This window comes from Cupressus sempervirens, chromosome 6 (assembly GCF_028749045.1).
Source record: "Cupressus sempervirens isolate cs-2001-9-10 chromosome 6, ASM2874904v1, whole genome shotgun sequence".
Lineage (NCBI taxonomy): Eukaryota > Viridiplantae > Streptophyta > Pinopsida > Cupressales > Cupressaceae > Cupressus > Cupressus sempervirens.
The window spans coordinates 574,961,101-575,033,189 of NC_143123.1; the positions used below are offsets into that span (position 1 = coordinate 574,961,101).

At 35.1% G+C, this 72,089-nt stretch overlaps 1 protein-coding gene across 4 annotated transcripts; it reads right to left on the reverse strand.

Annotated features, from left to right (window-relative positions):
• Positions 1–10,999: 10,999 nt before the first annotated feature.
• On the reverse strand, positions 11,000–38,608 carry LOC149553560 (uncharacterized). 4 transcript variants are annotated; one of them, XM_089788962.1, is made up of 5 exons: positions 36,931–38,608; positions 12,172–12,263; positions 12,003–12,079; positions 11,317–11,856; positions 11,000–11,230 (listed from the first exon to the last, which is right to left on the reverse strand). In XM_089788962.1, the coding sequence occupies exon 1, from the start codon at positions 38,308–38,310 to the stop codon at positions 37,081–37,083; it is 1,230 nt and encodes a 409-aa protein (XP_089645088.1). In that variant the 5' UTR covers positions 38,311–38,608; the 3' UTR covers positions 11,000–11,230; positions 11,317–11,856; positions 12,003–12,079; positions 12,172–12,263; positions 36,931–37,080. The 4 variants fall into 4 exon arrangements, with proteins under 4 accessions (XP_089645088.1, XP_089645089.1, XP_089645091.1 ...); XM_089788963.1 differs by lacking the exon at positions 12,172–12,263 and having other exon boundaries at positions 11,000–11,856; XM_089788965.1 differs by lacking the exons at positions 11,000–11,230; positions 11,317–11,856; positions 12,003–12,079; positions 12,172–12,263 and adding an exon at positions 12,683–13,816.
• Between the last annotated feature and the right edge of the window lie 33,481 nt (positions 38,609–72,089).

Sequence of the window (72,089 nt, forward strand, 5' to 3'; positions counted from 1 at the left end):
TGGTTTACCTTAGTTTGTTTGTTTGATGACCATTTATGCTTAGATCTGCACTCATATTTTTTGTGTCCATACTTCTGACAATTATAACAATATCCTTCATTTAGATTTTTCATGGTCTTGGTCTTGCATTCATGTGCTTGATGTCCTTTCTTGTTCCAATTGTAGTAGTTTCCTTTGTATTTCTACTTAGGGCTTTGGTTGACAATTTTACTCTTGCAAAATTAGTTGGATGTCCTAGCATTCCACAATTATGACAAGTGGGTTTGATGTTCTTACCTGTGTTTCTCCTTTTTTCACCACTTCTAGATGATTCTCCTTCTTTAGTAGAGGTGTAACCCAATCCAGTAGTATCATTGATAGGTCTTGGAGATTCCATCAATTTCTCAAAATACTTTATGGCTTAACTAGGCTTATTTAGCTTTTCTCTTTCAGCTCTCAATTCATCCTGTAGTAGGTCATTTTGTGACTTCAGAGTTGTGATTTCAATATCCTTTCCATTCAATTCTTGGTTAGCAATCATCAACTAATTCATTGTATCCAATTGCATGTTGGTAATCTTTTGTACACCTGATGTCTTCTCTTCAAGTATGTTAGACAATACCCTCTTATCTTCTTCAATGTTGACTTTGTCATCCTCAGCTTTATTTTCCTTTTTGGGCATCTCACATAGCAATACTAATTGCATCTCTTGCTCTCTTTTGAGATTCCTGGTTTCTTCATTTAGGACTCCATTCTTTTCCATCAGATGTAACTGTTGCATCAAACTCTTTAGAGTTTCCTTCTGCAAATAATCTAGTAGTGTCAATCTCTTTGTATTGTGTGTCATTCTGTTGCATGGCCAAAACTTTTATTTTCTTCAATGACTGGTGCAGCACATCTCTTGCTTCGTTTAACTAATGTAGAATGAGTTGTATTTTAGTCTTCTAATTGTCAATATTCTTTTCCAATAAGTATACTTCCATCTTCAGGATCTTTCATCTTAATCTATAAAGCTTTCTTACAAGAGAACCAATGCTTTGATAAAAATTGTTGGAATTACTTAATGGAAAAGGTGTATTCTGAGAGGGAGGGGGGATCAATCAGCACTTCAAAACTTTAACCAAAATATGATCACCACACATCCATCTCAAAATCTAATATGTAAACTGAAATAACTATCCATGCATTCATACATAACATAAAGCAAATAGCATTTGACACAAGATATTGGTTACCCAAAAACCCTCCAAAGACAAGGTAAAACTGGGGTGGGGATGGCACCCAAAAATCTTCACTACTATACTTTTAAAGTGTAGTCAATTAAGGTTACAATTTTTTTATCATAATATATGATCTATCCTATGAGGGATCTTCCCTATTAAAGACAACAAAGATTGTTAGGTCTCATTTTGTTAGAGGATTTTAACTCACAATTAAGTAAGCACTCGGTTAAGAGATTTTACAAAAGTCTGTTAGAACTTGAAACCTGTTAAGACTACTCTGTTAGAAAATTTTCTCTACATCACTTGTTAAAATGATTCAGCACCATGATTCTTCAATTTGCACCTCACTGCTAAATATCAAATCTTATTTTTCCTGATGAATACTTGATCCTCCTGATCATATATATCTCCTATGCTCTCTCTCTCTGCTCTATTTTTTTTTTCTCTCTAACTGATTATGCAATTCATCCCTCTATCTCAATCTCCTTAGTCACCATGAATGCCCTCTCTACACTTAGCATTTGTCTCCTTCCCTTCTCTACACATTTACTCTTTTAGGGTTTACCTCCTTAAGCATACATAGGTGGACTAGGGTTGGGTTAAAATCAACAATTGTGGTTGATCCATATTTTTGCTTAGAACATCCCTTTATCTAATTGGTTGCATGTCATACATAGGGATTTACAATATACATCCATCCTTATCTTCTCGAATCATAAAAAAAATCATTAGGTCAACCCAAAAATTATTTACATAGTAGTTTGTACCATCACAAACAATTGTGCCAAAAATTGTTTACTCGGCACCTAAATCACTCGACATGTACATACTTTCTTGGCACTTAAGCATTTTGTCACTGCGTTGTCAAAACCAAAATGAGATCAACATTAAGTAAACGACCTAAGGATGGATTGCAAGAGAAGTTTCTAGAAAAGAAGAGGATAAACAAGATAACAGTTATATACATTGTATGTGATGGATCTAATCGTAAACTCTAAGATCTACAGTGATGATTAAGCGAAAAAAGATCAGAATTACCTATTTAAGGAGGTGCAAAGGTAAACTTTTGATATGTTCTAGAATGAGTATAGAGTTGGAGCAGTTGCTGATATTATTGATTGGTGAATCTAAGCAAAAGGATGAGACGAGTTGAGAAGAAGAGAAGAGTGATTGATTGAAGGGTTATCAAGCGAATCAAAGACATAGATGACAATGAAAGCTAGACAATGAATTAGTTTGAGTTAGATAGAGATCTATACATGAAAAGTGTGTTGTACTTAATAGATCAAAATCTGATGTTACTTTCTAACCATTGTAAATAGTATTGGAAATCCTTTAATTGGGGTTGACCTAACAATCATATGTAAATCCTTTAAAAAGGTGACATTCTAATGGAATGTTTTAAATTCCTTTAGCAAAGCCACTCCTAACAGGGTGATTAAATCATTTAACAAGGCCACATTTAATAGTGTGGTTTGTTAAATTTAATAGGATTGGCTCCTAACAGAGCTCACTTCATAATAGTAAAAATTAGTGACATGTTGCTAGTGGTTTTTCCCAAATTGGGGTTCCACGTTAAATCCTAGTGTCAAACTTGTATGGATATTATTTATGGTGTTTTACTAACTAATGCTTACATTCTGCAAGTATGTTATTTTTAGGACATTGGGAAACTAGTAGATGTTAGTAAAAGTAGACTGTAAAGACCGAGCTATGGAATGATAAGATTTGAAGTTGTTTAAGTGTTTGTTTGTTCAACTGGTACTTTTCTCAAGTTGTTAACAAGCTCTAGTTGGGGGATGTGTTCATGTACTATGAATCCAATGGGGATTCTGGAGGTATTACTACCCTCCGGAACCCATCGAGGTTGAAAGACTCCCCCCTTTCCTTTTTTTCAAAAGTACATGTTGGTTTCCTTTGTAAAAGATCAGAACTCCTAGCAACTTTGTAATGTGTATGTCCCCAAAACTAGGGCTTGCAGAAAATCCCTATGGGATGAAATCTAGAATTGTGTGTTGTTTATTCGTTTTGACAACTACCTGTTGGGAGGGGACTTCACCTCCCCTTTGTACCCCTCAAAAAAGGTGGGGGGACTAGCTAACTATAATGGTAGCATGAGAAATTTAGTTAGCTTCATAAACAACTCCAATCTAGTGGATATAAATCTTGATGACAACTCATTTACATGGTCCAATAATAGGAAAGGTGCTCATTGATCTAGGTCATCTTGGATGGATTTCTCGCCTCCTCTACTTGGGTGGCTTCCAATGATTCTCATTTGAAGTCTATACCTCGTACTGCCTCTTACAACAACCCATTAGATTTAAGGTGGTTGAACACTCCGATGCATGCCCCCCACCCTCCTCCATTCAAATGTGAAATAATGTGGCCATCCCATTTGTCCTTCAGGGAGATGTTCAAAAAGTGGTGGCACACTACCATAATGGGCACTACTATGTTTAGAGTTGCCTCTAAACTGAAGATAATTAAGATGGAGGTCAAAGGTTGGAGTAAGCATAATTTTGGGGATATCTTTGTTACCAAAAAATATCTCAGTTGTTCTTTGTCCCGTATTCAAGCCCAACTAGCGAAAGGGAATACTCCTTTGGATGTTCAACATAAAGAGAAAAAGTGTAGAGGAGACTGGAAGCAACTTCTCTATCAAGAGGAAACTTATTGGAAGCAACAATTGTAGGTTTAATGATTAAGGGAAGGGTGAATGAATACTTCCTTCTTCCACTGATTTGCTACAAGTCATAGAAGGAGGAACACTATTAACACCCTACATAATGAAAGGGGAGAAACCTTTAATGAAAAATTTCTCCTCAGTGGCATTGCTACCAACTCTTTCAAGACATTCTACGCCTCTATGGGTACTAATACGAGCAGGCTCAATGATCTAGTCCTCCAGCACCTCCCCAATGTGGTTACAGGTGAGGACAATGTACTCCTCGATTGGGTTTCAGATTAGGAAGTTAGGAATGCAATTTTCTCAATGAATGATTACAAGTCTCCTAGCTCAGATGGTTTCCCTCCTACCTTTTATTAGGAATTCTAGGACATTGTGGGTGTGCATGTGACCAAAGCTAGGAGAGATTTTTTTAGGATTAGAAAAATGTTAAGACAACACAACACAACCCTTATTGTTTTGGTTCCAAAGCATACCTCTCCATTGACTATCAATGACTTAAAACCTATAATTTTATGCACCACCTACAAAATCCTCTCCAAAATAATGGTTAACAAGATCATGACTTAGCTAGGTAAGATCATCAGCAAGAATCAGAAGGGGTTTGTCTCGGGAAGGCAAATTTTGGATGCTTCTATCTACACACATGAAATCATGCACTCAATGGACAAGAGTAAAAATGCGAGTACGGCTCTCAAACTTGACATATCTAAAGATTATGATAATGTAAACTAGTCTTTTCTTTACGAAGTCCTCCCTTGTTTTGGTTTCCATAGCAAATTTATCATCTTAATCAAGGAATGTGTGTAACCTAATAACTACTCTCTTATTGTCAATGGCACTTGGGGAGATTTTTTTGGTCTGAGAAAAGGTCTAAGGCAAGGTGACCCCCTTTCACCCTACATGTTTATTATGGTCATTGAGATCTTAGGAAGGAACATGCAAATGTTGGCTAATGTGTGAAGAGTCAAAGGTATCAGACCGACCTCAACCCTCCCCCCTCTATAATCCAACAATTTGTGGACGACACTTTTTTCTTTAGTGAGTACTTGGTTGTGGAAGCCACAAAATGGAAACTCTTATTGGACCAGTATGTTGCTTCTTCGGGACAGAAAATAAACCTCTGAAAAAGTAAAATCTTTTTCTTCAATACTAACGAAGATATTCAAAATAAGATTATTATTATCTTGGGTTTCTAACTTGTTGGACTCTCATCCACTTATCTTGTCTTATCTCTCACGTTCAAGGAGGTCAAGCCTGGATTTTAGGACTCTATCCTAGAGAGAATCCATAAAAAACTTGCAAGGTGGAAACGTAAATTGCTCAATCATGTTGTTAAACTTCAACTACTAAAATCTTCACTTCAAGGTATCCCAATTTACTTCTTGTCGCTTTTTAAAATCTATGGTACAATGGCTGCCAAATTTGGAAGGTTACAATGCAATTTCCTATGGTCAAAAACTGAAGAGAAAAAGAAACTATCAGTGGTCATCTGGGACACCTAAGAAGAATGATGGATTGGGGTTAAGAAAAGTCAAGAATATTAACTAGCCCCTCAATCGTAAAATGGCTTAGAAGTTGATGATGGAGGAAGAAGACTGGTGCACCACTATGAAAGCTAGGTATATGCAAGGGAGAAGCTTAAAGCAGAAATTCAAAGACAACAAGCTCCCTCAAGGCTCCAATTTTTGGAACAATATTATTAAATGCAAAAATCTGTTACAAAAAAGGGCCAAAATGGCACCTTGGGAGTGGGTAGAAAATTAGATTCGAGAAGGACAATTGGAATATCGCTACCCCACTAGACCTTCAAAGAGTCTTAATCTTTGTAATACTTTGACTCATAAGTTGGAAGAAAAGGTAGAGGCGTATATTAGCAATGGGAGGTGGATTAATTTGGCCCAATTTTTGGACAACAATTACGGTTGTGCACCAATGGTCGAGAGTTGGTTGACAACCTGAAGCATACGAGAATTCCACAATCTAACATTGAGACTGCACAAAGTCAACCTATGGTCTCACTTTAACTTTGCCCAATTCTTGCTAGAAATGGGGCAAAATTTGGGCTTTGCACCTCACTCATAAAATAAATTTATTTTCGTGGACCCTCTTACATGGGAAAGATCTCACCCAAAATAACCTTGTTAAACAAGGTTTTAGCTTAGCCAACAGATATGTTATTTACAAAAAAGAACATTAAGCCATCAACCACCAATTTATCCACTGTGAGTTTGCCACTTATATTTAGCAACAAACTCTCAATAAGCTAAAACTCACTTGGGCTATGGATCTGAACCTCGGAACAATTTGTTAACTAGTTCAACCTTTCTAAACGCCCTCTCATTCGTATTCTATGGAAACTCATTCCCTCACATATTTGTTGGTGCATATGGAATGAGATAAGTAACAGGATCTCTAGAGAACAAGAAAGCACTTTGCAAGTCACCATAAAGTTGAGTATGCAGTTCCTACCGAAGAATCTGGCTACTAGTCAATGGAAAATCCCTGCCTCACCCCACCTCCCTAGACGATATTGGAACTGTGAAGGATTGGAACCTCCTACAAGGATTTGATAGGTTTGACAACACTAAAAAAGTGGCTAGAGCCAATACCAAATGGGCTCCTCCCCCACCTAGATGGTGCAAACTTAACTTCAATGGGGCTATCAGAGGAGAGAAACAAGCGGGTGCAGGTATTCTAAGAGACCATAAAGGAAAAAGTATGGATGCCTTTGCGAGACCTCTAAAAGATCACATAGTCAATCAAGTCAAGGGTATGGCACTCCTATGGGGACAAAACGTTGTTATGGCTATGGGGATAACTAAGATTAAAGTTGAGAGTGACTCTAAAGTCACCATTCGGGTCATTTAAAGAAGGGGCAGTGCTAGTTGGAGAGTTAGTGCTATTCTTTAGGACTCTACCACCGTACCTAAATTCCAAAATGGGAACACATTTACAAGGAGGGAAATGTGGTTACAGAATCCATGGCAAGCACTAGGTTGTAGATGGAAGGGTTAAGATGTTGGAGGGAGGTAAATCAACTTCCAAGAGACACAAGGAACCTTGTAAGGAGGGAGAAGCATGTGGGTACTCATTAACCATGCATAAAACCAATTTAAGGATTACGTGGCAAGGGCAAATGGATACTAAGAGTAACCCTTCTTTATTTCTAAATTTTTCATATTCTGTAAAAACACTTGGCATGTTTTAATTAAGAGTTGGAAAGGCAACTTTGAGCTCGATCTGAGAGTGTATGGGCATCACTCTATAATGATTGCACATCATCGCAAACTGATTTTGTTTAATTATAATCATGTCTCTCTCAAAAAATAATTTAATAATAAAGGCAAGTTGAGTACCATGCCCATCTGAAAAATAAAGGCTTCACACATGTACGGACAATCAAATCACTTAACTAGATGGTAATCTTGTCTTGTCATTATTGCAATAAAAAGAAAGGCTACTGCCTCATTGAAAAGGAGTTTTTGGGATTCATTCTTTCTGCCCTGTGCAAAGTTATTTTTCAGTCTCTGCATTTTGGTACGTGTTTGAAGCTAGACACCATGGGAGGAAACAAGCTTCACATCGAGCCAAACAAAATTGATATTGCCTTCATAAAAAATGCAAAGGCCATGTTTGTCTGTGAAGAGGGAGGGTTGTTGAAGTTTACAGAGAGTATGACTAGTGGTCATGATTAAAGTATTTCCAAGCAATTTCTTTCATCCTGGAATGACATAAGGGTTACATTGAGAGACCTAATCTTTGAAATCAACAAGATCATTGCCAAAACTACAAGCCTTTCTATGAAAGGGAGAAAATAGAAGAAAACCAACAAGATGTCAAACTACGGTGCCCTATACCAATTTTGCAATCCTCCAGAAGAATAGGTCAAGAAGCAAGGAGGGTTTAGCAAAGAAGATCTCCCAGGTGTCTAGAAGCATGTATTCCACATCATTATGTAAGTATTTCACCCTTGAAGGTAAGTTTGCAGTGTATTACTTTTACCACCTCCCTTTCCTTAACCATTGTGTCCTAAAGTCCTTATTTCCATTCCTTTTTACCTGCTACATTCCATTGAAAGTAATATTGAAGTTAACCGCAAAGGAAAGGGCAATGTGATTTTACATCAGGTGTTGTTCAGATTGTATAATTTCCATTGTGCTTTATGCCCTTTAGTTGTTGTTCAAATTGTATAATTTCCATTGTGCTTTATTCCCTTCAATTGTTGAGCCCATTGCCACTTATCCTACCACTCCCCCTAGTTTTCATGAAGCTAGGCCTTCCCAGCTTGGTACTAGCGAAAAATGGGCTAAAGCTGAGTCCCTGCCCAACCCTAGTGAAAAAACTAGTGAACTTATCGAGTCCCCTTAAAAAACCAATGAAGGGTTAGACTCAAACAATTCTATGGCTAAAACTGGTGAGGAATCATCTACCCATTCCTCAAGCAAATCCCTTGACTCCCCCCTGATGTCAAGGGAATTGCAAGTTTCTTTTGTGGAAGTTGCCAAGGACAATGTTGGCCCGATGCCAAAAGGGTTGTTCGGGGAGATTAAAGAGAAGTTGGAGAAACAAGAGGCAACGTTTCAAGAGCTGAGAAGAGAGGTTGGTAGTTTCAACGGGAGGGTTGAGGACTTGAACAAGTTTGTCATCAAGGTTATGCATGCTTGTTCAATTATATTGTGTGAATTGCACGAGAAGATTTCTTGGACCAAGCCTAAGACTGACAAAGACTATAAGGAAGTATTCCAATTCCTTAATCAAAATGGACTCTCACGCTACTTTCTAAGTGGCTAGGAGGCAATTGAGATAGATAAGTCTTGTGATTTTTTTCATCTTTTTGGTTAATAGTCAAGATGGCTTTAGACTTTTAATTACCTACCCTATGAGGCATAGATACAATGTTTATATTATGTTGGATGACTCTTTATTAATACTTTAACTATGAACTCTACTATAAAAAAAAATTATAGAGGCAAACTATGGGTTGTTTGTGCTAAAAATGTGCTAGTGCTATTAATGTTTGAAAACAATGAAAAGATAAGAAAATAGATAAACAAATAAATCTTTTACATCATATCATGTGATTTTGAAAAATGAGAAAAAATAGTTGACAAGTCACCTTTGATGAAATAGCAATGATTATGAATTAACATTATTATAGAAATTAATTTCAATGTATGGTTGGGCATTATTTATGTGTCCAAATTTCAATTTAAATCATTTCTATATAATTAACTTGTGTTATACTAGAAGTATTGTCGAATTTGATTATATTGAATAACAAGTAATTTGATTTTTGTTCACAATAGATTTGACACGATAAAATAGCAAGGATTATTTTTTCAATTCATTCGTAATTCTAATTGACATGTATTTAACATCTTTCTCACTCCAAAAGATTATTTTTTCTACTTCATTTCAACCCTTTATTTTCCAACTTTGCAACACTACAATTACTTCAAGAGGGGGAACTATGATGCTTTGGGTCTCTTGTATTGAAGTTTCAAAATATGGAAAAAAAAAATCATGCGCATAACAAACACCTCAGAATATGAAATAGAGAGTTGACGTTGCAAGCCCTGTTGTGGCATACACATTCAACAACAGGATCATTTCTAAGAAAACTTCTCATAATTGCTTGAGCAACAGTATACCTTAGTACAAAGATAAAATATCTGATTGATTAAAACGCCAATACAGGCAGAAATTTATTTCTACCCTAGATGACAAGAAAACAAAAACATATTTTTAACAAGAGACGCCGTGTGTCAGAGTTCCTGCCATATTGCTATGTAATTGTTTAAAGCATAAATTTGTGTTAGAAGTCATTTAGTAAGGTTTATGTTGTTTAGTGTTGCTAGTTAATTTAAAGTAAACATTGGAATTTGCGATAGTGCAGAGACAATTGCTAAACAAATTGTTGTCATCAGCATTAGAAATTTTGAAGGCGAGTAAATTGAGAACCAGTGAACATTTGTCTCAAATCTCTTACCAGTCAGTGCCATAATTTTACCCGCTCCTTATGTCATATTCTTATGTACATAACTTGTAATATAAAGCAGAAAATAAATAATTTGGATTGCTGAAAGCATAATGTTTGGTTTAAAAAAATGTTTAGCTAATACAGTGAAAATGACAAGTCAGATATGCATAGGTACATACAGCTGAATATATTTAAATCATATTATATAATAATTTGGATCATTATACAGTAAATGAAATATCAAGAATTATCTTTAAAAAATTATGCCAAATTACCAGTCACACTATGTTATTGGTCAGTTTGATTAAGAAACATAAATAATGCAACTCAAATTGCTGGAATGCATAACTCTTGTCTTAAGAAAACAATAAGCATATAGCTGAAATGAGTACAAGAAAAAAAAAACACCTAGATAGAAGAGTAAGTCCATTATAATCTAGATACCTAGAGAATTGAAAAATAAAATGGTTAACTAGAAAAACAATATCAGTAATTCATAAACAGGCTTGATTTTGTCAGAGAGCAATTCACAAGTTATGATATGAAGTTGTGGAGTTCCAATATCTGTATTCTTCAGACATAATGCGTTTTCTTGCAAGATATGCTATTATAAAATCTTGAAGTGCAGAGACCAAGATGCAATGACAGACCACCTATATTCCCAGCAGGAGCATTATAGTTTGATATATTATCATACAGTAATGTGCTTCAAATTACAATGATAGAAATAAACATGTAGAAAAAGAGATAAGAGAGATTTCTCATTAGTAATTGGATAAGAATCCACAGTCTACAAGGTTGTATACAAGTAGATTTCCAATGCAAAATCATACATGCAAACTAGAAACAAACACTATCATGCATAGGAAAAAGTAAAACATCATGAAATCAAACAAGAAGCTGGATCAGAACAAAAATAAAACCCTCGACAAAACACTTCGAAAAAAGTACGTGATACAGAAGTACCCTATAATAAATAGGCATACATCAATCAAACAAGTTGCAAATGATAATAACCTTTAGATTTTACCCTGTTCCTGATGCTTATCAATTATAGGAAATTGGGGATCAAAAAGTATCAGAAATTTCCTGACAACGTATGTTCCAGACACTGAACCTCGTCGATTGGAGGGAAAATAATCTTAACAATTAATTTCATAACTTAAGCCCCTAAAACTTTAGAAGGCATGCTAAGATTTTTAATTTTCTGTGAATAAAATAAATAACACAGATCATATTTTAGTCTCTGGCAACAATTCAGTTGGCTCCTTAACTTGCCTCTGTTATGAGACTAACAGAGTATTTTCCTTTCTAAACACACGACCGTATATGGATTTCAAAATCAAGTCTATAGACCTGTTCACCGTGATCCATCATCAGAAAAATCTGAGGGTTTTAGTTATTTAAAAAAAGAATTAAAAGGAACTGTTTAAAATAAAAACCTTAAAGCGTAGAATGGGTTCAGAAGAAGACAAGGGGAGTTGGGGCATGAAGACAGCTCCCATTCACCAATCACGATCAAAGCAGTAGGAAAATATGGCAAACTGGGGTCTCAGAAGACCATGTGGCCATCAAAAGCAACACTTCCAAAATGAACCCATTTCAGAATCTGAAAGTCTGAATATTACTAGACGACTACAGAGCTTTGGAATTGCTCAAGTTTGGGCAAAAGATGTTACATCTGCCCTTAGATTGCCTAAAAGTTGTGGGTGATGGTATGAGACTGGAAAAAGGACTGAAGACCGGTTCCCAGGTTCGAGGTCTGAAATGCATGCCGCAGTTACCCAACCTGTGTTTGCATTAGTAAGTAAGTTGGGGTTCAATGTCCAAATGCCCTCAACAAATATCTTCCGTCGGAGACAGGTTGCTCTCATCTGCAATACGCCAATGCCTTTTCCTCTGCCTCAGGTTTTGCAATTGCAGCAATCCTTGTTTAAGCGCCCATACCAGACAAGTCATTTCTGGTCTATGAGTTTTATAAGCTATGGAAGGAAAAGAAATTTGGTCATGTGATTTCTTCAAAGAAACCTAACAGCCGCAGTCTGGTCTGCCTATCATCCAAGCCCATTAAACCATAACAAAATACAAAAGGCAAAGAAGTCCGTGAAAATAATGGTCAATAACATACCCCCGTATCTGTGTTTGCCAACAGTCTATGAGAAGAAACCCTTAAATCCAAATGGAATTCTTGAAATCTCTAAACATCTGAAAAGCCCACCAAACAATTAGAAAATAAGGAAAAAATCAATAACAAGGAAAACTTCCTCAGGCAAATAGTAGGAAAATAGGAAATGCACCTTAGAACTTGAATCTGCTACATTTCAAACTTCTATGCAGTAGGAAGATGAACGGACTACTCGCTAGCTAGCTTCAATCCAGTTGGTGGGTTCTTACAGTATGTTGTAGATGAATGCAACATTAATGAACAATTAATGTCAAAACTTTTCAAACTTTGCATAGTTATTTTTGGACGCCTCAAATCTTTATTTCCCACTGCCTCAACTTTTAATTTCGATCTAATTTTGCTTTTTGGAAAACATTTTTCTTCCTGGCTAAATTGCTCAGAGCCAATGAGATTGTAAAAAAATTGTATTTCAATTTTTTTTAAATATGTTATAATTTCTAAACTTTCAATAGAACTTAGAAGTGCTAACAATAATTCAAGTTCATTGGTTTAATAATCTTAACTAATAGCATCTTAATGGATGCATAAGAATTCCTGCCATAGCAGGAACTAAAAAACTTGGAAAGTAGTTGCTCAATTCTCAGGTTTGTAAAGGCAAGTATAGGAATTCTATAGGTTCAATGTTGGGCAGAAGAAAATGAAATAGCGTACTTTATTCAATAAGTATAGAATGTATTTGCCACATATTAGAAAATGAACAGAAAATTTAGGCAGTGAGTTAGATTATTCCCCAATAAAATGTATTTGGCACATATTACACACCGAACCAAAGATTTAGGCTGTCTTAGATTTTTCCCTGTTTTTATGATAAATAGGTTGGGAAAAAAACAAATGGTTTGTATTTTGAGGTTTTTGCCGGTTTGACAACTTGAGACAGAATTTCACAGTGGTAGTGGAAAGTAATATCCAAAATAGAAAACTCATCACCTAATTACACACAAGAAGGCATAATCTCAGATGACCCTAAACTGTTATTGCCCTTGTTCTCTCCTTCTATTTGTCATTCTTTTCTCTGAATAGGAGTTATGATGGTGTCTTTGAAATTCCAAACTGTAAGCAATCCGTCCAGAAGAACGAAGCATATATAAGCTTTTATAGAGAACCATAACCAAGATGTCATATGTTGAGGTCTCCTATTCAATTTTGGTCAAACAAAGCGTGCCACTAAATATTCTCTATCGGACCATTTTTAGAAGCTGAAAATGTGACCTTGCCTGATTAATCTAAAATCCTAAGTCAAAAAGACAAATAATGAAAAATAAGAAAAATGTATTCAAACTAAAAGATTTAGAAATACAAAATACTACTTACAAATTTAAGACTTGTGAATAAGCAAAACAATATATTTTTCTTCTGATTTCCAATGAAATCATTTGAATATTCCACATAGATAATTTCAGATTATTACTCAGAAACAAAAATTTCAGAAAAAAAAAATTGAATGATGTTTCATGTTTCGTTTTAAACATTCATCTGCATTTTTGCTTGCTTTCAATGTCAAAACATGCAATCTAAATAAAAGTTATTAGTATTTGCTAGTTGTTCCAACCCACCTCGCCCAACGGAATTTCACTGCGGTGCCCATTTGAGCTTTGACATGTTTCTGCAATTGATTTTAACTGTTTATCAATTTTCTTGAATTAGAATTTAAGTCATAACTCGCCCACATTCCTTATCTCTTCCCTTCAACAAAAGCCATCTCACTTCTATACTCATCCTAATCATTGTGACAAAATAGAAACCAAAACATTCATCTCCTGTACAGAAAAAGGAATGAATAGATTTATTAAACTAATAGTCCAGTTTTTCTACTCAGGTATTTTAGTTTCTCAAATATTCAATAACCATTTAGAGCAAATTTTTCTTAAGAAACAACAAATGTTTCTTAAAAAATAGTCATGTTTTGAAAAGAATTTACCAGAAAAAATTTCACTGCGATGTTCAAAGGACATACATGATTCCTCAATATGTAAACTAAAACTACTGCAGAAAAACTCATATTCCTAAAAATCAAACCTAGTGCTATAATAGAGGTGGTTCTATATAAATTTCAGGATCTCCTTCTGGCTCAATGTTCTTATCCTACCCACCAAACAATCAGAAAAATGCACAAGTTCACAATTCATACACTAGTATTCGTTGCAGCACAATAATTGATCTGGACACGGCTCCACTTGTTTGTCCATTCTAAATCTTGGCAAATGCACAGATTCACTATTGTAAAATAGTTCATTCTTGAAGCAATTCAGAGTAATAGAATTGCATCATCTACCAATTGTTCCTTCTACAGTGTAGACCACAGCTGATTAACATTCTCCCTTTACTATTCAGAATCTTAAGTTCTAAGACAATATTTCTGAGGCAAGTCACAGAAGCCCCACAGATAAACTTGCTTCTCTAAGGATGGCTTGACACAGTCTCAATACTGTGGTGAAAGACTCACAGACTCAATAGACAGGGGTTAGAAGTACAGTAAACCTTATCTGTACTTGCACGGATAGTCTCATATAAAAATGTGCGGTTAATAACATAGATGAATCAAATAAAATCAAGTTATATGAACAAGAAATAAGTCCATTGTGATATTGCTATCAGGATTCAACTGTGTGATTTTGAGTCAAATTCATTGACCCATGTTTCATGAGTAGTGATTCAACATGAAACCATCTCTCATGAGAATAAATAGAACACTTCGCACTCATTGGATCTAGGTGATGCTCACCTATCCATTCTTCAATTTCTATTTCTTATCCTTGATCCTTTCATAAGTATTAGGCATTGATATCCTGAATTCATGTTCAGCAATGTTAGGAGTGATGCAGTACAGCATTCCCACATAAAATTTATTTTATCCCAGAAGAACTCCATCAACTGCCCAGATTATTCTCCCCGCAAATTAGTTTAGTACACACTCTTCCCATGACATTCTCAGACTATCTTGTGCACATTCTTGAAATAGGTATTAAGTGATTCTTCTATAATTCTTAGTGAATGATCAAACATTGGGTTGTATACTATTAGATAGTTATTTCAATGTTCTGCTCCATTATTGTGAAACGATTTTCTCCTTTTTAATGATCATTCATTGAGCAGTACCCTCGTCTACCATAATCTACATGTACCGTTACAATCTCATTGACCTGTCACAGGCCATTTGTGAGGAAGAATACTGAATTTTTTGTTTTGGCAATCTCTTATTTTTCAATGCTGAAAAAGAATGAACATGTGATATGCTTGTAATATTGTGCAGCAAGTGATAAGCTTGTAATATTGTGAAGAAATCTGTTGCTTTATGACTTCTTTCTACTACTCAAATATCCAGAAAACATATCAATTGATATATTTGTTTTCATGTCAAACTTAGCACCCACAAATCAATAAGCTGGATTATGGAAATTATTTTCATGTAGACATCTTTCTTACCGGTTGCACTTTGATTCACAAAGATAAGATGGTGTTATCTACATAACCATATCAACAAAATATTTAAACACATCCACCAACATTAACAATGTATGCAGAGGTATGCAAGAACAGTTCTTAACATTAGACATGTTATAAAAATAGAACCAAAACTCGTGAGATGATTTCTCCCAATAGTGATCCCTAAGATTAAAAGCACCAATTGCATGTATGCATTGTAACCCTCCACCATTTGTCTTTTGATTGTTTTCTTGTTATTTAATTATTTTCCATGTTGAGTTCACTTACATATAGACATTACATATTAATGTATAATCAATTTCACCTATATATGCAACACCTTCAATTGGGTCTCACTCTATTTTGCCCTAGAATTACCGGAAAAAAGGTATTACAAATATTTAGGATTATAAATTGACAACTTTAAGTCTTGATATAGAGCCTGCAACCAGGTATGTTATCAATATGAAATATGGGGAAACATTTAACCAGCCATACCATAAAAGAATTCCAATCATCATTGTAATCTACATAATGCGCATGCAGGATGCTAGAATACTTTCCTTAAAAACCTATCCTCATTATGTAGTCCCTTGGAAAATCATATAAGATACCTCAAGCTTATTCCTTTCCATCAAGCCCAAGAATACAAAATGACACCCGCCATTCTGCATCCAAGCCCTACCTGAGGTTGGCATACTTGAATGGACCTTCCATGCTACTTGTATCCCTTATTATTTATTCCATTATATCCCATAATGACTTAGTTCACTCTTTAAAGTATTAAACAGTCTTGCATATATAATCTGATTATGGATAAGTATCATAATGGTAAGAATAGAAACACGTGAATATATATTATGCATCAGTAACAATATGTTAACCGCTTATCGTTCCTATGTCCTATCAAGTGGAAGACAATAAGCCAGCAAGATCAGAGTTCCATGCACCAATCATCATACCAATACTTAAACAGTACATAAATCTTCTATCTTGTTTTATTAGTTGTGAGATTGAAAATCTATTGCATGATCAAATGCCTTATTTCTCTTCTTCAAAGCCCTTCTTGTCTTCTCCCCATCATGGCTTTCTATCCTATGATTTCCTTCAAGATGAGCAACTTTTGGAGTGGTTGTCCTTTCATGAGGGGTCAGGTCTCCTCACTGTTGTCCCATCGTTAATCATCCGTCATCACAATTAGTTTCTTCCAGTTGCACCTCTGGATGGATCACATGTTCTTAACTAAATACTTACTGCTCAAACTAAGATTTCTACATAGTTATGATAGCTCCATTGGTATAAACTAATTGTTGTCATCCTCAAACAGATTTCTATTTATTATCAACCCAACAGTCGTTCATTTATATTTCAGATTGTTCTTTGCCGAAAATTGTGATGTCTTGAGGCAAGACGATTTTTCCTAAGGTACAGATATCCCCTTTATGACAGGGGCATGACAATCCACCCTTCCTAAGATTGTTTGTCCTCAAGCAATTACAGATTTGAATGATTGAAGACCTCCTCCTTTACAAATAACATCTTCTATCTATGCTGCACAGAGTTTTGGGGATGGGGACGTTTTACAGAGAGATTTCAAATATGCATATCATGACATTGAAAAACCATTCATCATAGACATTTTACAAGCTCAATACATAGCAAATTAACAAAATTCAAATTGTAAAAATATGGCGTATATTTAGCAAAAATGCCAAAAGGCTCCAAGTTTCATGCATGAAATGACAAAAAGAGAAGTCCAATTAAAGACTAAACAATAACATAGAAGTCTAAATCTGTAATCAGCTGCCCATAAACAACAAATGGTAGATCTAGGAATCTAAATCCAATCATTGTCAGAGTCGGCCTCTAAGTTACTGGTAGCCCAAGGGTCTTCCTCATCCAATGGAACCCCAAGCAGTCTTGGAGATTTATCATCCTCCTCCATGTACATAGCATCCTCGGGATTCACAACCCAATGTAATGCTGGAGTCTTAACAATCCTCAATACTCTGCCAATTCTGTTGCCACAGTGCATTATGAATAACCATTAACTTCTCTTATTGACTAAAGATAAGATTGTTCCTCTTGACTGATTGGATCAAGTTGTATGTGAACAAATTATTCTCTGAGGTAGAGGAACTCAACTTGTGAAAGATGAAAAACAACAAGTATCCTCAGCTCAAGTGCATCATTCCCATGCCACCTCCACCATCCAATATGGCCAATTTGAACTAATGTAGCTCTATCTGTTCTTGTCTTTGTTCTAGCAAAGGTTGGACCACAAAGATTGGTGAATGCAAACCACTGACCCCAAAGTTTAGCAGCATCGTTCCCATTGTACATTTTACCATGGGGCTTAAAGAAAGCCTTGCAACACCTAAGTTGAACACAATGGAACCCCAAGCAGTCTTGGAGATTTGTCGTCCTCCTCCATCTACATGGCATCCCCATGATTCACATCCCAATGTAATGCTGGAGTCTTAACAATCCTCAGTACTCTGTCAATTATGTTGCCGCAATGCACTATGAATGACCACCAACTTTTCTTATTGACTAAAGATAAGATTGTTCATCTTGACTGATTGGATCAAGCTGTATGTGAACCAATTTGGTAGAGGAACTAGCAACTTGTGAAAGATGAAAAACAGCAATTATCCTCAGCTCAAGTGCATCCTTCCCATGCCACCTCCACCATCCAATAGGGTTAGTTTGAACTAATGTAGCTCTATCCATTCTTGCCTCTGGTCTAGCAATGGTTGGACCCCCAAAGTTTAGCAGCATCATTCCCATTGTACATTTTACCACGGGCCTTAAAGAAGCATTGCTACACCTAAGTTGAACACAAAAAAATAACTTGTTAAAATAAATGTTCAATCAAAATAAAGAGATGTTCATAAGAGATCTACTTTACTATTTGAAATTTAAATTATCAAAACTGAGCCGATGACAGAGGTGATCCACTTAGACGAAGTATGCTAAGTGAAGTCTGTGTGAGCAAAAGGATGTCAAGCAGAAGGGAAAGAAAATTGACCAGTGGCCACACAAGATGGTTTAGACAAGCCAGCAAGGTAAGCATGGAGCAAGATCCTCGTGGCTGCCAAGTCATGAAGAGGGTAGAAGCGCACTCATCGATGCATTTAATCGTGATGGGTGAATATATCAAGGAACAATTTCCAACAAGAGCAAGTCATTGAGGACACATGACAATCGTGACTCTTGTACAAACACGCTACATCTGCTGAGCTAGTAGTAGGGGTGAGAATTCAAATTTTGAATTCGCAGATTAGGGCTTCCCAGCAAAGCTAGAAGAAAGTATAAAAGGAGACAAAGTTGAAAGAGAAAAGGTTAGATTGTAGAGTGATTAGCCAAAAAGCATGAAGAAACAAGCTAAGTGGAATCTCAAGGTGCGAAGAGAGTGATAAGAGAGAAGTCACCTTTGAAGAGTTATCATGTCGAGGAAAGGCGAGTAAGCCCTGGCAGCACAAGATTTACTGTGTGCAAGAGCAAGGAGAGTCAAGCACATAAGTGATCAAGATCTGATGTTGCAGAGCCAAGAGAAGGCGGAGCATAGTTCCAAACAGGTCAAGAGAGCTGAAGAAGGATCTATTTCAAGCTAAGTGTTATAGCTAACTGTTAGATCATTCCCTGTTGTTTACTAGTCTTTGCAAAAGTAAATCCAGTCGAGGGTGGACCCTAATAGGTTCTTTGGTGCCTCTCCTTGCAGCAGGTAACCTCTGGAAAATTTGTGCAGATTTAATTTCTACACTTTTTCTTGTGATCGGTAGTTCTAGCACCTGTCATTCCTTCTACAATCAACATCTAACACACTGTGATACCTTCTTGCATGGCAACTGAGGCAAATCTTCAGGTACTTCAAACTCCTAACCAGTGTCTTCAAATTAAATATTAGCAGTAGCACATCTTTTCTCAATCCCTCAACTTTAACTCTCTCTTCAACAAATGCTCCTACAATACTCCATCTAGAATGGTATCTATCATCTATGATTGTTAACTATTTTCTACAAAACTTGAGTTGGATTGAAATCATCTCTGTAATCTCCCCATCATGCAATCCTCACTCTAAGGGTCCATTTCGATCGCGGATTTGAGCAGGAATTGGAATTCGGAATCCTAAAAAATTCCTAATCCACTGTTTGGGTCTGCGAAATAGGAATTGGAATTCAGGGAAATATGGATTTGGTACCCCATTTGACCCCAAAAACAAGAATTCTGTATCCCCTCAAAATACTTGTTATTTGGAATTCCCGTTTTAATTCCCATTTTAAATTGTTAGGTTCAGAAGTGTCGTTGACGGCCGAGTGTTTCCGAACATCATGTCCTTCATCGTCAATCATCTCTAGACGGCCTGGACTTCCCCCACACAGCAAGAATAGCAGTTTTAATCTTATATTTTTCTTGTAACGAGTGACTCTCTTCAATTTTATTCTTCCGACTTCTTCTAGTCTCACATCACTCTTCTATCGCGGCCGTGAATACATGCTTATGGTATAGTCTTAGGTTTCAACAATCGTAATCATTATTGTAATTATTTGTTCTTCTCATCTGAAGACTATAAATATCTTTTGATGCTTTTAAATTTAAATGTACATAGGTACAGTCTGAAATATGCCCTGCAGATTGAATCAATCACTTACTTGTTTAAGTAAAAATCGAAAGAAATGAAATCACAGTCTGGATTTTAGGCTGGAGTGAAAAAAAGGGTTTCAAATGCTTGAATTCATAATAGATGCGTGCGTAATAGAGGGAGGTTTGAATTAGCGATTCTTGCAGGCTCACATCTTCCATTTTCTAATGAAGATGACAATCATGATTGCTGAGCTGAAAAAAACTCAGATTTGTTATTTTGTGGCCGCAACCATGGCTACAACCAAATTTGTGAGCCTGGAGAAGAAAGAGGGCCACGGAAATGCAATTCATTTCTTCTGTAACCCTGTATGTGATTTGTAATGACAAGGGTTTGAAACTGCTCTGGAAATTCATCAAGGTGCGTAAGAGATTTGAAATTCATCAAGGTGTGCAAGAGATTTGCACGATCCAATTCTGATTTTTGGGTTTGAACCAAACAGTTGTAGAATAATAAATTTGGAATATCAAATATTTTTGGGTTTCAACCAAATCAAATCCTCAAAACTATAATCTGGATTTCAAGTTCCAGGATCCCAAATCCAAGATTCCAAATGCCAATTCTCAATTTATAATCCACCAACCAAACAGGCCCTAAATCAACAATTCTTCAATTCTTTGAGGACTTCTGCAGACTTCTTTGTGGCTGAATCTGCTCCTCTATTTTGTGAAAACAATCTTAAACTGTTTTTTTAAACAAATTCTATGTACCTTGTGGTCTGCTTCTTATGTAAGTGGCTGAAAACACTTAAATGGACATTCATATCAGCTATAGTCTCTTTTATTTCTGTGATCCACTTTCTTTACTTGAACAACAACTTTCTTTTACAAGAATCATTTTCTGGAATCTGAGTTCTTTAATAAATTAATAATCTAATCTATTCTGCAATCTTCAACTCTTCCCTGGATCCTTTCTACTCTGCTCTGATACCAATTGAAAAAATTAAAAGAAACAAAAGAATTTATCAACAACAGATAAAACTTTATATCCATTCAAATGAGATTACAAAATCTTCTTGATGACAACATCAAGGATCTGCTGATCCAAGATCAAAGACAAATGAGTCACTATAAATAGTCTCAATAAATAGGGGTATTCGATACATTAAATGACAGCTAAAAAGAGAAATGGATCTCATGAATATTAATGCAAACCGGAGATCGAACAATCAATTCTTATCTTCATGCAATTCACCCAAAAGTACAGTCTGCACATGCAGTTCTCCTCATGCAATGTGGGAGAGATTGCAAAAAGTTCCAACAGTTGTTTCACATATTAGAGTGTCCAGTGCAGCTTTAATCTTGACTATCATTACGAACATTCTTCAGTGTCTACAATTCATAAAATTATATCTGATAACAATAAATGCAAACTAATGGCAATATATAAGGTAGGATCAGACTTCCTTGCAATGTAAATTGAATGGGAGACCTGCAGCAATCATAGCCAACGGCACCAGCATCCAAAGACATCTGAGGATTTCATCATTTTCTCTCTCCAATTCTCTAAAACTATTTCTTGAGGCTGCGATTTCCAAATTCTAAGTTGTGGTAAAGTGAATTTTCCATTAATAAAGTCTTGCAGAAGACCGCTGATTATTTTTAATTATTGTTTCAATAATCTTGAAGGTGGGCAGTGACATATATGATATAACCTTAAAGCTGGGCATATTTATAGTCTCATTCCAAAGTAGGAAATTCCTTACTGACACTAAATTTCAGATAACATCTTTCAAAGGAAGTTATTTTCCAAGCGTATGTTGATAACAAGCATAGAAATTCATTTTCAACATTTGCACTGAGCTAATAAAATTGTTTATGGCATATTTCTGTTTGGCTCGCATTGATCTGTTTAATTCAAATATAACACTACATATTTTTGCACCTGTTGATGGATTAAATGTTTCTACACCATTTACACCATTCACTCATCTTAAACATGCAAACAAGAAAACATGGAAAGTAACCTGTGACAAGACCATGTTTGCCAAAATGAACAGACCTAATAGATAATAGAAAATGAAAATCAATTGTTAGATGCATTGGTACTGAACAACATAACTTAGGTTGGAGGATGGTAGAATCCAACCATAAGATATTTTCCAAGCGTATGTTGATAACAAGCATAGAAATTCATTTTCAACATTTGCACTGAGCTAATAAAATTGTTTACGGCATATTTCTGTTTGGCTCGCATTGATCTGTTTAATTCAAAAATAACACTAGATATTTTTGCCCTGTTGATGGATTAAATGTTTCTACACCATTTACACCATTCACTCATCTTAAACATGCAAACAAGAAAACATGGAAAGTAACCTGTGACAAGACCATGTTTGCCAAAATGAACAGACCTAATAGATAATAGAAAATGAAAATTGATTGTTAGATGCATTGGTACTGAACAACATACCTTAGGTTGGAGGATGGTAGAATCCAACCATAAGTTATTGAGAAATGCACAAATAATTTGTATGGTCAGCAGTAGTTATGAAAATTGTTGCATGCTTAAAAACATAACGTCAACTCAATGAGAGTGTGGTAGAGTTGCGAGGTTTCAGATTGGGCCACCAGCAACAAGCTTTGCTGCCATGACTCGGGCCATTCTGCAGAACCTTCTATATTTCTGTATTTGTGTAGAACACTACTGAGATCCAATCACGTTTAGGCTCAGATTGTTTCAAGAAGTTAAGACATTGTTAAACACCCTGTAGCTAAAATTTGAAATAATCAGACTTATTTTTCTTGATTTTCGTAGGATCCCTTCTTGGCCGACTCAGATATAATAACGGTTGTGACAAGTGATGATATAATTATTTTGAGACAATAATTATATTGATTTTTGTGATTGATAATATTAATATAATAATTGTATTGGTAACATAATTATTATATTGCAAGATAATATGATTATATTGTTGTATTTATTATTATTGATTAATAATTATTAATAATATAATAAACATATCGATAATGTAATTATTATATTAGTGAGTGTTGATGTAATTATATTCTGTGATAGTTACCTTATAATATAATTATTAATTGTTATATAATTATTATTATATGTTTTTAAAGGACCCAAACTTATTATACTATGGGCCAGTGTTATTATATTATAATTATTATATTGATGGCCCAAGCTTTGGAAGGAGTGTGTCTCTCCTTGGATCCTATTTGATTGGTGTAAAGGAAGATAAATCTTCCTCTATTTGTATAAGTGTAATAGGGAAATATACAATTTGCTTGATGCAGTGCTTGGGGAGACGATCAGAGATTGTCTATGGTTAGGAGGGCAAATTATTGTTTGTGGTAAACAAGCACCTATAAACAACATGGTATCAGAGCTAGATCGAAAGTTTGGGGGATTGGCAACTTATGCTAGGTAATGTTAGCATATTGTCTATTGTATTGACCACCTAGACAAAAGAACTCGGTGTCATTGGAGGTGAAAAAGTTCATAGGTCTGCAATTTTATTGGGTGTACATTTACAGCATTGTGAATTGTTATCAGCCTGTAACAAAGGCTCTGGCTGCATTGTTCATTAACTCTTCTGCCTCTGATAACAACAATTGTGAGCCACTGTAATTGTGAACCTTCTGCCAATGGCTGTGGTGAGCACCTCTTGTTCAATATCCAGAGCGCTCAAGTGAAGAGAAAAAAAATTGAGGTCCTCTCATTGCTTCCACTTGCCAGAAAGCTGGATTCCTTGCTCTCCAACATGTGAATTGTAGCCATCGAGCAGATGGGAAATGAAAGTATGGGTTTTTGACGACAGTGATGATTTTATAATTTCTTGCCAATTCGGCAAGGCAGGTTTTTTATACTGAGGACAGTTTCATTCTTGTGGTATATACTTCAAGTCTTCAACAGTTCCCATGCGACAGACTTCCTTTCCTGGTGCACTCCAAGCTTTTTATGGGGAAAATGGCTTTAGTGGTATTGAAAGAACTCGTGATGCGGCAAATTATTTTATGGCACTTGCTGGATTCAAACGCAAATAAGTCTCTAAAATTGTGATTCATTGACCCTCATGATTCTATAAGTCAATGGATCTTCCATTCCACCAATGCAAGCATATCCTATTTCTGCCAGATATTTGTAGAAGAAAATTGTGGGTGGTTCAGGCGAGAACACAATCTGTGTTACCATTGGCCGAGTTTTCTTAGACGATTTGCTGCTGTGGGAGATAGTATTTAAGACAGCATTAAAATGACTCCGCATTGAATGCTTAGTACAGGCGTGAACTTCCACCCCATACATTTCTGTTAGAACGTCTGAAGTGATTGGAATTTGAATAGGCCCAAATTTTGGATGATTACTCAGCACAACCCACTGTACAGGAGTCGTGAGGAAATGAAAAGTAATAGTTGAAGACTTGGCTGTTTCTATTACTTTCTGAAGGCGTAAGGAACAAAGGCTGTTCTAAAGTCTATGAAATACTCACCACAGTGTTGGAAGTTACACAGATTAAGGTCAAACATCTCACTATTTCAGTCTCAATCCCGTTACTTACTGTCAAAGTGTGATAATTATTATTGATGATTAAGGCCATCTTAAACTTCAATATTAATGAGTCGAGTTTCATCTATCTGATTTAATTGAATCACTGTCAAATTTAACCCTTATCTGGAGCAAAAAGTGGGAGGTGCTAAAATCTTGACATTTTCAACTCTCAAAACAGACACCATTTAAGGACAGCAAAAATGAATGATCTTGTTGCTAACAGTTTACGGTGTCAGCATAAAGGACAAACTATTAATTGAGGATAGGGGAAAGATTATCAATGATGCTCCACAATATTATCGCAAAGGCTCGCCTGTTTTATGTGGAGAGAAGACAGAGGAGACCAATGCAAAGTGCCCTCCTTCTGAGAAACTCCAAAAAATATTACTTGGTTGTGAATCAGTTCAAAAGTTTATTTTGAGATCAAAGGGTCCACCCCAGCTTGCAGACTTGGATGATCAGGAATGCTGTTCTAATCTAGTAAAATGGAAAGTAGAACAGATTAGAGAGATCAACTTGTGAATAAATTGATGGAAAGATCAAAAAAAACCTGTTACATGCTGTCTGATATGGCACCAGGTTCTAATTTGGTACAAATTTGGCTTCCAACAAGCACAAAGAAATGATATTAGAAAATTTTACTAAAAGCAGGTTTCCCAATAGTGATTGTGATTAAAGGATCATGGCATTGTCTCAAGATAGTAAAGTGAAAATGAGTACAATGAGATGGATTTACAAAATCGGCTAAGAATGTAGTAGATTGAACTCATGCTGGTATGGAATAAATGACAAGCACAGTTGAACAGAAAGTGGACTTAAGTGGAATTGGATATCTTTCAGATGTAAGTGATCAATTGGAAACTCCCTCCAATCAGGAAACCTTGGATCCTCATTATCTCAATATGTCTATTCAAACATTTGCGAACTCCAATGTCACTACTGCAGATGTCTGTGCGAATTCTAATGTCATAGAATGTACAAAGCTGCTAGACATGTCCAGTTCATCTGAAATTTATGCCATCGGGTCACTTGTGCAAAAGGAAACTCAAATGGTTACCTGAACCTCTTCCATATTGGGATCATCAGACCACTGTAACATATACGATATTATGCCAACAAAGGAAATTGAACCACGTAGAGGCTAAAAGTAAGTTAACAATTTAGTTCCTCCAGGCTGTACTGATCAGATGGAATTCCCCATATCCATGCAGCCAGTAGGAAGCATAATGCAGGAAAATATAGTTTCTGTGAACAACCTTTTAGTGATTCTCAAGTTGTGAAACTTTGTATGAATGGACATGTTGGAAATAATTTGGTGCCAGGAATATAGTACTAGAGAATTCACAACCATCAAAACCTAGTGAGACAGTGAATTTGCTTACAGTTGAAGTGACTACAGATGAAATAGATGTAGCAAATCAAATGGATCTTGATGAATAACTAAAAATAGATAAATGGATGCTGAGCCCTCTGAAATTAAAAGGGAAAGAGTAGCATCTGCTCTAGTATTTTAAGATCCCTTTCATGAAGCTGGTTCAACAGTTGCATCTGGTTCAGAGTTTGTGGATCCATTGCATGAACCTGAGCTGGTAGAAGATGACGTAAAAGTCTGTGATATCTGCAGCGATGCAGGCCTTGAGGACAAGCTTGCTATCTGTGGCAAGTGAAATGATGATGCAGAGCATATGATGGCACCAAGGTTAGAGTACCAAGTGTGTCCAGGATTACTCTTACCAAGGAGCAGTTCCTTTCATAAGAGGATGCAATGGGATGATGAGAGATTATGCTTACTGTATGATACACTTAGTTGTATCTCCCACCCTCTGTGGACAATGCAAGGTGGTGTTGTGTTCTTCTTTGAGAGAAGATTTGAGGTGTAAGACCTCTTCCACCCTCTGCAGGCAATGCAAGGTAGTGGTGTAGTCTTCTCTAAGAGAAGAATTGAGGTGCAAGACCTCTCCTACTCTCTGCAGGCAATGTGAGGTAGGTCCATCCTCTACGAGTATGCAAGATGGGTATCATGGAAAGCGTCCATGATGTTCTCAATCACCCTCTGAGAGTGTCATGGTGATGATGTGTAGTCTTTTGAACTCTCCCTAGGTAAGAGGGAGTGTTGAAATTAGCTAGATCAAATTCTAGCATATGTTGTATGTTGTCCCTGCTAGGAGGTAGACTCCATTTAGAGGGAGTCTGACCATTCAAACTTAGATGGGGAGATCAGAAGGTTGATTTAAGATTGAGAGAGGCTCAGCTATGGAGGAGTCTCAACTTTCAGGTAATCTTTAGAGGGAGAAGTCTATGATATGAATTCTTCTCCAAGAGGGAGAAGTCTGAGGTGCCAGCTCTCTTCATCCACCCTTTGCAAGTAGGTATGGTAGGTGTCATTATATGGTTGTGCTTAATCTTCCTTTCGGAGTAGCCATGTTAAGATGACATTAAGCACTTGTGGTTTATTTGATTTCCATCAGGGGTAAGTCATAATGGACCGGCAACTGTGATGTGACTTGGTTGCTCAAAAGGAATCCACCCTAGCTAAGAGCGAGTATTGATTTTTGTAGTGAGGTCAGATCCCTTCTTGGCTAACTCCGATATAATAATGGTTGTGACAAGCAATGATAAAATTATTGTGATACAATAATTATAATGATTATTGTGGTTGAGAACATAATAAAAATATCAGTAACATAATTATTATATTGCAAGAGTATGATTATGAGCTTGTCTTCTTTCTTTCTTTTATGAGATTGCAAGACTATGTACCAATAATAATTACTTATTGCAAGACTATAATTATAATTATGAGATTGCAAGACTCATATTTACTGATGTTATAATGGCTTGACAAGTCTTCTTTCTTTTATCCATTTTCTTTCTCCATGAGTGTCAAGTGTCTCTGCCTAATGGTATAGGATATTGAAGAGTCATCAAACGTTTGAGCCAAGTGATAGTATTACCACTTGAAACAGGGGCAGTTATGTGTCTGTTAAATTATCTCCAGCCAAATGTTGAAATCGGACAACAAATTGCTCAGCTAGACAATGCTCTTGGGCCTTCCATCAATCGTTTGATAAACTTGTCTGAGACAACAGTTACCTCTGGAGATGATGGGATTCTTGGCAAAAATTCTTATTGTAACAGAGTCAAGGCAGATGAAGATTATATTTGAGATATGGAAGCAACTACTTTGATGAGAAGATACGCCTGGTATTCTTCAAAACTCTCTTCAAAGTGCTCCAGGCAAGACAAGGCGGAAATCGTCGACAGATAATTCTGTTTTAATTCGGAGGCTATTGAAGGTAAAGGGAATGCAGATTTTGTGTCAAGTTCACTTGTTGGAGGTAGAAATCCGGCAACTTTGTTAGGCTGAATCAGGTGTATGCCTCACGATATCTATTGAAAGCAATGCTCTGTGGATGTTATGTTAGTGAAGACGGGTTCCACTGTCTCACTATGTTTGGAATGTCTCACAGCAGCATGACATCTGATGTTGACTGGCAAGATCGATATATATTGGTCTAATCAAATGTTGGTTTGATGAGGAAGTGAAAGATGATGTGTCGAGAATGATAGATCCGCACAACAATTTATGTTTCTCTCAGTCTTTCATATTGGTGTCAGTTCATTATTTGATCCAGTCAAGGAGCATTAATATTATCTGGTCATCTAAGGAGTTTTGATGCATTGTTTCACAATATGCAAACCAAGGAGGCCCACCGTGATAAGATGATTGAGAAATCTAAACAGGAGATAAATATTCTGTGTATTATTTTAATGCCAGGAATAGTGTTGATATCTATATAATAAATTGTTTTATCTCTCTCTGTTGCAAGAAGCAACGAGATAAAGATGAAATCTAAACAGGAGATAAATATTCTGTGAATTTTTTTAATGCCAGGAATAGTGTTGATATCTATATAATAAATTGTTTTACCTCTCTGTGTTGCAAGAAGCAACGAGATAAAGATGTTTGCTTTGATGTTACATATTTAGATAGAGGTGCTTAACCTCAAAGGGAGGACACTTCTACTATTGTTATTGCATCGATCAAAGTAGTCCTTCATTGATTTCTATGATAAGTTGATGTTAATATCTATTGGTTGCAGGATGCAAAAACAATGATCTTTAGAGGGAAAGGTTCAGCTTCAAAGGAAGTTCTTGGTTAAGATGGAGTTTTTATAGTATCCCTGCCTTGTTCATATATGCTTGTAATGCTTATGGTATTTGTAAAATTTGAAAATAAATGGAACTAAGTCTGTTTTTGTTATGCCTATTTCTATTCTTGTGTGAATAAATATGACTGTAAGAATCATCTATGATAACTCTTTCCCGCTGAGAAGTGAACATCATGTTGAGAGAGTCTAAGATGACATCACGTTGAGGGATTCCATGACGGTAGTTGGCTGTCACGTTGAGAGGTTCCGTGACAGTTCATGTTGAGAAAGTCTATGACTCAAGGCTTGGCTGTCATTCTTACAAGTCTATCATGTTAAGTGATTCCATGATTAAAAGTAATTGTTTTAGATTAAGGTAAAAACATGTTTTGAAAGGACCCGAAACCCTTAACAGAAAAACAAAAAATAATCAAATAAGCACAGCCAAGTTTTACAAGGACCTGAAACCTGCAGTATAAGAGTTACAAAACCAGGTTTTACAGGGACCTGAAACCACAAAAAAGGACCAGTACACGAAACTAGGTTTTACAAGGACCTGGATCCTAGAGTTTAAACAAAAGGAACAAAACCAGTAAAGAAAACCAAACCAGAGACTAGTTACCAGAACCACCACCAGCAGCTATTGCAGCTCCTTGATCATTTTCACCACCTCCTTGCCTGCTTCCACAGTGTTTTGGATAATATCAGCAACAGAACCCCCAATTGCCTCAGCCACCTTCTTCCTTGAACTCTGTCTTGTTCTTTTGCTTGGCCCACCAGGAGACATGATTTCCTCATTATTTCTCTTACCTAAGCTAGCAGCAGCCATACAGATGCTTGAAGTGACCTGTTCCATCTTGTTACCACTCTCTCTGATCAAAAGACAGAGCTCATGTTCATATTCCTTTAACTTCTCCAGGATATTGCCAATCTAAACTTCCAACTAAATGATCTTAGCTGGGTTAGTTTCCTAGTCCTGTTGTATTTTTCCCATTCTTTTTTTCAGATTCATTAAGTCATTGTACATCCAGGAATCACCTTGGAGAGAGGAGTCTGCCTTGAGCTTAGTAGTGTGAAGGAAAGAGAGCGTTGCACCCTTACCAGTTGAGTCATCCTTCTCCTTCCCCGAATCTTCCTCCACGCTCGTAGCACCCTTACCAATGAGGTCATCCTTCTCCTTCCCCGTGTCTTCCTCCAAATTTTCCTCCCTAGCTTCCTGGGGTTGCTCACTCTAGTTTTTATCCTCTTCTCCAACATTTTCCGACCCTATATTTTTGTCATAACCTTCCTCAGCTTCATCCTTTCCAAGCTCACCTTTACTGCCAGGGTAACCCTCCAAGTTTGAACTGAAGTCCCCCATATCTGTATTCTCATCATTTTCCACATTCATTTCATCATTTTTGTCTGAATTCTCAGACTCGGTAATTTCCTCAACATTTTTTTGAGGTGTGTCCTGCTTCAGACTCTTCTTTTTCACACTTACCCCTTCATCTCCCTTACTCTTTCTTGAGTATGTTTACTAATAGAAACCCTCTTTTTCTCAAAGGGCGGGGAAGATACAATGGCCTTACTCTTATAGTAATTCTTAATCAAAAGGATTAGTCCTTCATGTAAAACCGGATGGGATTCTTTTTTCCTGTGGGCTTGAAGGCTTTGAAGCAAGGAGAACCTCAGATAAAATGGAAAAGAGATCCTATCCTTATACCGAAAATGATTCAAAAACACAAAATGAAATTTATGAACTCTTTTTGCCCTACCATCTAAAATGACGTACTCACGGATGCAAGAGAGGGCGTCCCGCCAAATAACTTTTATTTGACTCGGCTCATAAAAGTCGCCATTTTTCTCCAAATTCTTTTCCTCCTCTTTAGTCTTCGGAAATTTCTTAAATGCAGCATTAGAGATACCGGTTTCCTTGCTAAACTTTATGCCCTCCTTTGGAAGCCCCGTGACTTTGGCAATGAAATCTTCAGTCAAGTGAACCGTAACACCATGCATGCTAACCCTGTCTTCAAACCAATTCTTAAAGAAAGCCTCCGTGATATGTGGTTTATAGCCATGAAGGCACTCCAGGTAAGTAGTAACATTACCCTTCTCCAGAATCTGCCAAACAGAGGCTTTGGCCTTCCATTCTTTACAGTTCTTTGGTTCCTGTTTTCTCGGTTCCCTGCCCTTTTCCGAAAATTTCGTTTCTCTGTGAAAATCCAAAGTAGGGCAGACTAGGAGACGCAAAGATTTGAGAGAAGCCGAGGTGCTCATTAAAACAACCAAGGCACTTATTAAAACACTTACGAGCCAAGTAGAGGTAATAATCACTTTTAGGTGCTTCCTAGGGAATATAACACTGTCCTCCATAACCCCACTTCCACTTATCATTAAATTGCCAATCTTAGAAAATCTTGCCTTCCATCGCGTGAGTTCTGTCATAATTAATTAGAGCTTTCAAATCCACGCTCCTAGAGTCATCATGCCAACTCATTTTACGTTCCCGTTGGACAGCCTAGTTAGCAATCCAATCAGCCACAGTATTTCCTTCACGGTAGGAATGAGAGAAGATGACTTTATCAAATTTATCCATTAAGGTTTTAATTTCCATTACACTAGCTTCAATAGACCATGTAATCAAACTTTTACCATTAAGCATATTTATGATATTCAAAGAGTCTCCTTCCATCCAGAGGTACCGGAAACCAGTTTCCACTGCCAGCCTCATCGTATAAAGAGCTGCAATAGCCTCTACTTTATGACTAGTAGAAGTTCCAATAGGTATAGCAATAGCATCTATAATATTACAATTGTGATCCCTCAAGACCCTTCGCAACCCGCTTTGCCAAGATTTCCTTTAGTAGCATCATCAAAATTCCCTTTGATCCATCCCATAAGAGGAGCCTTCCACTTAGTATTCAGTTTTTGATCTTCTTTCTTCATTTTAGAACCTTTAGTGTGCATTGGATTGTCAATTTAGAAATCTTCATTGCACTTTCTCTGGGAATTGAAGTTTTCCTTTATTGCTCTGACAACATTTTAGCCTAGCATCTACTCAAGCATTTCTTTATTTCTAAAGATTCTATTATTTCTTTCTTTCCAAATTCCACACCAGAGATGGGGAAGAGTAATTTTCCACAACAGACCAACATCATTATCCTTAGACGAGCAATTCCAACTCTGAGAACAATCTTCAATGTTGTTTTGGTGGACCCAAGTAATATTCCAAAAGTTAAAAATAGAACTCCAAACTTCTTGACTATAAGTACAATTTAAAAACAAGTGATCTCTATCTTCATAACCTTCTTTACATAGGCTGCACCGATTAACCACATTAATGTCCCTCTTTTGCGAATTGTCCTGAATAAGAATTTTATTCTGAAGCAAAATCTGGTAAAAGATATTTATTTTTGGAGTTAGACCTTTTATCCAAGCTCTAGTCCACAAAGGGCGAGCACCTTTCTCCTCAAATTTGAACACAAATGATACTTTGAAACAACCACTTACATCAGCACTCTATATCATTTTATCTTCCTTATGAGGATACAAACAAAAGGCATTCAACATAATCTGGATATTATGAAAATCCTGGTTAATATCAACAAGGCTAACCCACCTATTATTATACTAGTAATGTCCCACAAGAGTTCCATACAGTTGCTTACATTTATCAATCTGGGTCCTATCCTCAAATTCCTCAATCAGAGGGTGATCCAGGATCCAAACATCTTCCCAGAATCTGACCTTCTTCCCATTTCCAACTTTCCAAGAGCATCCTTTACTTAAGATGTTCTTAGCTCCCTGCAAACCCCCCCAAATGGCAAAAGGGGAGAGAACAATAGAAGATGACAGAAAATCAGATAAAGAAGGAGCATTAAAAAGGTATTTATGTTTCCATATAGTGCTCCATTCCTTATCGTCATGGTACACTCTCCATCCCTGCTTAGCAAGAAGAGCTTTATTCATACTTCACACTGACCTATTCCCAGGCCACCTTCCCTGATAGGCTTACAAATTTGATCCCAAGCTATCAAAGCCATTCTCTTCCTTTCCTCAATGCCAGACTAGAGAAAATTCCTTTGGATTTTGTCAATAGTATTTGCAAATTTTGCTGGAATTTTGAAGAGACTCAAGGCATAGGTAGGGATACTTTGGAGACAAGCTTTAAGGAGAGTGATTTTGCTAGCTTGGCTCAAAAGGTTACCCTTCCAACCAGCAAGTTTCTTATTAAAGTTCTTAATGAGATCATCCCAAAAGGAATCTGGAGTTTTAGGCCCCAAAGGGAGACCCAGCTAAGTACAAGGAAAAGAGCCTATTGAGCACCCCTGAATTTTAGCAATTTTATTCTGTCTTAAAGCTGGGGAGTTAACAAAAAACAAATAACTCTTATTCCAGTTAATCAACTAACCTAAAGCAAAAGAGTATAGGCTGAGAGCTTTTTTAAGATTTCTGGCTTCCCTAACTTCAGCTTTCCCCATGAAAATAGTGTCATCAACAAATTGTCCATGAGAGCAGGTTAGAGGCTAAGAAGAAGGCTGCAAACCTTTAATATCCCATTGCAAAACCAATTTCCCAATACACCTCCCCAAGCAATCAGCCATAATAGTGAAAAGAATAGGTGATAAAGGGTCTCCCTGTCTCAATTCCCTAGAAGGGCTAAAGAATTTAGAGGAACACCCATTCACCACTACAGCAATCGATGTTGTAGAAATCAACTAAAGAATTACCCTCACTATCCTATTACTAAAACCAAAGGCCAATAAAATCTTTTCAAGAAAAGCCCATTCCACTCTGTCATAAGCTTTTGCGATATCAATTTTCATAATAAAACCTTCATTATTGGAGCAAGATAAAGAGTGAATATTCTCATGCACAGCAATAACAAAGTTAAGAATTTGTCTACCTGGGTTGATCAGCAACAAGAGACGGTAGCACTAGAAGCAACCTAGAAGTGAGGACTTTTGAGATAATCTTATAGAAGGAATTACACAAACTAATAGGCCTGAATTGGTCCAAAGAATCAGCCCCAACCTTTTTAGGAATAAGGCAGAGGAAGGTAGAATTGATCTCCTTCAGCATACGCTTTGCCCCAAATTATTCTTTAAAAGCATCACACACATCTTTTCCAACCAGTTTCCATTCTTTCTGGAAAAATAACATAGGAAAACCATCTGGTCTTGAAAACTTATCCCCTCCTGAGGAACATACTGCCTTGAAAATTTCCTCTTCCTTAGAAATAGCGCCTAATATTTTATTTTGCTCTTCACTAATCAAGGATGGAATAACCTTTAAAAGTTCAGCTTGGTGAATAGAATCAATGTTAGAGTCAGATGTCATCAATGTAGAAAAAAAGGAGACCATCTCTTCCGAGATTTCTTTTCCTCTGTAATCTTCATATTCCCTTTCTTAAGATTTGAGATACGATTTTTAGCTCTGTGCTTCATAGTAGAAAGGTGAAAAAACCTAGTGTTTTTATCTCCTTTATTCAACCAGACCAATCTAGACCTTTGCCTCCAATAAGTTTCCTCTTTAGTAACAATGTCATGATACTCCACCAATTTTTCATTTTCTTCTTTAACAAGATCAAGAGTGTATCCTTCCTTCTGTATCCTATCTTGGATATTATGCAGTTGTTCCTTGATATTTGATTTACTCTCAAAAATATTACCAAAACATCTTTTATTCCAGATTTTAACCTCCTTTTTGACATTTCTTAGTTTAGAAGCCACTCTAAAAAGAGCAGTTCCATCAATATCTATATTCCACCATTCAGCCAATTTTCACTCAAACTGTGGATGCTGCATTCACATTTTTTCAAACCTAAAAGGAAAGGTTTTTTTGATATCAACCTTATCAGCAATAAAGATCAGAGGAAAATGATTCGACCCAATTTTCTATAACACCTCTAACTTGCAAACAAAATCTTTAGTCTAGTCAGGAGAAATAAGAGCTCTATCCAATCGAGCCTGAATACAATCATCACCTGACCTCTTATTACTCCAGGTAAACTCTATACCATGAAGATCCATATCCATTAAACCCTCTTTATTAATGAAATCCACTAAATCCAATCTCCCATCTAGCTGACTCACATTGCCCCCCTTTTTTTCATGGTCATAAAGAGGAACATTAAAATCCCCCATGAATATCCATCTACCATTGTAATCTTTACTCTTTATATTAGACAGAGTTTCTCATACCTTTTTTCTAGAATTCCTAATATTAGGTGCATACATATTGACAATATACCATTCATTATTCTAGTCAATGCTAGTGATTTTAACCACCATGAAATGTTTACTAGCATTGAAAACAGTTCTGAGAAGTAAGATTTTTTCCATAACATCATAGTACCTCCTGAAGCTCCTTCTGAACTACTTGCCTTCAAACAGTAATCATTAAAAGACCTAATCTTTTCAGCTCTCTCCGTCTCCATTTTTGTTTCTTGAAGCAATAAAATATCTGGCTTATGCTTCCTAACAAAATTTCGAACAACATCTAATTTATGACTGCTGTTCAATCCCCTAATATTCCAAGTGATAATTTTCATGTTTGTTTTTTAGGGGTAAAATCCAGAATAGTTGCCTATCTTCCATCAGCAATATTCTGTAAACTTTCTATTTCTCTAGTTTTTCTAAAAGATTTCCTTCCATGATTATTAACAATGAGTATATTGTTCTCTTAGAGTCATGTTGAGAGATTCCATGACAAGATCATGATAAAAACTGCCTTTTTTTCTTGCAGGATTTTCATGTTGAGCGATTCCATGAAATTTTATAGGATCTACATGATTAGATTTTATCATTGACATTTTGGTTGCAGCCTTGTGAGACTGTTCACCTAAAGATTTCTCTCTTGCTAAGAGGGACTGTTCTGCGATAGAAAAATTTATCTCTAGGTATTATTTCCGTTATAGTCATCTTCAGGTGAATAGGACATTTATGATAATTGTAATATTAAATATAATGACACGTGTCATTCATCATGCATTAAGGTATAGAAATGCGAAGAGTTGTGTTTGTAATAAAGAGTTATATTGTTGGGAATTTCAAGAGACCTTTCATTGTAAAGTGAAGAGTCTCTCTTGTGTTATATATATCACATATAACAAAAGGCATTGTACACTTGAATTTCATTATCAATAAGATGATCTTTTGTTGTGTGTGGCTGAGTTTTTCTGTTCATTCTCGAAAGGTTTTTCCAAGATGTTTATGTGTCCCTTGCACTTTTTTGGTTATTTGTTCTTGTTGTTTATCTAATTTTTGGGATAAAATTTAAAATGGAAGTAGTGTGTCCCTCCTTGGATTCTATTTGATTGGTATAAAGGAAGATAAACCTTCCTCTATTGGTAGTAGCGTAATAGGGAAATATCTGATCTGCTTGATGCAGTGCTCAGGGGAGACGATGAGAGATTGTCTATGGTTGGGAGGGCAAATCGTTGCCCGTGGTAAACAAACACCTAAAAACAACAATTTTCAGCATTCTTTTGATTGACAGCAGTTTATTTTCAAACCCACCAATTTGTTTAATCTATCAATAACCTCAAACTTGTTGAATCATGACCAAATTTCTCTAATTGGGTATCTTGGGTAGGTGTAACAGAGCAATCAGTCCATTAAAATTAAGGAGTTTGTGGCTTTTTCAAGAATTCCAAGATGATTTTTAATTCAGATTTAAATGTTATATAAATTATTCTCTATTGCAAACTATAAAAACCTATTTAATATCAAATATAGGTTTCTGACATGTCAAGTTCAAAGAAGAAATAGTTCTGGAGAGTGTTCTCACGAAACTAATCAAAAATCAACTGGTACCGATAACTTCTACCTAGTAACTTTTTCTAATTGCAGACGGACTTCACTCTAAATATAAGAAGCTATAGTTCTGATTTACTAACTTTCATGTATTTTTTTAAGGATTATATGTAGGACAAACTCACTACAAACCTTAAATTATAGCTTGTTTGCTGAACAATCCGTATAAATTATTCACAGCTTGCTCTGTCACTATTCCAAACTCGAAAATAATGATACTATTCTCAAAAGGACTCTCAGGTGTAACAAAACTTTTTGTTATTGAATATTCCTCGATTACAGCACATTGAATTACAGTAGTGACAGCAATCAGCTCACTTCAAAACATTAATAATTACAATGCATACCTTACAGGAAGTGCAATTAGGCACAGAGAGTATGTCAGAGGGAATATCGATGTAGCCCGTCCCGTTGAACATGGTACGTCCGGGAATGAAAATTACTCTCAACCGACGGCCGAATGGAGCGGGCTTGCCTCTCTTCTGCCAAAGACTTGATTAATAGTTTTGGAGCGGTTTTTGAGTCTTTGTTCTCTCTGTCTCATTAAATGAACTCTTTCTACTGTTGGAAGCATTATAGATGGCATTTTCATAAATTTTCAACAGGGATTTTGATTCAGGATAACCTTTTATAATTTTGTTAACAAATTTTGCCTCTGACATCGCCAAAACCCTCAAAAGCGGTAAGTCGGGGTCATTGATGTATTTGATTTTCTGCCAGACTAGAAACCTGGGCCTAGTGATCCTTTCCAAATTAATTAGCAACAAAAAAGTATGCTCGACCACACAACTTGCAGGGAGCCCCATGTTATTAACTACAAAGTTCATCTTTGTACTAATATTTTCCTTGGAGCAGTAAAATACAGCAGGATTAACCCTAAATATTTGCAAAGTTTCCTCAGCTGAGAGCCCGCAGTTTTGGAGATTCTGAATCTTGGCCTCTAAGGTCTCCGTGCGACTCCTTGCTACCAAACTCAGAATATATTTGAATGCTTTGCTTCCTTTGTCCACGCCAATCTTGCGAATGAGATCAGCCTGGGCAGGCATTAAGGAAGTGCGTAAGAGAACAGCTGGATGTATCTGTACGAATGTGGAGAAATCCGTCCCATGAAAACCCCATCCCTCCCAGAATGCAACCGAGGGCTTCAAGGTCTTCTCCAGGCTAGCACTGAGAAGCCTTGGAGTTATTAGCAGAGCTTTAACGAGCGCATCCTGGGACTGAAATACATTCTTTAGAAACTCCATCTTGGGAAGAATGTCGTCCTCGAGGCTGCAGCGCAGAATGTGAGGATTCAACGTCAAAAGCTTCGTCAGAGGCTGGCCCTCAAAACCAAAATCTTCCAGCAGTTTGATCTTGGGTTCCAATATTCTTTCTGCGCTAAATGAGATGATTTGAGGTCGATCCCTCATGATATTAGTAATCTGGTCTTCAGAGCAGCCGTGTCGTTTCAACAAATTAATAAACTGCTCGACGTTTTCCAGGCTTTGAAACCTTTGCAAAGCGGGGTTGCATTTGAAAATGCGAGTGATGTCGGCCTCAGACATGTTGAGTTTGGTGGAGGCGAAGCGTGAAAAGAGGGTCTGGGAATGGGCATCGGAGATGGCAAAGGTTGAGAAAACATTGCGAGAATGGATGGAATGTTTATCAAACAATTTGCAGCATAACTTGGGGTTGAGGGGTGCTGCAACAAAATATAGTTTGGGGAATAACAAAGACGAAGTGTTCATCGAAGCTGCTGTTGCAACAACAAAACTTGGATAACTCGGATGCTTAATAAAGTAGGCAGATGTATTCAGAGCGAAGAGGATGCCGATGGAAAAAAGGGAAAGTCAGAGCAAATCTAGTGTGCACGCTTAAACTCCCCCGACGATTTTAATACTAGATTTGCGCGCTTAAAATTGTGGCCTGAGGATTGGATTAGCAGAACTTATGAGGTGAGATTTGAATCTGCGATATGATTTGATACACGATCTTAATATCATCGGCTTTTCATTGTGGCCATCGCCCAACAGACCGAAAACTATTTTCTTTTATATCTCCAAATATGAGTGGTCGAAAATCATTTTTTTCTTAAATTCCAAAACATGATAAAAAACAAGAGCTCTAATGGAGCTAAAGTTCCCCCTCTTGTCAAAAGTGGAGGATAGGATTTTCTATTTGGTTAAAGACAACTTTTAAGTTCAATTGAAGTATGTGGGATTCACCCAAATATGGCTTTTATGTATATTTCTTTAGGTTATATATAGTGAGTATTGGGGAAGAGTTTATGGCTACAAAGTATCAATGTTGAACTAATATATGAGGCACTTATAAAATATCATCTATTGACAATGTCTTCAACTATTTTGATAGAGTAGTACCTTTTATCCAAGAATGAAACTTCTTAAGGTGTAATAAATAATAGATGGAGTTGGATTAGTCCTAAATAATTTTGGTGGAACGAAAAGGTCTTAGTCTAAGGCTCTTAATTTAAAAACAATAAATAAAATGCTTTATTTGAAGCCACAAAAAGAAGATATCTAAAACTTGGTAATTATATTCATGGATTTCAATGATGTTAGATTTCATTAAGAATATAGGTATATAATTATCTAATAAAAAAAAAGTACAAACAAATAATGTTTCAATTATTACATATATAGATATTGCTCTGAATATCAAAAGAAAAATTATGTTGTATATAATGTATAAAAAATAACGCTTTTGTTAACTTATTTTATAAATTTTGAAAAATGTTCTTGAAATTCAATTTATAAGCATTATATTTGAATTATTTAATAATAAATTTACATATCTAATTACTTAAAAATAAATTTTAAAAAAATCTTTTTATTTACTACAATTTAAGTTCTAAAAGTAGTATAATTAAGAAATAATAATCCAATGCAAATATATTATTACAATTTGATATTTTATTAACTTTCTTAATATTTTATTACCTTTTAATGTTTTTATCAACTATTAATATCATGTGTTTAGTCCAATTAAGAGTCTTAAAAAAGTCTTAGTGCCTTAATGTTTACTATTAATTAATTTTAAAATATTAAAATTCAAACTAATTTTTTATATAAAATAAAAAATACAGCGGACAATCTCCAGACTCTTAAATAAAGTGCTCATAAATGTGCTAGTGATTGTGATATGAATATCAGGATTTAACTAGTGATTGTGCTAGTGATGTCATCGATAAACAGTGCACATTAACATCTTTTTGGACAAAATTAGTCTAAGTAATCTCTAGGGCTTCTATTTAAGAAATTATGCACTATCATTTTCTCTCTTGCATAAATACATACACCTGTACATTTTTGGATAGTGAAGATTTGATGGGACATTCCTTAGAGTATTATCAAGTGCAATTAATGTTGTATGAGATATATTTCTGATTTTTTTTTGTGGGAAAATAGAATAAAACTCAGGAAAATTTCAATGAACCAATTGAAAAATAGCAATAAACTAACATAAATTAATTTAAAAATAGAAATCTTTGCAAACTTTAGAATATGAATATTTTAAGAGCTGCATAAATTAAATAAGGGGTCTAGTGAAAACATTAGTACCCTGCCTAATAGGCAGGAACTAATAACATATATCTTTCTCTTTTATATACATATTTGCAACAATAAGATAATTTAGATACTAGTTGTATTTTTGTGCTTGATAATAAAATTATTTTTTTAAATATAATATCTATGAATAAATCAGATTATTAATAATTTTTAATTTAAATAACATAATATTTACTAAAATATTTTAAATATATAAATAAATATTATTTATTTAAATTCAATTTATCAAATATGGAAAAAAAAATTAAAGTTTCATCATAAAATCTATTATGAAAAATTAATTTAAAAAATAGGAAAAAGTAATATATAAAAATAATGTCTTTGACAAATGTTCTATTGACTAAATAAATTATAGAAACTGAAAAAAAAAATTTAAAGAAAAAAAAGCTAAACTAATATAAAAATAATAATAATTTAAATAATTTAAAAACTAAAACATAAATCAATTTTAGAAAAGATCACAACATAAGCTAATTTGGAGATCACAAGTAATTTTTTTTTAATAAATAGAAAAAGAAAAACAATACTTAAAAGTGGAGATTTAAAATATAATCTTATGTGAATTAGTTTATTAATAATTTTCAGTTTAAATAACATAATATTTACTAAATACTTTAAATAGATTAACATATACTATTTATTTAAATTCAGTTTATCAAATATGGAAAAAAAATCATTTAAAAAAACTCATCAAAAAATCTATTATGACAAATTAATAAGAGAGATTTTTTAAAAATGAAAAACTAAGTCTAACAAATATTCTATTTACTAAATAAATTATAGAAATTAAAAAATAATATTTAAAGAAAAAACTGAACTAATATTTTTTTAAAAAATTAAAAACTAAAATCTAATTCAATTTTAAAAATTAAAAGTTAAATAAAAAGAGATCATAAGTAATTAAACTTTTCAAAATAAATAGTTAAAAGTGGAGATAACAACTAATAAATATCAAAACAAGAAATAAAAGTAGAGTGAGATAAAAACTAGGCGGTAAATAGTTAATGGGAAGGATTTATAATTTTCTGGCCAAACTGACAACTTTTCCGACCAACTGACAACTTTTTCGGCCAACTTTCAATTTTCAAGAACAAAGTTCCCACAAATGTTATGTTGTCTAAAATATAATGCTAAAGTTTAAAAATACATATGTAAGTTAAATCATGAAAAAATATTTAATATATATCTATCATAATATAATAATAATTATATTAAGGTTTATCCCATCAACAACAACAACTTGCTCTAAAAGTTGTGTTTTTTGCTGAGAAAGTTGTTTTGGTTGAAGAAGAAGATGAAGTAAGGTGGTGTGTTTCAACATCGGGAGAATACCTAATGAAGCTAGGTTATGACTTAATGGCTTAGAAAGAGGAAACTATATTTGAGGCAAGGGATATTTATGTTGACATAAGAATGTTTTACTGAAAGCAAGGGTCCTTTGTGTGGTTGGCAGTGCAGGGAAGAATTCTTATAGATGAGAAAAGGAAAAGGTTAGGTTTTCAGGGGCCCTCAAAGTATGTGATTTGTAACAAGGAAGAAGAATTAGTTAATAACTTGTTGCTAAAATGTGAAATGGTCTCAACTTGTTGGAGGAAAGTGCAGAACAAATTAGAATGGCAAGGGCCATGGGTGCACACCTTAAAGGATTTCTTCATTTCTTGACCTAGGTTCGAAAGGAGGAATATGATGGCTAGTGTTTGAACTGTTAGCCCGTCGATAGTAATCTAGGAGATTTGGAAAGCGAGAAATAGGAGAACTTTTCAAGAGAAAGTTGAAACTCTATAGAAGCTAACATGGAGAATTGACCACACTATAGAAGAAATTTTAAGTTCAAAGCAATTTTTAGGATAGAGGTAAAGCAATGTGTTTTCACGAAAGATGACAGAGATATTCATAAGGTGTGGCCAGGGATTAAGATTAGGAATTTGGATGTTTAGCTAAGGATAAAGTAGTTGCAAAAGATAGAAGGAAAATTTAGTGGCGAGCTCCAAAAGAAGGATGGGTAAAGGCAAATTTTGATGGAGCGACAAAAGGTAATCTTGGGTAGTCAGGGGTAGGATTTATTGTAAGAAATCAAGAAGGGGAAATTGTGGCTTTTGGAGGGAAGCGGTTATCTGATGGGACAAATAATGAGATTGAGTTTCAAGCAGCCATTTTGGCAATTCAATGTGCAAAAAGAGTTAAGGGTCAAAGAGTGAATTTGGAAGGAGATTCTCTTCTAGTGATAGAGGCAATTAGTAAAAATAAGATCTCAACAGGGCATCTGGAAAATTATGTAACAACAATTAGGAAGGAGTTGGAGGACTTATCAGATTTGAAAGTGAGTCATGTACTTAGGGAAGGCAATGAGGAGGTGGATAGGCTATCGAAATGGATTGTTAAATTTCAAGAGGATGGGAAGCGTATTTTTGAATTGTGTAACAGTCAAACAGAAGGTTTTTTTTTTAATATAGAAGCGTTCAAGTTTTGGAAAAATAAATGTTAAAGAGACAACGAAATGGATGGTGAAGTGAAAAGGGTAGTGACGATAATGATGGGATGGAGTGGGGAAAATGCAACAAATTTTAATGATAGTAGAAAGGTGATGGTTTGGAAACAATGTTGCAGGCTTTTATAAGAAGATGATGTAATATCAAATGTGTGGTGTCATGATGGTAGGTGAGGACAAAGCCTTTTTTAAGGAATGTTGCAAATCGAGAAGGGTAATTGAAACTAGCAACCTAAAAATGACTGGTAAAGGGAAAAATAGAAAGAAAGAGATGGAAGGCATCTTTACTTTCAAAACCAAGAGACAACAAAAGGCTCTTTTTGGCTCAGTGCAGAATCAATATTTTCGGTTATTGCTTTGATGCCCAATGTTGAAGGTGATTTGGGTAGTTAAAGGAACCCTATTCAATTTGTTTCAAAATGCCAACTATTACTGAAATGTCCCTTTTCTGATTTTTTATGATATTTCCAACCTCTAATCAGATCTTTAAGATCAAAAAACTAATATCACAAAGATCCACCAAATTTCTCAAGAAACCCCAAATCGGGTATGCCGAAAATAGTGCCAAAAAGCTTCACAGCTTCACCCGTTATTAATAAATCTGAAAGTAGAAATTTTTACAGAAATTTGAGCAGCATAACAGCCTATAAAATTACATTTCCAGATCTATATAACATGCACACAATAGCTCCCAAATGGAGGACAAAAACAATGCTCATCGGGCTCCCAAAAATAGCACAAAATAGCCCGAAATCACCACAAAAACTTAATAATCTATCACAGAAGTATAATCATATCCAAATACATATTTTCAGCTCTATTTTAACATTTAAAAGTCTGATATACAGCAGCAACCCAAACTGATATGAAATACTCAACCGGAAACACCAAACTCTTACGAAAAATACACTCGAAAACTCACAAATCTGCACTGTTTAGCACAAAGGAAAACTCTGCATGAGCATGCACATGGAATGGCTTCAAACTCCCGTCCTTAGCCTTCTTGGAAACTTGCAAACTCCCGTTCTTGGGTCTCCCTGGAAACCTGCAAACTCCTGTTCTTGGGTCTCCTTCTCCACAGGTTTGGTAGCCTCTGAAGAATAACAAAGAATGAGCAAAATCAAGTTCTCGAATCCTCCCAAAATGCCTCCAAACCTCTTAAAAGAGGGCATAACTGTAACTCACGTCCAAGAGAGGTTAATGAAACATATTTTAATAATAATTTTCATTTATTAGTCCAACGGTTTCCAAAGATTAACCCCCTTTTTCTGAAACTTCACTTTCTTGGGCCTGCCTGCCTTAGCAAAGATTATTATTTTTTAATTATTTGAAAAGGGGACATGACAAATCCTCCCCTCCCAAATATTGCTTGTCCTCAAGCAATGGCTGAACAATAAACCAATCAATCCACCTGGATCCCAAATTTAGTCATGAACTATACTACTGCCAAATAACATAGACTCCTGCAATATCCTCTGCAATATGACCAAGAGGAATCCATAATCAAACTGACAATTACAGCTCAACCAAACTCCAAAATCACCACTACTACAATCAGAAACCCGCGAGACACAAACTCTTAGAACATTAAAACCCAAGTAAAGTGGACAAATCAAACTGCCAACATAATAAATACCATCAACGCATCCCACTGGCCTATACGGAATGTACAATCCAACTCTGCAACAATGGTGAATGCTCTCAAATGAAACTATACCAAGTATGGAGAATCCACACACTGTACAACTCCTGCAGTCAACACAACTCTGTAGATCATCGGCCACTGTCTCATAACCATAACTCCCATGCACCCCTGATGGTGAAAAGCCCTCACAAGATAAACAACAAGAAATGGAACCCAAACCAAATTTTCCTGCCATCAACTCCTCAACACAAGGATCAATTGCTAACTGATGTACATACCCTGCAATATAATGTTGATTAAAAAAACTAACCTCAGTCAACAGCTCACTATGAACAAGTGATACAACCCACTGTGACTGATCACTAGCTAAGTCAGGAGATGTCATAGCCAGAGGAGTAGAATCAATAACAACACCTGCTGAAGCATCACTCCAAAACTCCTGCTCTAAGTCATGTATTATCAAGCTATCAATTGCAAGACCTATCGCCATGTCATGCCCATCACAACTCTCATCCCGAGGCATCAAACTATTCCATAACTGATGATAAGCACTAGGAACCAAAGTACATCTCTGTATCATAATCTCATCAACATGGTCATCAAAGGTAAATTGACGAGCGTACCTCACAGTGTAATGCCGATAGAATGCGCCAATCTCAGTCAGTGGCTCAAACTGTAATCCAGATGAAATTAACTGCAACTGATCATTAACCATGTTGGAACTGACTACTACCTCCGGAGATATCACCAAGGGAGTAGTATTACTAGCAGCAACCATGCCAACTGTCGACTCACCAACATCACACATGATCTTTGATACATCTCTAGTCTCCATGCCATCAGTACTAGAGGCCACCACCATGTCAGGCATACAACAATCTGCTACAACACCCAACTCAACTGAACCTGACTCTAGTGGGAATGAACCTGATATGCCAATGTTAGTATCAAGAATGGATGCATCCCCATCTCCACTGTCTCTGACAATCTCAGCCATGGACATCCTCGGATCACCAAACACCATAGCTTGTGACTGTATAGAATCAAGTAAAGACTGTAGTCGTTCTAACTCCATGGTCACCTTAGCCAAATGAAACTGTGACTCCTTGAAAACCAACTGTGTACTCTCAAGAATCTCAGAAGTCACCTCAAGCTGCTCAGTAAGCTCACTCACCTCATCTTCCTTGGCCAACAATGCATCATATGCTGTACTGCCCCACTTCATAAGATAATCTCTGTCGGCTACCAACTGCATATAATCCTGTCTCAGAATCTGGATAGCCTCCCATAAAGAGTGGAACTCTGTCAAGGAAAGATAACTGCCTCCCTGCTCATCACTAGTAGGAGAACCCCATCCATAAACTGCTAACAACTGACGAGCAGCATCGAAATGCTGGCAAGTGATAGCAATGTCTCGGTCACTAATTCTTAACTGATTGGACACATGATAGAACTGGCTTGACTGTCTCCTACAAAGCTCCTCTGATGCACTGTCTAAAGGAGTATCCTCAAAGTCACCAGTCTCTAGTGTATTACCATCCATATCCTGTGAATCAAATCTAAAGCTCATATCAACATACGGAGTATCAAAAACATTAGCATTGTTGTCCAACTCCTCTATACCCAAGGAAACTAAGTCTTCAAAACTACCCACTGCATCCTCCTGGATGTCATCAATGCCAATATGATCCTGGGACTCATCTATACACACTGCCAAATATGAAATATCATCAACACATTCCAGCAAGTATGGTCGACTGGATATATGAACAAAGCCCAACATTGGTGTATAAAAACTAATACCAACATCAGACAAGATACTGGCACAAGAAAAGACAATACCGTGTAATCTGCTAATCAAATCCATGATAGCACCCAAACAAACACTGCTACCAAAAAGTGTTAAAGATCTCCAGTCAACTGAATCCCAAATGCCAATATAACAATCTCGAGTCCATATCCGTAAACTAGAATCAACTGGTAACTCAAGCAAACTCCTCACCTGAGTAATATGACCAATACCAACTAACTCCACATACCTGTCATGATGAGATAATGAAGTCACAATACTATCTTTGGTCACCTTCAGCTAGCTGGACAAATCATGTGAAGTACTACCAGCCTCAACCTCATGTGATGAAGCATCTAACTGTGCCTGGTACTCTTTCTCAGCAAAGTCATGAATGCTCAATGTCTGCTCATCTCTACCAAGTATCTCACCATCCTGCACAACAACATCCTCATAATCATCATCTGAACCCACTACACTGTAGTCACTGCCTGTTGTAACTATACCATCCTGAATACTTGTGGCATCACCCTTTGATGACCTGTAAACAATTGTCTCGATTTGAGTATCAAGTTGACCATTACTATCAATCTGTGTAATATCCTTTCCCACCACCTCTTGTGGCAGAGTAGAATCTGATACCTCTACCTGGCTATCAGCTAGTTTTTCAAACTCCTCATGCAAGTTCTTGGGAATTGTGTCATCTGTCCTGTGAGAAAATCTGCCAAATAGAAATCCAGTCAACTTATCCACCTTAGCTGGGTCGGACAACATGTCATTCATTATACGGTGGTGCTCAACCAACTGTTCAGACATGTCATGGCTTATTTTCATAAGTTTATCTCGAATGTCTAAATAACCATCCTTTCTACTGTTTTGACTCTGGATATCAATTGTCCAAGATCGTGTCCTCTGAGACTCTGTACTATACCTGTCCATTCTGGATAAAGTAGAGTGTAAACCCCATTGGATATAACTTCTTCAAACACCAAGAACTAACATCCAATGACTAGAAGTAGCATGCAACCATAGATTTTGACATGCAACTAATTAGAAGCAACATGCAACCACCAAATTCACCAAGAACTAACATGCAAATGATTAGAAGTAGCATGCAACCATAAATTTTGACATGCAGCTGATTAAAAGCAACATGCAATCATAAATTATGACATGCAAGATCTGGGTAGTTGTCAAAAATGCAAGATCTGGGTAGTTGTCAAAACTGACATGCAAGATCTAGGTAGTTGTCAAAACTGACATGCAAACTTCTACAACCACCAAATTCACCAAGAACTAACATGCAAATGATTAGAAGTAGCATGCAACCATAAATTTTGACATGCAACCGATTAGAAGTAACATGCAACCATAAATTATGACATGCAAGATTTGGGTAGTTCTCAAAACTGAAATGCAAGATCTGGGTAGTTGTCAAAATTGACATGCAACTTCTACAAACCCTCAGGCTGGCAAGATCATGGCTCTGATACCACTGAAATGTCCCTTTTCTGATTTTTTATGATATTTCCAACCTCTAATCAGATCTTTAAGATCAAAAAACTAATATCACAAAGATCCACCAAATTTCTCAAGAAACCCCAAATCGGGTATGCCGAAAATAGTGCCAAAAAGCTTCACAGCTTCACCCGTTATTAATAAATCTGAAAGTAGAAATTTTTATAGAAATTTGAGCAGCATAACAGCCTATAAAATTATATTTCCAGATCTGTATAACATGCACACAATAGCTCCCAAATGGAGGACAAAAATAATGCTCATCAGGCTCCCGAAAATAGCACAAAATAGCCCGAAATCACCACAAAAACTCAATAATCTATCACAGAAGTATAATCATATCCAAATACATATTTTCAGATCTATTTTAACATTTAAAAGTCTGATATACAGCAGCGACCCAAACTGATATGAAATACTCAACCGGAAACACCAAACTCTTACAAAAAATACACCCGAAAACTCACAAATCTGCACTGTTTAGCACAAAGGAAAACTTTGCATGAGCATGCACATGGAATGGCTTCAAACTCCCATCCTTAGCCTTCTTGAAAACCTACAAACTCTCGTTCTTGGGTCTCCCTGGAAACCTGCAAACTCCCGTTCTTGGGTCTCCTTCTCCACAGGTTTGGCAACCTCTGAAGAATAACAAAGAATGAGCAAAATCAAGTTCTCGAATCCTCCCAAAATGCCTCCAAACCTCTTAAAAGAGGGCATAACTGTAACTCACGTCCAAGAGAGGTTAATGAAACATATTTTAATAATAATTTTCATTTATTAGTCCAACGATTTCCAAAGATTAACCCCCTTTTTCCGAAACTTCACTTTCTTGGGCCTGCCTGCCTTAGCAAAGATTATTATTTTTTAATTATTTGAAAAGGGGACATGACAGTTACTAAAAGATAAATGTGGATATTGTAGCGATGATCATGGCATGAGGTTTGGAGCTTGATTCTATGGAAGAAGAGGTAAAAAGGGTTATTGAATCTATTTTTCACTCATTGTTGGAATGGGCTTGGCCAGGGCATGGATTTGATTACAATGACTATTTTGAAGATGGAGTTGAAGGGGAGTAGATTGGAAACTTCAAGTTTTTTTGGTGGCCTACTGGAGTGGACAGAGCAGTCTATAAAGAAAAAATAATGGTTGAATGGCAGAACTTAGTGGAAGCAATTAAATTGTTTCAAGAGAGGCAGGAGAGAAGAGTGAGAGGGTTTATTGTAACACAATAGGGTTTACTATAACACCACCTCGACATCACCGCTCTAGAGGAAACCATCATTGTCAAATGGTAGTAAGGGTGGAATTCCCTCCACTGGTGTAAATGAAGATGTAAATCTAGTTTTTGTGAGAAGCTTTTTGGGTGAAAATGAATTTTGAAAATCCCTAATGCAGATAGGTTTGAGTTGGGGAGAATCATGACACTTGCCCTAGAGTCAGATACCAATGAAAGGGGTGAAGCAGGAAAGGGCTCAGATAAAAAGTGGGCCAAAGGCAAAGTATACAAAAAATACGAGAATGGTTGAAAGTCGAGTCTCTAGGAATGCACATGGTAATTTCTATAAACCTTTTTTTGCAAAAGGATAAAGTGGAATGTTGTGCATGTGGATGAAATCATTTGAAGAAGTGGCAAGTTATTTTTTAGAAATTTGAAGATGTTGTGTTGAGATCTTGTATAAAGCAGCTTGTATTGTTTGTAGGAGTAATTTGTGTGGCCTAAATAGTAAGTAATTAAGCCTTTTGCTTTGTAATTAAGTCTTTGGAATATCAATAAAATATATACATTTACCAACCAAAAAAATAAAATTGTATTAAACTTAAAATATTTGGAAAATAGATAAAGTTTAATTATTAAAAAATATCAAAATGAAAATTGTGGAATGCATTTGCAGATTTTCATACCGTTCGCAACGAAATTAGGAATTCAGTTGTTGTATAATTCAATTTCAGTTCTTTTCACAGAGCTCTAAAATTGGTGCCTAGTGTGATAAGAAGTGTTTCATCTTTTTATGTTTCTATCATATCAATGTTCAGGGAAAGTACAAAGTTTTGAGGCAATTGCAAAAGATAGCATCACCAATAACAAGACCACGTACACAAAACCCTTCGCCATTTGTGTAGACAACCAAGCCAACTAATCTATGAGAAAAGGTTTAATTATGGGTTATCTTATCTTCCATGTGCACATTGATGTGTATGTCACTGAAGTGGTCCAATATTAAAACCCTCAATAGGGATCCATCATAGCCCTTTCTCTACTATTTGAAACCCCTCAACTTGTCAAAACTCTTGTATCTTGCGAGTGTTACTTCTACACACCTGTGGGATCTTATACTAAAGGTGCACATAGCATTAAATTTTAGTAGAGAAGATGATGGATACTTTAGGCTTTCACATAAATTGAAAGCAGTTGTTTCATAAAGGGATGGAATGGAAATGAAGATTTGGGGTTGAATTAGACAATATAATAATATAACAAGCGTGTAGCCTTAAATGTTAGTGGAGAAGATGACGAATAATTTAGGGTTTCATAGAAATTGAAAGTGGTTGTGTCATAAAGGAAATTAATAGAAGATTCATTACAGAAAGATACAACTTCAAACTAAATCGAAACTAAAGTTGCAACGAAAAATGGTGAAAATCACAAAATTGCGAATAAAGCAAATAAATCAGCATTTCCTAGATTCATAAATCATTCCTTTTCTGGAAAACACTGACATCAACAATCAGTGGAAAATAAATTTTACCCTAATAAGGATTTGGCTTTTTCCCAATCAACATATAAGCAACAAGAAGATAAGTTGAAAGTAAAACAAGTGATCCCCTGTATTCTAATCAACAACAAATTTGCAGTTTTAAACAAAGATCATTCAAAGTCAAACACATTTAGTGCTATGGTTAAATAGCATGAAGTTAGGGATAGGAAGACAATAAAGCTAAATAAAGATCCATGCAAAAATAACAATGGGTGGCAAGTTGTAATTTTAAATAGGAATCAAAGAAGAAACGCATCGCAACAAAAAAATAGGCCAATGATGGAAGAAAATAAAAATCAATAGAAAAAATGCATCCAAATTATCAAACCAGTAGAGGAAGAAAAGCAAATGGAAAAATCAATAACTTTCGCAGCAAAAGTGGACAAAAATTGTAAGCAAGCAATATATAAACCTGTTAAAATGTCTGAAGCTTATTGTATTTTGCTAGGGTAGAAACAACATCAAGCAAACTCATAAAAAGTACTTAGTGTTTATGAGAAAAATCAAAAAATCTATATACCACCACATAAAAGGGAGAATGGTAATTAAGATTATACAAAGTTGTCAAAACATAAAAGCAGTATGACAACCTCGCCACTAGACAAGGTAAAGGAAACTAATTGCTATAATTATTTTGATATATTAACCATTAGTGACTGGTACATAGAAGAAAAGTGGAAGGAATGCTCAGAGCTAAGAGTATATGTTTACTGGAGTGAACTAGACAAACATCTATCAAAATTGACAAAGAAATTAGACAAGATCTGCAAATAACTAGTAAGTATTGGTACTTCCTCAAAATCATCAATTTATCTTCATTGCAAAAATAAAGAAATTACAAATAAAATACTTTTGATATCAAAATGTTATTATAAAGGGCATGTAGTTAAGTTTCAAACTTGGATACCTAATTGGAATGATGAAAAAGAGCATATGATACCAACTTGGTATGAATGTAGTAATCTTCCAGTAGAAATTAAACATTTATATACATTATTCAGAATAGGTAAATCAATTGGTAAACTTATAGGTATAGACTTAGAGTATGACAAAACCAAAACCAGTAGTTAAATTTCTAATAGATGAAGAACCAAATTTAAAAAATGATTAGGAGAAAAAAGATTATAGAAAATAGATCCATTTATGAGATTGAATTTAAGAAATATGAAGGGGAAATTAAAGGCATTATTAAAACAAATCTAGAAATTGATCATAATTTGTTAACCATAGAGGAATCCGTTAGAAGTATTAGAATAAAGATGAGGGAAAAGAAGATTAAAGCAATTAATAAGGACTAAAATAAGAAGATAGAAAAACTAGATGAAAGGAAAAATTTTGAGCAGAGCACACAAATAGAAAATACACCTATAGTAAAAAAGAGTAAAGAACAAAGTCAACTGGAATGTTCAAAAGTACCAGAACAAAGAACTGAAGGTATACAAAAGGAAATGACAACAATAGCAGTGTTGAAAGAATGCAATATTTGTCACAAGAAGAATGATAACTTGAAAGAAACAGAAAGAAGCATTAAAGAATGGTATAAAATGCAGCATGAGATTAAATTATTATAGGCAGACATTGAAGATCAGGCCATGTTAGGAGAACAATTTTGTCAAGAACATGAGGTAAGACAACAACTTACAGATCAAAGAAAAGAAGAAGGAGAATTATAATTCTAAGACAAAAATTGGGGTCAATATGGACAATAGGATGGTAAACAGATCAGATATAAACTATTTCGAGGAAGACACTAGTCAAGATACATTGGGATGGTGAAGACATGACAATTAATAAGGATATGAAACAACAAGCGGAACTGGAAATGGAAAACACCAAAGAAGAAAGCTTAAAGCCAATAGAGTGTACAGAAGATTAGGAGGAAGAATATATAATTCTAGTAGTAGATTTAGAACAATGGAATAATATAACAATTAGAAAAAAGTCAAAAAAGAAAAGTTATAAATGTTGGCAAACACCAATAGATGGGAAAGATATCTTTGGAATTAAATCTTCAGAGGTGAAGGATAAAACAAAGGAATGTAGTATCCATCCAGAAGGTGAAGCTTTTATAAAGGAGTCTGAAATGTATAATTAAGAAGATTCTATCACAGAGCCTTTATGAATTTATATCCTAAGACAAACATGATCATAGGTCGTGACTTCAATGCCATACTTGACCTCAAAAAAAAATTGGAGGCTCTCAAATTCTAGCAAGAAAAATAGTAGAATTCAAAGAATGGGTTTGAGTTAATAAATTGATAGAAACACCAACCAGCGGCTGAGTATTCACATGGAATAATAGAAGAAAAGACTTCAGTTATATTGCAGAAAAATTGGATAGAATCTTTTTCAAAAGAGAATTAGTAGAATTGGATCTCACAATCATTGTCTCCATTCAGCCTATTGCAGGATCTAATCATAATCCAGTCGAAATTGAATTAACAGAACCTATAAAACCTAATAGGAATCCCTTCAAATGTGAAAAGATGTGGTTCTTAGATAAAGCATTCATGGAAAAGCTTAAACCATGGTGGGATGAAGGCAATTTTATAGGATAAAAAATGTATTGTTTTGTATCAAAACTCAAAATACTCAAAGAAAACGTACAAAAATGGAATAAAACACATTTCAATAATATATTCCAAGACAAATTGAAAGGTAAAGGATCTATTAAACTAAATGAAAAGATCAAATGTGATAATGCATATTAGGTTTAGGGTTTGAAATATAACTTGGTGAGTGTGATACAATTAATAAGTTTAGGCTACAAAGTTTATTTGCAAAACAAGAAGGCAAAGATCTATAATTCTATTGGTGAACTAGTTGGAAGTGGAAAACAAAGAAGAGGCAACTATTGGAAATATGAGGTAGGCAAGGTTATTGAGAGTAGATGGGCGAATTAGGAACCAATAAAACTTAATCTTATTTCACCAATTAATCATTCATATAATGTTTTGATCTAATTGTACGCATGAAAAAATGTAAGTAGTAAAACATTCATAACACTTAACACAAGATATGGTAACCCAAAAATCTTCCAAATAGAAAGTTAAACTGGGGTGGGGATGACACCCACAAGCTTTAGTACTATAGTATAAAGTTAACCTGTTAAGGCTTACAATTGATCACTTCTGATAATCTACCCTGTTAGGAGCAATAAGGACTATGCGATCCACCTTGTGAAAGGATTTACAAAATATATAATAAAGTATGCACTCGGTAAAAAGATTTAAATAAGAGTGTTAAGTTTGCCTTGTTAAAGGATTTAACTGATACACCTATTAGGATGAATTAGTGGCTTATCTCTGAGTTGTAGCTCTGATTTGTTGGCTAAGACTCCTTGAATTGTAATGATCACCTTGATGTGATAGATAAATATTTGTTGTCCCTTATAGTGCTTGTAGCCTTCTTAATTCACACTTTTCTTATTCCATGCTCATATGATACTTATTTGGATATGATACATATTTGGATATGATACAATGATATACATATATACCAATCCAAATCATAACTTATTGAAGTCAGCTAGAATACAAGTTTCACCAAAATCTACAAAATTAGTCCAACTATTGTAACTTGGGTTTTTGAAGACAAACTTGGTGATATTCTAATACTTGGCAACCACTATCAACACTCAACATCATCTAGCACTCAGTTGACGAAGAGGCTCAGTTCATATTGATCACTTCCAAGTAGCTTGAACTTGGTTAGCACTGTGTGACTTGGTGAACACTACGAAACTTAGCATATATTGAATCACTCAGTTGACACTCCATGGCTTGGTCAACACTAGATTCACATCACTAGCACTACAAGCTCGGTAGACACTGGAGAACACTATTAACACTTTGAAGCTTGTTAACACTAGAGTTTCCATCACTTGCACTAAATAACTCGGTAGACACTGGTACACTTGGCATGAACTGTACATAGGTTCTGAAGCTCGTTAGCAACTAAGAAACTTAGTAGTAACTATATATTGATTAAATGTGAGTCACGAATAGATAAATTGACCTTAATTTCAATAGTAACTTGTTCTATCTAGACCTATCTGAAGATACTTGCATATTTTCACAATGTGAAGATGTTTGGTTATGGCATAAGAGGTTGTGTCATGTGAAATTTTATGATTTGGTAAGTATTAGTAAGATGAAAAGAGTTAGAAGATTACCAAGACTAAGTAAACCTAATAACGTGATGCGCAAACAATGTCAAATGGGTAAAATGACAAAGTCTTGTTTCAAGGGAAAGACCTATTATTTTGATGATTTTTTGGAGTTGGTTCATACTAAATTATGTGGTCCTATTGGAGTACAAAGCTATTATGGTGATAAGTATTTCATTCTATTTGTTGATGACTTTTCTAGAATGATGACTGTGATGTTTTGTTAAGGAAAAAATTGATGCATTTCAAATGTTTAAGTGACACTTGGATAGAATTGAAAAAGAAACAAGAAAGAGTTTGAAATGTTTGAGATTAGATAGAGATGTTGAGTTCATCTTAGATGAGTTAAACATATTTTGCAATGACAAAGGAATCAAGAGACAAATGAGTTCAACAAGAACTCCACCACAAAATGGTATAGCTAAAAGAAGGAATAGATCAATTATGGATTATGCAAGAAAATTAATGATGGAGAAGAATATTTCATAGAGGTAATGGAGAGAAGCTGTAAGTACTGCAATCTATACTCTAAACTAAGTGCAAGTGAAGAAAGGTACAAACAAAACACTTTTTGAACTCTAGTATGGTTATGCAGCAAATGTGAGTTATTTGAAGTCTCTGGAAGCAAGTGTTACATACTGAAAGATGCAAGGAAATGTAAACTTGATGCAAAAAGTGATAAAGGCATTGTTGGAAATGTAATGACAAACAGGTGATTGAGAGAGGAGGGGGGCGCAAGAAGGGGTGGGGGGGTGTGAATCAGGAACCACTTAAACTTTCCCCTTAGAATACTTTTGCTTTACTTCTTAGATTACATCATGCATGAACATTAAGCAATAAAGAAGTCAACACCAGAAAACTTTAGCACAATATTTGGTAACCCAAAAACTGTCCAAGGAGAAGGTAAAAATAGGGTGGGGATGACACATAATGCTTCACTACTATAGTAATAAAGTTGGCCTACTAGGGCTTACAATTGATCACTTATGCTGATCTACTCTGTTAGGAGTATGCAAGATTGTTAGGTTCACCTTGTGAAAGGATTTTACAATACAATGAAGTATGTATTCTATTAAGAGATCTTACAAAGGAATGTTAGGTCTACCTTGTTATAGGATTTACCTAATGAATTTTTTAGTATGAAATTAGTAGGATGATCCTTGTATGCAATTACTTTGATGAAATAGATCCTTTGAAGATTTCAATCACCTAACTATGATAGATAAGACTTTACTCTACTCTTTATACTGCATGGTAGCCTGCTTACTCAATATTCCATATTTGCTTCTCATCACTTGCTTATATCTCTCTTATTCATATTTCTCCATTTCACATACTTAGACAAATAATTTGTCTTTCTTATATAACATCTAACAATATCTCCATCCCAAGTCAATACAAACAAAAGATGTCTATACATTAATCAAATTATACCTTCAAGTCAGCCAAATGTTGATACTCGGGTCACACGGTGTACTTTAGTGTTATGCTGTGGCTCAGGAAATATAGCGAGCTCAGGTGATACTCTGACACTCATGTAACATTAGATGCTTGGGTAATACTCTGGCACTCAGGTAACACTGTATGCTCGAGTAACACTCTGGCACTCGGGTGACACTAAAGCATGATTAACTTGAATTAGATGCTCAGTTCATATTGAGAACTCCACAAATACTGTGAACTCAGTGAACACTTCTAGCTTGGTTTACAATAAGATCTCGATCTATACTATGAACTTGTTCCATATGGTAGAGCTCAATTAACACATGATATTCTCAATCCTCTCGAGCTACACTAAAACATGCTGACTGAAGGAAAGATCAATTTTGATATTAACCAACCTTCCTTTATGTCTTAAGGATTTTGTCACTAATTGAAAATGTGTCTTGCCCTAGGGTCAACATGCATATTCTTAGGTTATTATCCTAAGAGTAAATATTATAAGTGTTTTAATTCTAACACTAACAAAATTGTGGAAAGTGCAAATGTTAGAGTTAATGAATTTGCAGAGAAAAATGAAAAGAATACAAGAAAGAACATGAAGATTATAGAAATTTTGTCTATATATATGATAGTGAGCCTAGCACCTTACCTAAACCAAAGAAGGTGACTATCAATCATTAGAAGCTAGACACTCTTGAGGTTCAGCAGAAGAGTTTTACCGAGCATTAGGCTATAGGAACCAAGTCACAGAAAAACACTACCAACCATCAGACAAAGGATGTTGAGTTGCAACTTGAGACAATTCAAGAAGTTGAGCATGATGAATCTAGTAAACATCGACAAGAAGGAAGAAGACCTGAACCAATATGGACAAAGTATGTGAGATGACATCATGCACTAGATCAAAACATTGGAGATAAAGATTCAAGAGTCATGACAAGAAGAAGACCGAGAGATGATACATGATTATTATGTGAGTTTAAGCCTAAATATATCAAAGATGCTTTGGCAAATGAAGATTGGATAAATCAATTATTGAAAGAGATCCTTGAACATGTTGTGATATATTGTGATAACACAAGTGCTATAAACATAGCAAAGAATCCTGTGATGTACACAAAGACTAAGAACATTGAGATAAAGTATCATTACTTGAGAGAGTTGGTACAAGATAAAGAAGTAATATTAGAATACATGAACGTAAAGGAATAATTAGCTAATATATTCACTAAGGCACTACCTAAGGATGTTTTTGAGTATCTAAGAGGTAAGTTAGGGGTCACCCCCTACCTAAAGTAAACTAAGAAAAGATTATGCATTGCATCAAATTTTATGATTACAATATCTTATAAATTGATGCAAAAATTCACACTTTAGAAGCTGCCTAAAGGTGTGAAAAATAAGATATTGAACTATGAACAGATGAAGTTGCAAAGAGATAATCTTGAGATGACATGTCTATATCAATCATTCACATACAGGTTGATGCCTTTGGCATTATCGTCAAAGAGGGAGAAGATTATCAAGTTACCATACAAATAAAGAGGGTGATGTATGGTAGTTACAATTCCTATTAGATAAAGAGGGAGAGAATGATCACGTTACTAGGGAGAGAGTGTTTTTTGTCAAACAAAGAGCATGAGTTGAGGTCTTGTCATCTAGAGATATGACATAAATAGTATGTGTTGAACTGATAGAGGGAGCATCTTGAGCTTGCATGGATGAGAATCAAAATGAAACTAAGAAAGAGAGAACATAAACATAGAGGGAGTTGATAGTAGAAGTATTGAAGATTTTGGATTGTGTGGTAACTAGTGAGGTATGCAAGGTGTTGCTATCAATGCCAAAGTGGGAGATTGTTGAAAACTACAATTGGAAAAATTGTTATGTTGTCATTGATGTCAAATCTATTAGTAAGACAGATTGTCGAATCTGCATAAGAGAATTTTACTAACAATGTAGAGTGCCATATCATTTGATTGATGAAGAGGATTTGAAAAGAAAAGATAACAAGGTGAGCTAGTGAGTGTTGTTGAGTAATGAGAAGTTAAGTATTATGGAAATACAATGGACACTTGATAAGTTAGTCCTTGACAAGATAATGTGTTTTTCAATCAATATATGAAGTAAAGAAGATAGTTGGATGAAGCTTAGAGTTGGAACAAGTCAAAATGATAAGCTTGACCGAGTATTAGTATCGGTTGGTCAATGAAGAAGTTGAAGCAAAAGATTCAGAAACTTATGTAGAAGCCAAGAAAAATAGTTTGTGTTAGTTATTGTTGAGAAAATGTATGAAGTATTAGTAGAGATCGAGCATGGTAATGGTCGATCAAGCCTATTGATGTTGAGTGAGAAAGTATAGTGTATGTCAAGCTACACAATGATGATCGAGGAGAAGAAAACAATGATTGTCGAGTGACAACCAAAGTTATAGTTTGAGTAAGAATCAAATTTGAGGCTGACATAGTTGGAATTTTAAAATAGTCAAAGTGCATGGAAGATAATGATTGATGAGTTTGCATATTTAATGCATGATGAGAGGTTTTTATGTGATCAAGAGCAAGGATCTGATCAAAAGTGTCTAGAAGAAGAAGGAGAACATAAAGATGAAAGGATCTAATGAATCTGACCTAACCCTAAGATCAACGGTGATGTGTAATGCTCTACTAGGGAACCTAAAAGAAATTAACCTAAAATTTCGCTAATTTTATCAAACATTTTTTTTGAAAGATAATAACTTAACAATAATAGATATAATATAGCGAAAGCATTAACATTCACATAAACACATACCATAAAACATATTACAATTCTTAAGGGTCCCATGACGTAGAATCACATTTATGTTTTATTTAATATTAAATCTAAAATATAACAATTCCACATCATGGAATAACTATAATTATGAATCCATTTAAATAATATACAATTATAGGAGGCCACTTGGCAATAAATAAAATGAACAATTATCCACTATACAAGTCACAGGGTATGAAAGGCTGAAATAATAATATACATCATGAAATAGATTACATCATCTTGTAAGATCCATGAAATCAAATACAATACACTCGAGTATAACCATCCATCATAGAAATACAAGATTAGATATAAAGGAATATATCTACAAATACATCCAACAACGACATCCGATGGTCGGATCTCAATGGTATAAGAAAATGCACTACCACCAGACCTTGTGGAACCCAAAAAGGTCTGCTCCCACTGCACTAAGGAGATAAACTCAAGTCCCATATGGTCAACAAACACAAAAGTCAAAACCAACATCTAAGTCAAAGAAACACCTAAAATAAAACTATCTCAAATGGTACCAAGACACAAGTATCAACTAATCCCAGAAGCAACAAAGACACGTAGGAAATCTATTATACAAGTGGAAAAGTGTCATCCCATGAGCCAACTCTAAGGTTACTCTAGAAGCCTTTTAATACTCTGCCCCCCTAGCGTCTCTATGCGACATCAATATCCTTTCATACAAACAAGGCATACTAACAAGTTAGCTCTAAGATTACCCTGGTAGTCTTTTAATACTCCAGACCCCCTAGTGACTTTCTGTGATACCAGTATCTTATTAATTCATTTTAAACCCATTTTATGAAATGTTTTCACTTATTAAAATAACCTAGAATGGGTTACTCGGCAACCTCTTTAGGGCCTCGACCTTCATTGCAAGCCACTTCCCAACATGACATATAGACAACCTACCCTAATCTCAACAAAAGAAGAAGAACTCAAATGACTATAAATCACACATCAATTCTTAAACAAGCAATAGAAAATCACTTAAATATCACTAATCATAATCACAGATTCCACCAATACAATCATCCTAACATGATTGATCCAAAATCAAATAAACATAAATCAAATCCATGTCATAACATGACATCACCAAAAAAAAAGTCTTTTAATTATCTTAGTCCTATACAAGCAGTTGGGAAGCAATCAAGGATAACTAATCAAAGACTCATAGGTTATATCAAGAAAGACACATCATCCACTTCAGTTCTACACAAGAACTGGAAAGCACATCAAAACATCTGATCAAACTTATCATAGCACACACAACATATTACCATGGTCAGGTATAAAAGATCGTAATCAAAACATCATCATGACATCACATAACAAAACTCCCAAGCCTCTAGTAAACATCTTGACTGGTCAAAGTGCTAAGTCAACACTCGAAACACAACACTAGTAAGCCACACATCACATATAGTACACACAAAAGTCATTATCATAATCCATTAGGTTTGAAAACATAAACGTTCAATTTTCACTATAGGTCTTCAAGTTTCCATTTTCATTTTTAAAACACAAAGATTAAATAACAACTAGGGTTTCAGTTTCCTTTCCCAAATATTAGTGTTTATATAGCTTTCAATTCCAAACAAGGTTCACATTTTTATTTTTATTTCCAAATATTATAGTTGATAATGTGTTCAACCTTAATCAAGGTTTCAATTTCCATTTCTCTCGTTACCAGTTTCGCTATGGTTTCCAAGTTCACTAGAATCCCAGACAATTCAAACTAATTCATATAAAGTTGTTCAAACATTGTTTTACAGTTCAACTCAATATCAAAACACAACATTCAATAAACAACCAATTAACAAATTTTCTTCCTTTAAAGTGTAAGAATTTGGTATAGCTCTGATACCATGTAAGATTTTTCCTAAGGCAATAATTCAATGCCAAAATCAAAAAGCTTAGTAGATAATGCAAGAGAGTCAAATGATGATAAAATGAGAATGGATATCAGATGATTGGATATCAGATAATTGGATACACACTAGAAGTTCCTGTATATAAAGGCATATAGAATGACTAGGAGTCAGCAAAGAGATAAACATCACAACTAAGCATATGTCCACCAAGAGTGGATTATCCTCCGTTGTGCATGAATGCACGTGCAACAATGAGAGGATAAGAATACCAAGGTGTATCTCGTAAAGAGATGTAGTAGACAACATGTGCTCAATTGGGGTGCAAGCAACTGAGTTGTCTATATGACAATTCAGATGAATATACAAACTCCTAGGTGTCTACATGACAACTAATATGCTAATGCATTAACCTAAGTAAACTTAAGTAAAGTATAAATAGTAAATACTTATTTACACCAACAACCCCCCCCCCCCTTAAGTGCAACTTAGGGGAATGCACTTAAGCTCACAAAAGCTAGAGGAAAATTTATGATGGGTCCCAACTACTAGGCCATGTTAGGTAACCATGTACAAATGCAATGCTCTACATATAATGCGATGCAATGCAATGCAATCTCTTTGAAAATGGAGAAAGAGAGAAAACCTCATGGAAAAAACCTCCTTCAAAAAGAGAGATAAGTACAATAAAGAAGAGAAGAGTCATGTGACCCCCCTGATGAAAAATCTCACACCCCCAAGAGATCTTGCAAATGAAGATACTTGACCTCAGTGAAGAGCTTGGTGAAGATATTTGCAATCTATTGTTTTGTAGGATAATATTGCAATGCAATTACTTGCTCATGAATTAGCTCTCTGATGTAGTGCATATGAACCTCAATGTATTTGGTGTGTTGATGTTGCACTGGATATTTTGAGATTTCAATGGCACTCTGATTATCACAATGTATGAATGTGGGTTTAGGTATGTCAAAACCAAACTCCTTTAGAATATGTTGTAACCAAATAGCTTTTGTAGCCGCAGTGACAACTCCTTGATACTTAGCCTCAATAGATGAAAGAGCAATTGTGTTTTTCTTTTTACTCTGCCAATAAATGGGGCAAGAGCCAAGATGAAACATGTATCCTGGAATGCTTTTGCAAGAATCAAGATCCCCTACATAGTCCGAGTCAGTATAACCCACTAACTGTAGTCCAGTACCAGCTGCATAGCATATCCCATATGTATGTGTACCCTAGATATAGTGTAAGATGCGTTTGGTTGCCTTCCAGTGAAGTTCATGTGGCTCTTGCATGAAGCGAGAAACCATGCCAACTACAAAGGATATGTCAGGGTTTGTATGTGTTAAGTAGATGAGACTTCCAACCAACTATCTATACAAAGTAGCATCAACAAGTGGAGTGGAACACTTTGCTTCTAACTTAACACCTAAAAGAAATAGAGTAGATGCAGCCTTGCGGTCACTCATGCAAAATTGAGCAAGTAAATCAAGAGCATACTTGGGTTGAGATAATGTGATCCCTAATGAAGATTGTTGTATCTTAATACCAAGGAAATAATGAAGTAGACCTAAGTTTGTCATGGAAAATTTGACTTGCAAAGTAGATTTGACACTATTAATGATGGATGTTGTACTCCCTGTTATAATTAAGTCATCAACATAAAGCACAAGTAGCAAGTGAGAATCATCTCGGTGAAGAATGCAGACATTCAAATCTGAATGACATCTGGTGAACCTTGTTGAGAGAAGGAAAGAATCCATCTTGGCATACCAAGCTCTTGGAGCTTGTTTTAGTCCATAGATATACTTTTTCAACTTATAAACCAAAGTAGAATCCTGAATGAAATCCTATGGATGCTCCATATAAATCTCCTCATAAAGATCACCATTCAAGAATGCACTCTTCACATCCATCTGATAAACAATCCATATCTAAGATGCAACTATAGCTAGTGTCAAATGAATAGAGTTCATTTGTGCAAATGGGGCAAAGGTCTCAGTGTAGTTAATATTAGACACCTAAGAGAAACCTTTGCAACAAGTCTTGCCTTATACTTATCCATACTTCCATCCACTGCAAACTTGGTCCAATAGATCCACTTACATCGAACCAATTTTCTTCCCTTAGGAAGAGAGACTAAGTCCCATGTGTTGTTTCTCACAAGAGAATTGTATTCTTCCTCCATTTCTTTATCCCATTCTAGAATTCCTAAAGCTTCTTTGAATGATTGAGGATTAGAAGCAACTATAATATAAGCATGAGGGAGTGAGTTGTGTTGTGATCTTGTCCTCCTAGTATCTGAAGGATTCCCTACCAATGGTCCTACTGCATCCAATGTCTGCTGAGCCCATTTAAGTCTAGTGGAAGAAGATGTAGAAGTAGAAGGGATTTCCTCAACCTCATCTATCTATTGCCTCTGTTTGGGTCATGGACGAACATCTTCCAAGTCATTGTCATCACTGCCACTCTCTTCAATGAAGGAAGAAGAAGGAGGAGTTGAAGAAGTAAAGCTTGGACAACTTTCTTCAAAGTGTACACTCCTCTCATAGAAAATGTCATGTGTCTCTAGATTCATCAATTTGTAGGCTTTATGAGAGTCCGCATAACCAACAAATATGCAAGGTTTACTTTGAGGTTCCAATGCCTTGCATTTCTGTAGAGGCATTTGTGCCCATGCTAGACAACTAAAGACTCTAAAGTGCTTTACAATAGGTTTCCTTCCATTCCAAGCTTCAAAAGGAGTTAAACCATCCAAAGCTTAATGAGGACTCTTATTCTGGATGTAATTTGCACCATTCATTGCTTCAGCCCAAAAAACTTGATCAAGAGACTTATGTAGTAGCATGCAAGTGGTCATCTTCTTGAGGGTTTTTTTGTTCCTTTCTACAACACCATTCTATTGTGGAGTGTATGGTACTAAGTGTTGAAGGTCAATTCCCTCTTGAGTACAAAAATCTATAAGTCTTGAGTTCACATACTCCCTTCCATTATCTGTTTAAGAACCTTAATGGCTTTCTCTGACTACTTTTCTAATTGAACCTTGAAGGTGAGAAATCATTCAAACACTTCACTCTTATGAGACATGAAGAATACCCAAGTATAGTGAGAATAGTCATCAATGAAGGTAAGTGCATAGAAAAACTTTTCAAATGATGGCGTTCGAAATGGGCCCACCACATCACTATGAACTAGTTCAAGAACACTTTGTGCTCTCCAAGACTTCCCCTTGTCAAACATTTTTTCTGGATGCTTCCCAAGTACGTAACTTGAACAAACACCATCTAAGAACTGGACTTGAGGTAGACCATGAACCATGTTCTTGTTGCTAAGCTATTGAAGATACCTATAGTTGAGATGTCCAAACCTCTCATGCCATAGTCTATTTTCTGTATTTGAATGAATTAACAAGGCTTGTGCATTATATTTAAGCACAAAGGAAGAGAAAGTGTAAAGCCTTGAATCATGTTTAGCTCCACCAATTGAAACCATAGAATCATCTTTGATGCTTTTCACAACAACTAAATCTGGAAGAAATTCAACCTTGTTTCCACCTCCATAGTCAGTGATTTGGTAGACTAAAAGAAGGTTGGAGGTAAGATTAGGAACATAGAGAACATCCTTGAACACTCCACTTTCCATCTCAACTTCACCTGTTCCTTCAATTTCTACTTTAGTATCATCCCCTACAAAGATGTGAGGTACCTCTAAAGGTGTCACTAAAGAAAATCTCTCTTTGAAGCCCCCATGTGATGTGTGGCACCTGAGTCAATAATCCATTCCCCCTAATTGACTGTGTGTGTGAGTAAAGCTTGCTCTGTGCTTTTAGAATCTAAAGATGAAGACCCCTGTTTCCTTATAAGCATTAAGCAATGGAATATTGTGCTTCTTCATGATGTTTTTCAATTCATCAATCTACTTGTGATAACATTGATGTTCATAATGATCAATTCTTTTACAATAGGCACACTTCTTCGTTTCTTGATTATTGTCCCCCTTTTTTTGGTATTAGGAGAAGACTTGCCTAGTTGTTGATTTGATTTATGTGGTGACTTTTCTGTGTCCCCTTGTTTTTTATCTTTCCTCTTCTTCTTTTTGCCCTTGGCTTTGTTTGAACTTTTACCAGTTGGATTTTTAGAGCTCTCATTGTTAGCCACCAATGCCTTAGACTTTGAAGACTTGAGAATCCCCATTGTTATCAATTTAGCTTGTTCATCCTTTAACAACCAGGCATATTCATCAAAAGTGAGTTTATAATAACAAGCCCCTAAGGTTGCCTTTGAGGTGTTGAAAGAAGAGACAAATGTGGAGTAGTCTGATGACAGCTTATTTTGAATTAGATAAATCAACCCGTCATCCTTAATGGAACTACCACAATCATTAAATTTTGTTCTCAACTCATTCACCGTAATGATAAAACCCTGGATGGAATCAACATTTTTAGGATCTAGGGAGATAAGTTCATCTTCAATCTTGTAGACATCCTCCTCGATCACTTTCCCATATAGCTTTTTAAGGGCATCCGAAGTTTCCTTAGATGTATCATATTTAAAATCTGATAAAGGATCTTGTCATCAACCCCTAACCTAAGGATTCCTAGGGCTTTTCTATCTGCCAATTCTCAAGCACAAATATTACTTTGAGTTATTTTATCACCTATGGGTTTAGGAAGAGATCCATATACATATTGAGAAACTTCTTCATTCATTAATTCACACCAATTTTTAATTGACCATGTGACATAATTATGTGGTGTTAATTTTGGAACCTTAATGTTTCCCATAATGCAAGGAAAGAAAGATAAGAACAAGAAGAAAGGAACAAAACACCAAGAGACACCTACCCCCCCCCCCCCAAAAAAAAAAAAAAAAAAACAATGAATGCTTTAGGCACTTTATACTTATTGTGATTACAATGGGTGACTTGCCAATTTAGGGCATAAGTGAACTTCTGATTTTGATAGTTACAACAAAAAATATTAAGCTATATCAGACTCAACAAGATAAGACACAAGACCTCTCAAGGATCTAATTAATTACAAGATCCAATAGGCCAGAATGAGACCAAAATTTGAAAGTACTATGTCTACTCAAAATTACTCCAAACTGATACCAGATCTGTAAAGTAGACAAAAAATCATGCACTCTTTAAAAAAAAGCCCTTGAATATGTGTCTAGATGATCCCAAACTAAGCCTTTGAAGTTGCAAAAATCAAGATCTTCAGTTTGTAGAAAACTTTAGAAATAGAGATCTCAAACATCTTACAGCAATGTGTAGATCACAAAATTCTACCCCAAAACAAAAAAAATTGCTTAAAAAAAGGAGTCTGTATGAGGGAGATATCGTTGTTTGAAAATCACCTCTGTAATTATTTTTCCTAAATCGCCGTCGTTGCACTTCCAAAAATCAAATGACTCTAGATTTCACCTTAGATGTTTGATTTTGATGAAACAAAAGTCGATTTGGAGTTTTTGACCTCCTCTATATGATACCAACCTCTGATTTGCACTAGCAAGCTCCAATCTTGACCTGCAAAAAAAAAAAACTCCAATAGTTATGAATGACGCTCCTATGGCTCTGATACCATGTAAGAAATCGGTATAGCTCTGATACCATTGTAAGAATTTGGTATAGTTCTGATACCATGTAAGAATTTTCCTAAGACAATAATTCAATGCCAAGATCAAGAAGCTTAGTAGATAGCACAAGAGAGACAAATGATGATCAAATGAGAATGGATATTAGATGATTGGATATTAGATAATTGGATACATAGTAGAAGTTCTTGTATATAAAGGCATCTAGAATGACTAAGAGTCAGCAAAGAGATAAACATCACAACTAAGCACATGTCCAGCAAGAGTGGATTATCCTCCATTATGCATGAATGTATGTGCAATAATGAGAGGATAAGAATACCAAGGTGTATCTTGTAAAGAGATGGAGTAGGCAACATGTGCTCAATTGGAGTGTAAACAACTTTGTTGTCTACATGACAACTCAGATAAATATGCAAACTCCTAGGTGTCTACATGACAACTAATATGCTAATGCATTAACCTAAGTAAATTTAAGTAAAGTGTAAATAGTAAATACTTATTTACACCAACATAAAGTATTAAAATTTATAGGATTTTCGAAATATAAAATTACCCAAGTGATAAAAATCATTTACATTTAAAATTGATTCCCCTTAAGAAAAAATTTGAATTTTATTAGAATAATCATCTCTCCAATTACAATTGTCAATTACTGTACATATACATTTTAATAATACATTAATAAAAACCTCAAATAATATTATTAAAATTAAAATCAATAATTAATAAATTATTAAAGATAATAATTACTGATTTATTATAAAATACTAGATGTAGCGCCCTGCCAAGGAATCCAACAAAAATTAACCTAAAGTTTCACTAAGTTTACCAAAATTTTTTAAAGATAATAACATAGCAACAACAGCTATAAAACAACGAAAGTAATAACATACACATAAACACATACCATAAAATAGATTACAATACTTAAGGGTCTCATATTGTTGAATCATATTTAAGTTTAATTAATATTAAAACCAATATATAACCCATCCACATTAAAGAACAACTACAAGTACAAATCTATTTAAATAATATGCAATTGTCCCGAATGCCACTTGACAATAATCAAAATGCACAATCATCCACTGTACATGTCACAGGGTATGAAAGGCTAAAAGAATATACATTATAAAATAGATTACTGTTGATTTTAGATTGGTTTTGACAAATGAGTGTCGACACACTTAAGTTATTTACTCAGTTCATGCCGAACAAGTAGTACATGTCGAGCACAACATGTATATATTAAACTATTCCGAGTCATAGTGAAAGTCGAGCCACTCATGTGCCAAGTCACTCAAGTACCAAGTAGATAGTGTATGTCGAGTGATTTAGGAGCCGAGTAAATAGTAGATATTGAGCGTTACAGATCTCGAGTCATAGTATAAAGATTAGTGCATGCCGAGCATCAAAGACTTCAGATGCCGAGTGAAGCAATTTTGAAATATTTGTTTGTAAAGACACAAACGACTATGTAAATTGTTTTTGAGCAAACTTAAGGATAAATTATGATATTTTGGAGATAAGGACGAATCTCTAATTGGATTCCCTATGCAATTACATGTAGCCAATTAGAAAATGGAAAGAATTAAGCAGAAAAATGGATGAATCTTAGCCATAGATTCATACCTAACCCTAAGTCACTAAACTCTTCTTAAGGAGGACAAACCCTAAACTTTCAAGGAGTGTTAAAGAAGTGAAGAGAATAGTTTTGTATGCGCAAAACAAAGCATTCATAGTGGCTTAGAAGTCGTGAGGTGAGATTACATTGTTGAATCAATTAGAGCAAAATGAAGGAAAGAAAAGGATACAACAAAGAGACATTTGATCAAGAAGGATAAAAAAGACATCAGTTTAGAAGTAATTAGTTATCAAGCAAGCAAGTGCTAACTGCTAGATCAAAGATGAGACATTCTAACTAGTGATTCTAGTAAAAATCTCTTAACAAAGTAGTCCTAACAAGATGTATAAAATCCTCTAACAAGGTGCTTACTTAGTTGTAAGTTAAAGTCATTTAAACAGGCACACTTTTAACAGGGTGTTGAAATCCTTTAATAGTGTAAGACCTAACAATATTCGTAAGCCTTTAATAGGGTAGACATTTCACAAGGTAGATCATGTTTCATGATTAAAACATTGTAACATTCATTAGATACACTTTATTACTGCAGTAGTAAAGATTTGTGGGTGTCATCCCCACCCTTGTTTTATCTCATTAGAGGGTTTCTAGATAATCATATCTGGCATCATATATGTGTGATTGCTTACATGTTTTAGATGTACATGCTTTGCATGTTATTTCAGTTTATTTGTTAAAGTATGAGATGAATGTGTAGTGAAAGTTTTATGGGTCCAAGTTTAAACTACTGATTCACACCCCTCCTGCCCCCCTCCCCCCTCAAAAGTTTACCTTTCCCATTGTAATTCCAACAATTACATTATCTCTTTAAGATCCATGAAATGAAATACAATACAATAGGAATAACCATTTATCATAGAGTACAAAACACCAAAACAAACTCTAGGGTCCAAATCACGAATTCACATCACTTGACGAATTTGGAAAGGTGAAATTAACTCAAATACTTGTCATATTTTCTAGGACAATTGGCTTAGGTTAGGATTTAGACTCTAAAGTTATCTCCCCACTTATACCATTGAAATACTGCGATAGGGTATGCTCATCTTGGTAATTCAAGGAAGTCGATACCTGGTACCTGCAATTTGTATAAAATTCATGTATGTACAAACACTATATTCTAAACTAATAGGCAATGATGGGGAGTGGTACATCGTGTAGATCCAAACTAGCAGGTGACTATGATTCCCTCCCTCAACCACATCATAAATGTCAAACATAAAGTAAAACAAACAAGTACACCATACACATGCAAGTATGGGGTAAGTAACCACATATAAATTATTTCTCTAACATCATGAAATAACTAAAATCACTATATGAACATACATATATCATCATCAAAATAATCATGAACATATGAAATAACTGAATAATTGAAGTAGTTCATCACATAATTCAACTGAGTATGAAATATATTTAATATAATCTGGTAACCAGGTACCAATAATCATAAAACATAATAAAAAAATTGGCCTAAAAGAATCTGACAATACAATAGAAAAAGTCAACTTGGGGTAGGCATTACATCCACTCCCCCTAGACTTAGGCTTACTCATGGAAGCCTACTACAATGACTAGGGTAACTAAAAGTCAAACAGTACTATCTATATTGTCAAAGAAAAAAAGACCATTTAATAAACTAATACAAATAAGTTAACTATGGATACACTTTTAGTCACTTAGAGCAATATTATTCTAATTTTGAAGGTTTTCTTCTCCGTTCTTTCCTACTAGTGTTCGTTTGAATGGAGATAGTTGATGTATTTTTAAATTTTTTATATTAATAAAATAATCAAGGCCTTAGCCATTTACCAATCAAAATAATAATAATACTATTCTGATTTAATAATAAACTGAAAACCATATTGATCCAACATTCATCATTATTAACAAATACTGAAATAGATCCCCTAAAACACTCCAAACAAAATATCAACATCTCTAAATCCATTGGACAACATAAAATTTATAATGTATAAACATAAATCGAAAGTCAAGAATAACAAAAACACTGACAAAATCAATCAAAGGCATACCACATTAAAGCACAAACATAAGAAGATATGTTTGAAATCCTATTCACAAGTTTTGCCTTTCTATGTTTCAAGTCTAAAGTTTCAAGTTTCAAGTTTCTAAGTGTTAAAGTTGCAAAAGATACATAACATTGTTTATGTTCTGTTTTAGTTTAACTAGTTCGAGTGTGTGTGTGTGTGTGTGTGTGTGTGTGTGTGTGTATAACGGTTCAAGTTTTGTTTAAATTCAACTAGTTAACAACTAGTGGCGTTCCAATATAACCAAAGCTCCCAATGTAGAAACTCGATCTCTGATACCAGATGTAATGCCTCGCCAGGGAACCCAAAAAAAAAAAACCTAAAGTTTCACTAAGTTTACCAAACATTTTTATTTAAATATAATACTATAACAACAATAGATATAAAATAGTGGAAGCAATAATATACATATAAACACATACCATAAAAAATTACAATTCTTAAGGGTCTCATGACGTTAAATCACATTTAAGTTTAATTAATACTAAAACAAATATATATAACAACCATAGTAAAGAATAACTACAAGTACAAATCTATTTAAATAATATGCAATTGTCCCGAATGCCACTTGGCAATAATTGAAATGCACAATCATCCACTGTACATGTCACAATGTATGAAAGGCTAAAAGAATATATATTATAAAATAGATTACATCATCTCTTTAAGATGCATGAAATAAAATACAATACAATAGGAATAATCATCCATCATAGAGTACAAAATACCAATACAAACTCTAGGGTCAAAATCACAAATTCACATCTCTTGACGAATTTTAAAAGGTGAAACTAACTCAAATACTTGTCATATTTTCTAAAAAAATTGGCTTAGGTTAGGATTTGGACTCAAGAGTTACCTCCCCACTTATACGATTGAAATATTGTGATAGGGTACGCTCATCCTAGGAATTAAGGGAAGTTGATACCTGGTACCTGCAATCTATATAAAATCCATGTATGTAAAAACACATATATTATAAACTAAATAGACAATGGTGGGAAGTGATACATCGTGTAGATACTGACTAGCAGGTGACTACGACTCCCTCCCTCAACTACATCAAAAATGTCAAACATAAAGTAAAATAGACAAGTACACCATACACATGCAAGTATGGGGTAAGTAACCATAAAAACCGCATATAAATCATTCCTCTAACTAACATCATGAAATAACTGAAATCATTGTATGAGCATACATATATCATCATCGAAATAATCATGAACATATAAAATAACTGAATAATTCAAGTAGCTCATCACATTATTCAACTGAGTATGAAATATATTTAATCTAATCTGGTAATCAAGTACCAATAATTATAAAACATAATCAAAATCTAGCAATATAACAAAAAAAAGTCAACTAGGGGGAGGCATTACATGATGTTTAAGTGACAAGAGATCAAATTTACCTATGTAAGAAGGCATAGGAGATGTTTTCTAAGGTTGTTCATTGTTGATTGACAATCTTGAGGAGAAGATGTGAAGAACAGAACAACAAAGGAGAAGTGTGAAGAGTTTGATGAAGAGTGATTGCTTGAGGAGGTGCCAAGCAGATTAGTGATGAAGATGTTAATGATAGCCAATCAATGACCCAATAGATGAGTGAATTGAGATCTAAATTTGCAAAGTGTATTGTACTTTACAAATCAAACCTATGGTTACAGTCTAACCATTGTATAAGTCAAAATCCTTTAATCAAGGTGACATTGTAATAGAATAATCTAAAGTCCTCTTATAAGGCTACTCCTAATAGGGTGATTAAATCCTTTAACATGGTCACATTTAACATAACCTTTAACAAAGGTATCTCTTAACCAATCTCACTTCATAAGAGTGAACAATTGGTAACATGTTACTTATTGGTTTTTCTCAAATTGAGTTTTTGCACTAAATCTTGGTGTCAAGTGTTATTTATTATTGTGATGCATGGTATATTATATAGTACTTTATTTACTGGCACTCAACACATAAAAGGAAATAAAGAGTTGTCAAATTATATGAAAATTTAAATTGTCGATGATATGCTATATAGACCGATTGAGTATCTGAGATTGATTAATCTGTTTGAAGTTAGTAAAAGTTGAATTGGTACATTTGGACCAAAGGATAACTGATTCACCTCACCCGACACCACA

Excerpts from the sequence above, each read along its gene's own strand:
- LOC149553560 (XM_089788963.1), bottom strand. The coding sequence starts at position 38,310 with ATGAACACTTCGTCTTTGTTATTCCCCAAACTATATTTTGTTGCAGCA.